This window comes from Columba livia, chromosome Z (assembly GCF_036013475.1).
Source record: "Columba livia isolate bColLiv1 breed racing homer chromosome Z, bColLiv1.pat.W.v2, whole genome shotgun sequence".
Lineage (NCBI taxonomy): Eukaryota > Metazoa > Chordata > Aves > Columbiformes > Columbidae > Columba > Columba livia.
This window is the reverse complement of record NC_088642.1, coordinates 76,447,696-76,516,461: the sequence shown is the minus strand read 5'-3', so window position 1 is coordinate 76,516,461 and position 68,766 is coordinate 76,447,696. Positions and strand designations below refer to the sequence as shown.

Here is a 68,766-nt window from a genome sequence, read left to right as displayed (position 1 = left end):
CTTATGTGAGCCTGATCCCAAACTAAGCAAGCGATTATTTTCTGCTGGGCCCTTGTCTCTGGGAGCTGCAGGTGTGGGTGAACCCACAGGGTCCCGCTCTCCAAAAAGGCACAGCAGCCCCCTCCAGGGTAGCCCCTCTGAGGTCACAATGGACGTCACCAGTCGGCTGTGGTGAGGTCATAGTCGCTGCCCTCTATAAAAGCCCACGCTCAGAGGTGGGCAGCAGCACAAAGCAGAGTGCTTTGAGCGGCTGGTGATCGGCTCGAGAAGCGCTGTTTGCATCTCGTCAGCAGATCAACATTTTCCTTCTGCGTGGCCACTGTGCTGGGCCTGAAGAGGTGCCAGCCATGTTGGCCACAAGAGTGCTGGGGCTCTTTGCCCTTTGCATTTTAATCGTGTTTTGTAAGTATCCCCGACCAAAACTGGCCCCATCAGTGCTGGGGAGAGGAACAAGCTCCTGAGGAAAATAACCCTCTCCTGCCAACGTGACCCACAGCTGCTGGTTTTTACTACTTGGACTCACGAGGTTCGGGACATGGAACGCTGAATGTAAGTGTCTCTTGCAGTATAAAGCCAACACCTGCCAAGGCCGTGGCTCTGCCCTCCTGGTTGGCCTGGGAAGATGGGGCACCTGGTCCCAGATGCCCATCGGTGCCAAAGGAGAACATGGGATGTGTTGGGGCACTGCCACTTGTCCTTCAATCTCCTTAGCGCCTGCATGGGGTTCAACATGGAGAGGGATCTTCCCGAGTGAGCTCTGCAGGGTGCCAGGCTGAAGCACGGAGCACTTTGGCAGAAGGTGCCTTGGCTGCCTGCGTGGCTCTCAGAGAGCCTGGGGGTCAGATGGAGACCTGAAAGATGCTCTGCTGAACACGGCTGTTACAGACCCCAGCCCTGGGGTCGGGGTCTCCCAAAGGGAATCCAAGCAGCTGGAATTTCTGCCAGCTCTGCCTGGGGGAGTCTCCTTTGGGAAGCCCTGGCAGTGCTCCTCATTCTTGTTGCAATGGCTGTCTCTCCAAAGGGTCAATTTTGTCAGCCAGCAAGCTCCTTCAGAGGTCCACCATCCCTGTTCTTTATCTTGCAGGATGAGAGTGGGCTTTCTGAAGCGGAGCTGGAGTCACTGAGGTAAGAGCACCTTCTCGCCAAGGCACGCACCCTGTGGAGCCATCTCAGCTGGCTTCGTGCTGCCCACACTCCCTCGCCTCGCATCCAGGACTCCTGACCTTCGCGGTCTGCCAGCTGTGGTGCTGGAAGGAGCCATTGGTACAGCAGAGGAAGGAAAGGGGCTGAGAGACGGGGGTGGCCAAGCCCAGCGGGCCCCTCTCTGCACAGGGTTTGGAGCCTGCCTGCAGAGACTGGGCAGCTGCTGGACAAGACCTGCTTTCCTGTGTCTGCAGGAAAGCCCAGGGCTGGCTGGAGCAGATGCGGCAGCTCAAGGAGACCGAGGATCAGGTGTCTGCTGCCAAGAGGAACATCCTGCAGGCAGTGACTTTGGCCCTGGAAGAACATGGTGTCCAAGAGGAGAAGAGAGAGGTAAAGGTGCCAGGGGTAGATCTGAGACCTTGCTACCTTTTTGGGCTCCCTCCTGCTGCTTCCTCTTAGCATTCTCCAAGTCGGCAGCTTTTCCCACAGGTCTTGCCTTGGGGTGTCCGATGCAGAGGCACTCCTTGGCTCTGTGCTAGGACTCAGTGTTCATGTAGAACAGCCTGTGAAAGTCTTTCTGTTCACTGCCATGACTACATTCCCCTCATTTTTCCCAGGAAATTCTGCACTTTACCCAGACGGCAATGGAAAAGGTGCTTGAAAACTACCACCGGATGCCTGACTGGGCAATGGGATCAATAGGTACGCAGACAGGGAATCTCGCTGCCCTTGGTTGGTGTGTGGCACTCCCCCAAAGTCTGCCCAGCTCTGCTTTCGACCTTGAGAAATACAGCCGAATGCACTGCTTCAGCTCCTAAACTCTGGCCATCTTCACGTCAGGTGGCACCATTGACAACCAGAGGACATCCAAGACTTATTTTGTACGAGACAAGAAGACCTGGTGGCTTTCCACATTGGACGTTTTCTCTGGAAAAGGTCCAGCGACAATCTTGCAGGTATCACAGAGAAAGCCTGACTTGTGGTTCAGCTCCAGGCGGAACAAGCACACAGCACTTCCCTTCAGCCCGGCCGTGTCACTCAGCCCTGCGATCTGCATGGCAGTCCTGACCCCTGCTCCCTGGCAGCGCTGCCCTGCCGTCAGGAGGGGGACCGAGCTGAACCCAGCTTCTGTGACCTGCCCAGCACCCTGGGCTGCATTTTGCCGAGGGAGCTGGTCCTTGGCAGCCCCCCTGCCACATCCCATCTCTCTCTGAAGGCGCCTTTGCGGAGCGGGTGGGAGTGGTGGGGGGTGCTGAGCCATGGGAGCAGGGATAGACATTGCATGGGCCCTGCAGTGCAGAGTAGTTTTCGAAGGGCGATGGGGTGAGGTGCACTACGAGACCTGCCCTGTCTCTGCAGGCTCTGAGGAAGCAGAGCAGGCTCTGGAAAGGCAGTGGAGCCCCGAAGTTTTCTAGAAACACCTCCATATTGCTATGCTGCCCATGGGCTTGTAATCATTTAGGAGCAGGATTGCCACCCACAGGCCAGGCAAGGTCTCTGCTTCTGGTCCAACAGGCAGCTCTGTTGGGTCCTTGGTTGCCTTGCTGCTGATGGTCATGGCTTTGTACTTTCAGCACCGTATCGCCCCTGGGAACTGCTGGGCTTTCCAAGGATCTCAAGGCCACGTGGTCATCCGGTTGCCCGTAGAGGTCTGGCCAACGGCTTTCAGCGTCTGGCATATCTCTGAGGCAGTGTCGACTTCTGGGGAAGTCAGCGATGCCCCAAAAGATTTTGCCGTCTTTGTAAGTCTTTGCCTTGCCCTTCTCAGGTGTGCCTGGCCCCAGGGAAAAGCTGCTCCAGAGCTCTGCAGCTTACGGCGCCTTCCTCTGACATCTCCCTGGGTCTGGCTGCTGCAGAGCACAGCGTCCCCTGGGCACTGCTGGGGGGCACGTGGGGGTCTGTGCCTCTGGGGCTTGTTTGCCTCATGGCCAAGGATCCTGGAGCACGTGCTCAAAGCAGCCTGACCCAGAGGCACCCTAACCTCTGTATACTACCCCTTTTAGCCCAGGGAGGTGGGGAGGGGTTCCTGGCTTGGTCCTCGACGTGCCCTTTTCCTGACACCCTGCTTGGGCCTGACCTGCTCCCTCTGTCTCTTGTCTTTGAGGGAGTGGATGAGGCTGGGGCAGAAACTCTCCTGGGGACGTTCACCTATGACGTGAACAAGATGATTGCTCAGACGTTCCATGTGCAGGTACAGCAAGAGCTGTGGCAGAATGCCCAGGGAGAAGGCAGCATTGTCTGTGGGGAAGAGGGCAAGAGGCAGAAAATGGTGCTTTGTTGTGCTGGCCGAGGCAGCTGCCCCACCTTTGCCAGGCCATTCTTTTTGCTTGGGCCGTCACAGAGACAGCAGCAGTGGGAACAGGGCCGGGAAGGGAAGCAGTCCCCGTCAGGGTGATGGCGGGAGGGAGGACGGCAGACGTGTTCCCCCTCAGCAGGACTGTCCCCGCCTGCCACGGCACACAGGGCAGCCAAGCGCCTCCGGGTTCCACAGCTCCCTCAGCAGCCTCTGAGGCCAGGCCTTGGCTTTCCAGGCACAGAGGGCTCCTGCGGGGCCCTGGCCAAGACGAGTCTGGTTGCCCTCGGTCCTCCTTGGTCAGTGCTGCCGTTTGGTCCTCAGCAGGGGGAGAGCGGGCAGAGGGGGCTCTGGCGACGTGATGTGGCTGTTGCCACCTGTGTAACGGTAGCTCCCCCGTTTCTTTCCAGAGGCAGCTTCCCAAGACCTTCCGGTACATCAAATTCCAGGTGGAGAGCAACTGGGGAAACCCAGAGTACACCTGTGTGTACCGAGTACAGGTGCACGGGAAGAGAGCCGGACAGGATGGTGACCGGCAGGCACTACAGATCATTTAGGACGATCAATAAAAAAGTTCTGTGGCAGCTTGTCGTGTGTATCTTCCTTGCTGGGACAGCTCTTTGGGTACTTGTCTTCACGGGCAGCCACAGTGAAGGATCTGGGCAGGCTCTCCTGGTCTTCTTGAGGCTGGATGTAGATCTCCTGGTGCAGCTGCTGCAGCCACATCCAAAAACGCTGGTGACATTTGGGCACCAGTTTATTGATGTCGTCGTGCAACTCTGCAGCAGGGAGCCCCGCCGTGTGCTGGGCCTGGAGGACGGCCGTGCTGCCGGGGAGCGGTAATAAAGGCCTGAAAACTGCAGAGCAAGTCTGGGTGCTCCTAGCGGTGCAGGTGGCGTTGCTGTCCCCGCCTGTGCTGCTTCCTCCCCTTTTCCTGGGGCGGTCTCCACCGTTTCCTCTCGTTCAACTTGCAGAGTACCACAGGGATATTCCCTCTGCTCTTGCACCTTTGCCCTGCTTGGACCATCATGGGGACAGTCCTGTGCTCTGCGAGTGCACCTCTCCCCAGAGCAAGCGCCGTTGGTCTTTGTAATTTTACAGAAGTGGCTTAGCAGCATTATTAGTTCCTGTTCACAGTTGGATTTAAGATTTAAGATTCCCTGGAGAGAACTGGCAGCCCTCAAAAGCTCCAATAAAGTGAAAGGCTGGAGGCCTTTGTCTGTTGCTCCTTAGCCTGTTGTTGGTGTTGAAAATTGCAGTTCTCCTTATCCTGAGTGTTCCATCTCCTGCTACTAGGCAGTTGAGGTTTCAGTCTGACAATGTCCCAGCTCCTGAGCCTGGAAGAACTGGTTTTGGTACAATGTTTCATGTGTAATTCTTTTCAGTCTCTGACGGTTTCCAATTGGCACAGTGGAACGTTTTTAAAGTAGCTTGAAAGTTCATCTGTATATAAGGACAGACTGAAAAACAGTGACTGAGTGGGATTTGTTAAGTCCTAGATCCACCCAACTGTTATGTTGTCTGTGATCAGAGCAGCAAGGAGGATATTCAGGAGTGCTAAGGGGCAAAGAGCAATGTGCTCTGAGCAAGTGTTGTGCCTTGAGCAACAGTGTCACGTCCCACAGTAGTTGTCCATAATGCCTGGGGAAACTGTCCCAAAGGCGCTCCTTCAGTTATCCCCGAAATCTCCTTTACACTAAATCCAAGGCACTGAAAGCGCTCAGCAGGGTAGGCAGTCCAGGTGGGCAGAGAATGGGTCAGACGTGCAGCGAGTCCCCTACAGCCCTTGGCTGCCCACACTGGACACCCCAAATCTGGCCACGTAGCCACCGAGCCAGCATCAGGGACAAGGAACATGCGAGGTCTGCCTGCCTGCCAGAACGCTGGCGGGAAAGAACGAGTGCGTATGTGATTGTAGGTGCTGTCAGCACCAGAGATCTTGTAAGCGACCACAGTGGTGGGGCTGGGAGGCAGGCGGAGAAGGAGAGAGGAGTTGAGGAAAGGATCTTGTTGCAGGCAGAGCTTGCAAACAGCCCTCCCAAGTACAGAGGACCTGCTAAGCTCCACAGAGGCCCTCCTGATGCCTTGCACCACAGCTCTTTATTTGCTTTCCTCAGGCTCACAAACACTTCCGCAGTTGCCAACATCCCGAAGCCTGGGGGAGGCGTAATGAGTGACTATGCCTGTTGCTGGGAACGGGCGAGAGGCTTTAACCTAGTGGAAGGGGAAAGCAAAAAGTGGGAACTGGTGTTCTTGGTAGACCTTCCCTCCCACAGTGTGGCACATGTTGCAGCCTGTGTTCTGTAAGAGTGCTCTTCAAACCGTGGCCAGGCACTGCTGCTGTGCTGCCTGCCCCCAGAAACCATCAACTCAGATCTAATCCAGCATCAATACATAAAAACATGGACACACTGCTCCCAAAACTAAAAATCACAGCAAAAAGTACAGGGTGTTGGGAGGGAAGAATAAAAGTGGTGAGTGAATATTCAGAGGTTAACTTCCTGTTCACTTGGTTGGAAATGCAAAGCAGTGTGATGGCACAGGACTAACAGGCCCATAGAATTCCCTTCAGAAGGCCGGTTCGTGCATGGATTTAGCCTCACCACACAGCAATCATGGCATGGTCAGATAGGGAACCTGCATCACTGTTCAGAGCTCTTTGATGCCGTCTGGTACTTCAAATTCCAGGTGGAGAGAGACCGGGGAAACCCAGAGTACACCTGTGTGTACCGAGTACAAGAGTATAGGAAGAGGGTGAGACATTAGGACCACCTGCAGGCGCTACAGCTCCTTTAGGAAGAGTAATACAGAAGTTCTATGGCAGCTCTGCTTGTGTGACATCATTGCAAATGTTCTTCCAGGGACCTTCTGACAGGTGGAGCTGCCAGTGGGGAAGGGACCTTTCCCTGTCTGGTGAGAAGACATTTTCCTGCTGTTACGACCAGGAGCGTGTAACACAGGGGCCCGTAGTAGTTTCATGATTTCCTTGAGCTAAATCAAGGTGAAGTAGCACCAAATAATAAGTTAGATGCTGGATTCAAACCTCCTTCTCTGGGCTCCTCGTTGTTGCAGGTGGGAGAGGCACCCAGGGGCCCTTCACCTTCTCACCACTCGGCATCTCCTGAGAGATGCAGGGGAAGAAAGCGGCACGGGGCTGGGCGTCTGGGCAGATCCTCCTGTCAAAAGCCACCTGGCTGTGGTCCTGCGCTCCAGGTGGCCTGGCCTTAGTAGGGGCAGTTGGACCAGGCTGTCCTTGCCTGTCCAGCCCAGCTGTGATTACCGCACTGGGATTCCTAACCCACTCCTGGGTCCTGTGCTGCGTGTCTGCACCTCGTGGTCTGGGCTGGTGTGTCCCAAGTTGGGGGACAGGGCCTTCAGAGCTGCCAAGCCCACGTAGAGGATCGCTATTTGCTCCACAGCAGGGGGAGAGCAGGCAGAGGGGGCTCTGGCAATGTGATGTGGCTGTTGCCACCTGTGTAATGGCAGCTCCCCCCATTTCTTTCCAGAAGGAGCTTCCCAGGACCTTTCGTTACATCAAATTCCAGGTGGAGAGCAACTGGGGAAACCCAGAGTACAGCTGTGTATACCGAGTATAGGTGCATGGGAAGAGGCTGGGACACGATGATGACCGGCAGGTGCTACAGCTCCTTTTGGAAGAGTAATAAAGAAGTTTTGTGTCAGCTCATCTTGTGTATCTTCCTTGCAAATGCTCTTCAAGGGAGCTTCTAACAGCCTGAGCCACCAGTGGGGAAGGGACCTTTCCCTGTGTAGTGGAAACTATTTTCCTGCTGTTACAACGCGGAACAAGTAACACTGGGGTCGTAGCAGTTTTGAGATTCCCTTGGACTAAAAAAAGGTGAAACGACACTAAACAACCAATGAGGAGTTGTATTCATCGTGGAAGCAACCTGAACGTGGAGAACGTAATGGTGGGTGGTGTGGCTTCTAATGAAAGTTTTATAAGAAGAGGATAGGCAGGAAAAGGAAAAGAGAAATATCACCACCCTTGGCTCCCACAATGATGATGACAGACGTGGCAATCCTCCAGTGATGGACATGCACCTGGCTTCTTGGAGTGGTGCCTTTGTAGTCCAGTTCCTGCCTCTTAATTATGCCAGTCATGGCCCTTGTCAGGGCCGCTCCGTGCTGCCCCTCAAGGACTTATGTGATGCTTACCTGATTATTGATCTTCTGCATTGTGGGAGGTGATTGTGAAGGGTCTTTCAGGTGGTTATAAGCCCGTTCCTCAAATAAATTCTGTACAACCTCTTTATCATACGTGGTGCTTATGCAACAGATTTGTGGCTCCTAAAATTCAAAGGGCATTTTGTCTTTTGATTTAGAAAGTGTGGGATCAGTTCCAGGAATTAGGTGTCATTAACAATTGCAAACCTAATCCCGGCAATTTCTCCTCTGTTTCTCTCAACAGATTTTAATTGACAGGACACTCCTTAAGTAGAGCTCTGCTAGGGAATGATGATAACTTCATCAGTGTATGCAGAATAGGATTAGAGATAGGCATTTAATTGTGTTATTTATTTTATTGTCTTTGAATAACTTCAGATGGAATTGCAAAGAATATTACAATCTTATGTATAAAATATAATCAGAGGACTTGTGAAACCAGGACAGCTGGAGACATGACCTTCCATTCCCTTCCTGCTGAATCCATCGAGGCTTTCGCTTTAACAAATCCAACCCCAGAGTATTTGCAGGAGTTCCAGTGTCATAGTGGCTTTGGTGGGGGTGGTGTCTCCAGGCAGCTGACACTTTACTCGAGCCATAATTTTGTAGGGCTTGTAATCACCAGAGCCAGATCCCACCAGGTCATAAAATGGGGACCCCACCAAAGACCCCCTTTCAGTGGTCAGAGCAGGAGGTCTGTGAACGGAGCCCTCCCTTAGATTGGAACACTGTCGAAGGAGCCTTCCTGGCACTGAGTGCCCTTGCCTCCTCTTTGGTGAGAGACGACTCTTCTGGATTTATTCTTATGTGAGCCTCATCCCAAATGAGGCAAGCGATTGTTTTCTGCTGGGTGTTTTTGAGTGCAAGAGGCCTCTTGTTCTGTTTTTTGGGTGTGAATGCTTGCTGTGGATCTTCATTCTTATGTGGTTGTACAATAATAATATTCTCAACTGGTATCTGAACCTCTGTTTTAGAATGTGGTCAGAGAGATGAATGATCTGGAGAAACCCTGTTCCTAGGTGGTTTATTGGCTAAACAGTTCTGGCTAGAATCAAGTCTGTTTCCTGCCTAAAGGGACTTTTCGTTTGCCTCCGAGACACACCTGCACACCAAGTTTGGGGGGGTGCTTAAACCAGTTCTGCCTCTGGACTAACCCGTGTGGCTCCGCAGCCTGTTCTGAAGCACCGCACTTCACTGCCATCAGCACCCGGCAGTGCCTCGTCTAGTTGAGTGTTCGGCCCATGGATTTATGGATGTCCAGACTATTTAATTGCTCCCTAACCCAGTCCTCATCAACTAAAGCAAACTCTTCTATTGACCTGGCTTCATCTGGGGTCTCAGGGGTACAGCGCTCCCCAGGACAGCCCCCAGCAGAGTAGACAGAGACAAAGAAGGCATTCAGTAATTCTGGCTTCTCTGTATCTTCTGCCACCAGGGCACCCACCCCATTCATCAGTGGGCCTACATTGCCTCTGGTATTAGTTTTACCTGCTAGGTATTTGAAAAAGTTCTTTTTGCTGTCCTTGACCCCTCTCGCCAGCTGTAATTCTAAGGAGGCCTTGGCTATCCTTGCTGCCTTCCTACATCCTCTAACAGCAGCCTTATATTCCTCCCAAGTGGCCAGCCCCTGCTTCCATGACCTGTAAACTCTCCTCTTCTGCTTGAGCATACCCAACAGATCCCTATTCAACCACGCAGGCCTCCTGGCTGCCTTCCTTGACTTCCTACGTGTGGGGATGCTCTGATCCTGAGCGTGGAAGAAGCAATCTCTGAATGCAATCCAGCTATCTTGGGCCCCTTTTCCTTCAAGCAGTCTTGCCCATGGGATTTCCCCCAGCAATTGCTTGAAAAGGCCAAAGTTAGCCCTGCTAAAGTCCAGGGTTGCAATTCTACTTGCTGTTCTGTTCCGGCCGCACAAGATGCTGAACTCCACCATCTCGTGGTCACTGCAACCCAGGCAGCCCTCAACGTTTACTGCTTCAACCAGACCATCCTTGTTAGTTGGAGCGGTGCACCTCTCCTAGTCGGCTCCTCCACCATCTGCAGGAGGAAGTTATCATCAATGCACTGGAGGAATCTCCTGGACTGTGGCTGGCTGGCTGAATGGTCCTTCCAGCAAACATCAGGGAAGTTAAAATCCCCCACAACAACCAAGGCCTGTGACTCTGAGGCCACTCTCAGCTGCCCATAGAAGGCCTCGTCAACTTCCTCAGCCTGATCTGGTCGTCTGTAATAGACACCTACTGTATCACCCCTGCCAGCCTGCTCCTTAATTCTGACCCGTACACTCTCAACTCTCTCCTCATCCACTCCTGGGCAGAATTTAGTACATTGTAGTTGCTCTCTCACATAGAAAGCAACTCCACCACCACGCCTGGCTGGCCTGTCTTTCCTAAAAAGGGCATAGCCATCCATGACCACATTCCAGTCATGTGAACTGTCCCACCATGTTTCTGTAATTGCCACCAGATGACAATAAACAGATGACCTGAGGTAGTTTAATTATTAAAGCCTGGCAGCTGGAGATATGAACTTCCATTCCCTTCCTGCTGAATCCATCGAGGCTTTCGCTTTAACAAATCCAACCCCAGAATATTTGCAGGAGTTCCAGTGTCACAGTGGTTTTGGTGGGGGTGATGTTCACAGGCAGCCAACACTTTACTCGAGCACGGGCTGAGGCTTGGAATATCTGAACACATTGGTTAACCCATATGTGATTTTGTAGGGCTTGTAATCACCAGAGCCAGATCCTACCAGGTCATAAAACGGGGACCCCACCAAAGACCCCCTTTCAGTGGTCAGAGCAGGAGGTCTGTGAACGGAGCCCTCCCTTAGATTGGAACACTGTCGAAGGAGCCTTCCTGGCACTGAGTGCCCTTGCCTCCTCTTTGGTGAGAGACGACTCTTCTGGATTTATTCTTATGTGAGCCTGATCCCAAACTAAGCAAGCGATTATTTTCTGCTGGGCCCTTGTCTCTGGGAGCTGCAGGTGTGGGTGAACCCACAGGGTCCCGCTCTCCAAAAAGGCACAGCAGCCCCCTCCAGGGTAGCCCCTCTGAGGTCACAATGGACGTCACCAGTCGGCTGTGGTGAGGTCATAGTCGCTGCCCTCTATAAAAGCCCACGCTCAGAGGTGGGCAGCAGCACAAAGCAGAGTGCTTTGAGCGGCTGGTGATCGGCTCGAGAAGCGCTGTTTGCATCTCGTCAGCAGATCAACATTTTCCTTCTGCGTGGCCACTGTGCTGGGCCTGAAGAGGTGCCAGCCATGTTGGCCACAAGAGTGCTGGGGCTCTTTGCCCTTTGCATTTTAATCGTGTTTTGTAAGTATCCCCGACCAAAACTGGCCCCATCAGTGCTGGGGAGAGGAACAAGCTCCTGAGGAAAATAACCCTCTCCTGCCAACGTGACCCACAGCTGCTGGTTTTTACTACTTGGACTCACGAGGTTCGGGACATGGAACGCTGAATGTAAGTGTCTCTTGCAGTATAAAGCCAACACCTGCCAAGGCCGTGGCTCTGCCCTCCTGGTTGGCCTGGGAAGATGGGGCACCTGGTCCCAGATGCCCATCGGTGCCAAAGGAGAACATGGGATGTGTTGGGGCACTGCCACTTGTCCTTCAATCTCCTTAGCGCCTGCATGGGGTTCAACATGGAGAGGGATCTTCCCGAGTGAGCTCTGCAGGGTGCCAGGCTGAAGCACGGAGCACTTTGGCAGAAGGTGCCTTGGCTGCCTGCGTGGCTCTCAGAGAGCCTGGGGGTCAGATGGAGACCTGAAAGATGCTCTGCTGAACACGGCTGTTACAGACCCCAGCCCTGGGGTCGGGGTCTCCCAAAGGGAATCCAAGCAGCTGGAATTTCTGCCAGCTCTGCCTGGGGGAGTCTCCTTTGGGAAGCCCTGGCAGTGCTCCTCATTCTTGTTGCAATGGCTGTCTCTCCAAAGGGTCAATTTTGTCAGCCAACAAGCTCCTTCAGAGGTCCACCATCCCTGTTCTTTATCTTGCAGGATGAGAGTGGGCTTTCTGAAGCGGAGCTGGAGTCACTGAGGTAAGAGCACCTTCTCGCCAAGGCACGCACCCTGTGGAGCCATCTCAGCTGGCTTCGTGCTGCCCACACTCCCTCGCCTCGCATCCAGGACTCCTGACCTTCGCGGTCTGCCAGCTGTGGTGCTGGAAGGAGCCATTGGTACAGCAGAGGAAGGAAAGGGGCTGAGAGACGGGGGTGGCCAAGCCCAGCGGGCCCCTCTCTGCACAGGGTTTGGAGCCTGCCTGCAGAGACTGGGCAGCTGCTGGACAAGACCTGCTTTCCTGTGTCTGCAGGAAAGCCCAGGGCTGGCTGGAGCAGATGCGGCAGCTCAAGGAGACCGAGGATCAGGTGTCTGCTGCCAAGAGGAACATCCTGCAGGCAGTGACTTTGGCCCTGGAAGAACATGGTGTCCAAGAGGAGAAGAGAGAGGTAAAGGTGCCAGGGGTAGATCTGAGACCTTGCTACCTTTTTGGGCTCCCTCCTGCTGCTTCCTCTTAGCATTCTCCAAGTCGGCAGCTTTTCCCACAGGTCTTGCCTTGGGGTGTCCGATGCAGAGGCACTCCTTGGCTCTGTGCCAGGACTCAGTGTTCATGTAGAACAGCCTGTGAAAGTCTTTCTGTTCACTGCCATGACTACATTCCCCTCATTTTTCCCAGGAAATTCTGCACTTTACCCAGACGGCAATGGAAAAGGTGCTTGAAAACTACCACCGGATGCCTGACTGGGCAATGGGATCAATAGGTACGCAGACAGGGAATCTCGCTGCCCTTGGTTGGTGTGTGGCACTCCCCCAAAGTCTGCCCAGCTCTGCTTTCGACCTTGAGAAATACAGCCGAATGCACTGCTTCAGCTCCTAAACTCTGGCCATCTTCACGTCAGGTGGCACCATTGACAACCAGAGGACATCCAAGACTTATTTTGTACGAGACAAGAAGACCTGGTGGCTTTCCACATTGGACGTTTTCTCTGGAAAAGGTCCAGCGACAATCTTGCAGGTATCACAGAGAAAGCCTGACTTGTGGTTCAGCTCCAGGCGGAACAAGCACACAGCACTTCCCTTCAGCCCGGCCGTGTCACTCAGCCCTGCGATCTGCATGGCAGTCCTGACCCCTGCTCCCTGGCAGCGCTGCCCTGCCGTCAGGAGGGGGACCGAGCTGAACCCAGCTTCTGTGACCTGCCCAGCACCCTGGGCTGCATTTTGCCGAGGGAGCTGGTCCTTGGCAGCCCCCCTGCCACATCCCATCTCTCTCTGAAGGCGCCTTTGCGGAGCGGGTGGGAGTGGTGGGGGGTGCTGAGCCATGGGAGCAGGGAGAGACATTGCATGGGCCCTGCAGTGCAGAGTAGTTTTCGAAGGGCGATGGGGTGAGGTGCACTACGAGACCTGCCCTGTCTCTGCAGGCTCTGAGGAAGCAGAGCAGGCTCTGGAAAGGCAGTGGAGCCCCGAAGTTTTCTAGAAACACCTCCATATTGCTATGCTGCCCATGGGCTTGTAATCATTTAGGAGCAGGATTGCCACCCACAGGCCAGGCAAGGTCTCTGCTTCTGGTCCAACAGGCAGCTCTGTTGGGTCCTTGGTTGCCTTGCTGCTGATGGTCATGGCTTTGTACTTTCAGCACCGTATTGCCCCTGGGAACTGCTGGGCTTTCCAAGGATCTCAAGGCCACGTGGTCATCCGGTTGCCCGTAGAGGTCTGGCCAACGGCTTTCAGCGTCTGGCATATCTCTGAGGCAGTGTCGACTTCTGGGGAAGTCAGCGATGCCCCAAAAGATTTTGCCGTCTTTGTAAGTCTTTGCCTTGCCCTTCTCAGGTGTGCCTGGCCCCAGGGAAAAGCTGCTCCAGAGCTCTGCAGCTTACGGCGCCTTCCTCTGACATCTCCCTGGGTCTGGCTGCTGCAGAGCACAGCGTCCCCTGGGCACTGCTGGGGGGCACGTGGGGATCTGTGCCTCTGGGGCTTGTTTGCCTCATGGCCAAGGATCCTGGAGCACGTGCTCAAAGCAGCCTGACCCAGAGGCACCCTAACCTCTGTATAGTACCCCTTTTAGCCCAGGGAGGTGGGGAGGGGTTCCTGGCTTGGTCCTCGACGTGCCCTTTTCCTGACACCCTGCTTGGGCCTGACCTGCTCCCTCTGTCTCTTGTCTTTGAGGGAGTGGATGAGGCTGGGGCAGAAACTCTCCTGGGGACGTTCACCTATGACGTGAACAAGATGATTGCTCAGACGTTCCATGTGCAGGTACAGCAAGAGCTGTGGCAGAATGCCCAGGGAGAAGGCAGCATTGTCTGTGGGGAAGAGGGCAAGAGGCAGAAAATGGTGCTTTGTTGTGCTGGCCGAGGCAGCTGCCCCACCTTTGCCAGGCCATTCTTTTTGCTTGGGCCGTCACAGAGACAGCAGCAGTGGGAACAGGGCCGGGAAGGGAAGCAGTCCCCGTCAGGGTGATGGCGGGAGGGAGGACAGCAGACGTGTTCCCCCTCAGCAGGACTGTCCCCGCCTGCCACGGCACACAGGGCAGCCAAGCGCCTCCGGGTTCCACAGCTCCCTCAGCAGCCTCTGAGGCCAGGCCTTGGCTTTCCAGGCACAGAGGGCTCCTGCGGGGCCCTGGCCAAGACGAGTCTGGTTGCCCTCGGTCCTCCTTGGTCAGTGCTGCCGTTTGGTCCTCAGCAGGGGGAGAGCGGGCAGAGGGGGCTCTGGCGACGTGATGTGGCTGTTGCCACCTGTGTAACGGTAGCTCCCCCGTTTCTTTCCAGAGGCAGCTTCCCAAGACCTTCCGGTACATCAAATTCCAGGTGGAGAGCAACTGGGGAAATCCAGAGTACACCTGTGTGTACCGAGTACAGGTGCACGGGAAGAGAGCCGGACAGGATGGCGACCGGCAGGCACTACAGATCATTTAGGACGATCAATAAAAAAGTTCTGTGGCAGCTTGTCGTGTGTATCTTCCTTGCTGGGACAGCTCTTTGGGTTCTTGTCTTCACGGGCAGCCACAGTGAAGGATCTGGGCAGGCTCTCCTGGTCTTCTTGAGGCTGGATGTAGATCTCCTGGTGCAGCTGCTGCAGCCACATCCAAAAACGCTGGTGACATTTGGGCACCAGTTTATTGATGTCGTCGTGCAACTCTGCAGCAGGGAGCCCCGCCGTGTGCTGGGCCTGGAGGACGGCCGTGCTGCCGGGGAGCGGTAATAAAGGCCTGAAAACTGCAGAGCAAGTCTGGGTGCTCCTAGCGGTGCAGGTGGCGTTGCTGTCCCCGCCTGTGCTGCTTCCTCCCCTTTTCCTGGGGCGGTCTCCACCGTTTCCTCTCATTCAACTTGCAGAGTACCACAGGGATATTCCCTCTGCTCTTGCACCTTTGCCCTGCTTGGACCATCATGGGGACAGTCCTGTGCTCTGCGAGTGCACCTCTCCCCAGAGCAAGCGCCGTTGGTCTTTGTAATTTTACAGAAGTGGCTTAGCAGCATTATTAGTTCCTGTTCACAGTTGGATTTAAGATTTAAGATTCCCTGGAGAGAACCGGCAGCCCTCAAAAGCTCCAATAAAGTGAAAGGCTGGAGGCCTTTGTCTGTTGCTCCTTAGCCTGTTGTTGGTGTTGAAAATTGCAGTTCTCCTTATCCTGAGTGTTCCATCTCCTGCTACTAGGCAGTTGAGGTTTCAGTCTGACAATGTCCCAGCTCCTGAGCCTGGAAGAACTGGTTTTGGTACAATGTTTCATGTGTAATTCTTTTCAGTCTCTGACGGTTTCCAATTGGCACAGTGGAACGTTTTTAAAGTAGCTTGAAAGTTCATCTGTATATAAGGACAGACTGAAAAACAGTGACTGAGTGGGATTTGTTAAGTCCTAGATCCACCCAACTGTTATGTTGTCTGTGATCAGAGCAGCAAGGAGGATATTCAGGAGTGCTAAGGGGCAAAGAGCAATGTGCTCTGAGCAAGTGTTGTGCCTTGAGCAACAGTGTCACGTCCCACAGTAGTTGTCCATAATGCCTGGGGAAACTGTCCCAAAGGCGCTCCTTCAGTTATCCCCGAAATCTCCTTTACACTAAATCCAAGGCACTGAAAGCGCTCAGCAGGGTAGGCAGTCCAGGTGGGCAGAGAATGGGTCAGACGTGCAGCGAGTCCCCTACAGCCCTTGGCTGCCCACACTGGACACCCCAAATCTGGCCACGTAGCCACTGAGCCAGCATCAGGGACAAGGAACATGCGAGGTCTGCCTGCCTGCCAGAACGCTGGCGGGAAAGAACGAGTGCGTATGTGATTGTAGGTGCTGTCAGCACCAGAGATCTTGTAAGCGACCACAGTGGTGGGGCTGGGAGGCAGGCGGAGAAGGAGAGAGGAGTTGAGGAAAGGATCTTGTTGCAGGCAGAGCTTGCAAACAGCCCTCCCAAGTACAGAGGACCTGCTAAGCTCCACAGAGGCCCTCCTGATGCCTTGCACCACAGCTCTTTATTTGCTTTCCTCAGGCTCACAAACACTTCCGCAGTTGCCAACATCCCGAAGCCTGGGGGAGGCGTAATGAGTGACTATGCCTGTTGCTGGGAACGGGCGAGAGGCTTTAACCTAGTGGAAGGGGAAAGCAAAAAGTGGGAACTGGTGTTCTTGGTAGACCTTCCCTCCCACAGTGTGGCACATGTTGCAGCCTGTGTTCTGTAAGAGTGCTCTTCAAACCGTGGCCAGGCACTGCTGCTGTGCTGCCTGCCCCCAGAAACCATCAACTCAGATCTAATCCAGCATCAATACATAAAAACATGGACACACTGCTCCCAAAACTAAAAATCACAGCAAAAAGTACAGGGTGTTGGGAGGGAAGAATAAAAGTGGTGAGTGAATATTCAGAGGTTAACTTCCTGTTCACTTGGTTGGAAATGCAAAGCAGTGTGATGGCACAGGACTAACAGGCCCATAGAATTCCCTTCAGAAGGCCGGTTCGTGCATGGATTTAGCCTCACCACACAGCAATCATGGCATGGTCAGATAGGGAACCTGCATCACTGTTCAGAGCTCTTTGATGCCGTCTGGTACTTCAAATTCCAGGTGGAGAGAGACCGGGGAAACCCAGAGTACACCTGTGTGTACCGAGTACAAGAGTATAGGAAGAGGGTGAGACATTAGGACCACCTGCAGGCGCTACAGCTCCTTTAGGAAGAGTAATACAGAAGTTCTATGGCAGCTCTGCTTGTGTGACATCATTGCAAATGTTCTTCCAGGGACCTTCTGACAGGTGGAGCTGCCAGTGGGGAAGGGACCTTTCCCTGTCTGGTGAGAAGACATTTTCCTGCTGTTACGACCAGGAGCGTGTAACACAGGGGCCCGTAGTAGTTTCATGATTTCCTTGAGCTAAATCAAGGTGAAGTAGCACCAAATAATAAGTTAGATGCTGGATTCAAACCTCCTTCTCTGGGCTCCTCGTTGTTGCAGGTGGGAGAGGCACCCAGGGGCCCTTCACCTTCTCACCACTCGGCATCTCCTGAGAGATGCAGGGGAAGAAAGCGGCACGGGGCTGGGCGTCTGGGCAGATCCTCCTGTCAAAAGCCACCTGGCTGTGGTCCTGCGCTCCAGGTGGCCTGGCCTTAGTAGGGGCAGTTGGACCAGGCTGTCCTTGCCTGTCCAGCCCAGCTGTGATTACCGCACTGGGATTCCTAACCCACTCCTGGGTCCTGTGCTGCGTGTCTGCACCTCGTGGTCTGGGCTGGTGTGTCCCAAGTTGGGGGACAGGGCCTTCAGAGCTGCCAAGCCCACGTAGAGGATCGCTATTTGCTCCACAGCAGGGGGAGAGCAGGCAGAGGGGGCTCTGGCAATGTGATGTGGCTGTTGCCACCTGTGTAATGGCAGCTCCCCCCATTTCTTTCCAGAAGGAGCTTCCCAGGACCTTTCGTTACATCAAATTCCAGGTGGAGAGCAACTGGGGAAACCCAGAGTACAGCTGTGTATACCGAGTATAGGTGCATGGGAAGAGGCTGGGACACGATGATGACCGGCAGGTGCTACAGCTCCTTTTGGAAGAGTAATAAAGAAGTTTTGTGTCAGCTCATCTTGTGTATCTTCCTTGCAAATGCTCTTCAAGGGAGCTTCTAACAGCCTGAGCCACCAGTGGGGAAGGGACCTTTCCCTGTGTAGTGGAAACTATTTTCCTGCTGTTACAACGCGGAACAAGTAACACTGGGGTCGTAGCAGTTTTGAGATTCCCTTGGACTAAAAAAAGGTGAAACGACACTAAACAACCAATGAGGAGTTGTATTCATCGTGGAAGCAACCTGAACGTGGAGAACGTAATGGTGGGTGGTGTGGCTTCTAATGAAAGTTTTATAAGAAGAGGATAGGCAGGAAAAGGAAAAGAGAAATATCACCACCCTTGGCTCCCACAATGATGATGACAGACGTGGCAATCCTCCAGTGATGGACATGCACCTGGCTTCTTGGAGTGGTGCCTTTGTAGTCCAGTTCCTGCCTCTTAATTATGCCAGTCATGGCCCTTGTCAGGGCCGCTCCGTGCTGCCCCTCAAGGACTTATGTGATGCTTACCTGATTATTGATCTTCTGCATTGTGGGAGGTGATTGTGAAGGGTCTTTCAGGTGGTTATAAGCCCGTTCCTCAAATAAATTCTGTACAACCTCTTTATCATACGTGGTGCTTATGCAACAGATTTGTGGCTCCTAAAATTCAAAGGGCATTTTGTCTTTTGATTTAGAAAGTGTGGGATCAGTTCCAGGAATTAGGTGTCATTAACAATTGCAAACCTAATCCCGGCAATTTCTCCTCTGTTTCTCTCAACAGATTTTAATTGACAGGACACTCCTTAAGTAGAGCTCTGCTAGGGAATGATGATAACTTCATCAGTGTATGCAGAATAGGATTAGAGATAGGCATTTAATTGTGTTATTTATTTTATTGTCTTTGAATAACTTCAGATGGAATTGCAAAGAATATTACAATCTTATGTATAAAATATAATCAGAGGACTTGTGAAACCAGGACAGCTGGAGACATGACCTTCCATTCCCTTCCTGCTGAATCCATCGAGGCTTTCGCTTTAACAAATCCAACCCCAGAGTATTTGCAGGAGTTCCAGTGTCATAGTGGCTTTGGTGGGGGTGGTGTCTCCAGGCAGCTGACACTTTACTCGAGCCATAATTTTGTAGGGCTTGTAATCACCAGAGCCAGATCCCACCAGGTCATAAAACGGGGACCCCACCAAAGACCCCCTTTCAGTGGTCAGAGCAGGAGGTCTGTGAACGGAGCCCTCCCTTAGATTGGAACACTGTCGAAGGAGCCTTCCTGGCACTGAGTGCCCTTGCCTCCTCTTTGGTGAGAGACGACTCTTCTGGATTTATTCTTATGTGAGCCTCATCCCAAATGAGGCAAGCGATTGTTTTCTGCTGGGTGTTTTTGAGTGCAAGAGGCCTCTTGTTCTGTTTTTTGGGTGTGAATGCTTGCTGTGGATCTTCATTCTTATGTGGTTGTACAATAATAATATTCTCAACTGGTATCTGAACCTCTGTTTTAGAATGTGGTCAGAGAGATGAATGATCTGGAGAAACCCTGTTCCTAGGTGGTTTATTGGCTAAACAGTTCTGGCTAGAATCAAGTCTGTTTCCTGCCTAAAGGGACTTTTCGTTTGCCTCCGAGACACACCTGCACACCAAGTTTGGGGGGGTGCTTAAACCAGTTCTGCCTCTGGACTAACCCGTGTGGCTCCGCAGCCTGTTCTGAAGCACCGCACTTCACTGCCATCAGCACCCGGCAGTGCCTCGTCTAGTTGAGTGTTCGGCCCATGGATTTATGGATGTCCAGACTATTTAATTGCTCCCTAACCCAGTCCTCATCAACTAAAGCAAACTCTTCTATTGATCTGGCTTCATCTGGGGTCTCAGGGGTACAGCGCTCCCCAGGACAGCCCCCAGCAGAGTAGACAGAGACAAAGAAGGCATTCAGTAATTCTGGCTTCTCTGTATCTTCTGCCACCAGGGCACCCACCCCATTCATCAGTGGGCCTACATTGCCTCTGGTATTAGTTTTATCTGCTAGGTATTTGAAAAAGTTCTTTTTGCTGTCCTTGACCCCTCTCGCCAGCTGTAATTCTAAGGAGGCCTTGGCTATCCTAGCTGCCTTCCTACATCCTCTAACAGCAGCCTTATATTCCTCCCAAGTGGCCAGCCCCTGCTTCCATGACCTGTAAACTCTCCTCTTCTGCTTGAGCATACCCAACAGATCCCTATTCAACCACGCAGGCCTCCTGGCTGCCTTCCTTGACTTCCTACGTGTGGGGATGCTCTGATCCTGAGCGTGGAAGAAGCAATCTCTGAATGCAATCCAGCTATCTTGGGCCCCTTTTCCTTCAAGCAGTCTTGCCCATGGGATTTCCCCCAGCAATTGCTTGAAAAGGCCAAAGTTAGCCCTGCTAAAGTCCAGGGTTGCAATTCTACTTGCTGTTCTGTTCCGGCCACACAAGATGCTGAACTCCACCATCTCGTGGTCACTGCAACCCAGGCAGCCCTCAACGTTTACTGCTTCAACCAGACCATCCTTGTTAGTTGGAGCGGTGCACCTCTCCTAGTCGGCTCCTCCACCATCTGCAGGAGGAAGTTATCATCAATGCACTGGAGGAACCTCCTGGACTGTGGCTGGCTGGCTGAATGGTCCTTCCAGCAAACATCAGGGAAGTTAAAATCACCCACAACAACCAAGGCCTGTGACTCTGAGGCCACTCTCAGCTGCCCATAGAAGGCCTCGTCAACTTCCTCAGCCTGATCTGGTCGTCTGTAATAGACACCTACTGTATCACCCCTGCCAGCCTGCTCCTTAATTCTGACCCGTACACTCTCAACTCTCTCCTCATCCACTCCTGGGCAGAATTTAGTACATTGTAGTTGCTCTCTCACATAGAAAGCAACTCCACCACCACGCCTGGCTGGCCTGTCTTTCCTAAAAAGGGCATAGCCATCCATGACCACATTCCAGTCATGTGAACTGTCCCACCATGTTTCTGTAATTGCCACCAGATGACAATAAACAGATGACCTGAGGTAGTTTAATTATTAAAGCCTGGCAGCTGGAGATATGAACTTCCATTCCCTTCCTGCTGAATCCATCGAGGCTTTCGCTTTAACAAATCCAACCCCAGAATATTTGCAGGAGTTCCAGTGTCACAGTGGTTTTGGTGGGGGTGATGTTCACAGGCAGCCAACACTTTACTCGAGCACGGGCTGAGGCTTGGAATATCTGAACACATTGGTTAACCCATATGTGATTTTGTAGGGCTTGTAATCACCAGAGCCAGATCCTACCAGGTCATAAAACGGGGACCCCACCAAAGACCCCCTTTCAGTGGTCAGAGCAGGAGGTCTGTGAACGGAGCCCTCCCTTAGATTGGAACACTGTCGAAGGAGCCTTCCTGGCACTGAGTGCCCTTGCCTCCTCTTTGGTGAGAGACGACTCTTCTGGATTTATTCTTATGTGAGCCTGATCCCAAACTAAGCAAGCGATTATTTTCTGCTGGGCCCTTGTCTCTGGGAGCTGCAGGTGTGGGTGAACCCACAGGGTCCCGCTCTCCAAAAAGGCACAGCAGCCCCCTCCAGGGTAGCCCCTCTGAGGTCACAATGGACGTCACCAGTCGGCTGTGGTGAGGTCATAGTCGCTGCCCTCTATAAAAGCCCACGCTCAGAGGTGGGCAGCAGCACAAAGCAGAGTGCTTTGAGCGGCTGGTGATCGGCTCGAGAAGCGCTGTTTGCATCTCGTCAGCAGATCAACATTTTCCTTCTGCGTGGCCACTGTGCTGGGCCTGAAGAGGTGCCAGCCATGTTGGCCACAAGAGTGCTGGGGCTCTTTGCCCTTTGCATTTTAATCGTGTTTTGTAAGTATCCCCGACCAAAACTGGCCCCATCAGTGCTGGGGAGAGGAACAAGCTCCTGAGGAAAATAACCCTCTCCTGCCAACGTGACCCACAGCTGCTGGTTTTTACTACTTGGACTCACGAGGTTCGGGACATGGAACGCTGAATGTAAGTGTCTCTTGCAGTATAAAGCCAACACCTGCCAAGGCCGTGGCTCTGCCCTCCTGGTTGGCCTGGGAAGATGGGGCACCTGGTCCCAGATGCCCATCGGTGCCAAAGGAGAACATGGGATGTGTTGGGGCACTGCCACTTGTCCTTCAATCTCCTTAGCGCCTGCATGGGGTTCAACATGGAGAGGGATCTTCCCGAGTGAGCTCTGCAGGGTGCCAGGCTGAAGCACGGAGCACTTTGGCAGAAGGTGCCTTGGCTGCCTGCGTGGCTCTCAGAGAGCCTGGGGGTCAGATGGAGACCTGAAAGATGCTCTGCTGAACACGGCTGTTACAGACCCCAGCCCTGGGGTCGGGGTCTCCCAAAGGGAATCCAAGCAGCTGGAATTTCTGCCAGCTCTGCCTGGGGGAGTCTCCTTTGGGAAGCCCTGGCAGTGCTCCTCATTCTTGTTGCAATGGCTGTCTCTCCAAAGGGTCAATTTTGTCAGCCAACAAGCTCCTTCAGAGGTCCACCATCCCTGTTCTTTATCTTGCAGGATGAGAGTGGGCTTTCTGAAGCGGAGCTGGAGTCACTGAGGTAAGAGCACCTTCTCGCCAAGGCACGCACCCTGTGGAGCCATCTCAGCTGGCTTCGTGCTGCCCACACTCCCTCGCCTCGCATCCAGGACTCCTGACCTTCGCGGTCTGCCAGCTGTGGTGCTGGAAGGAGCCATTGGTACAGCAGAGGAAGGAAAGGGGCTGAGAGACGGGGGTGGCCAAGCCCAGCGGGCCCCTCTCTGCACAGGGTTTGGAGCCTGCCTGCAGAGACTGGGCAGCTGCTGGACAAGACCTGCTTTCCTGTGTCTGCAGGAAAGCCCAGGGCTGGCTGGAGCAGATGCGGCAGCTCAAGGAGACCGAGGATCAGGTGTCTGCTGCCAAGAGGAACATCCTGCAGGCAGTGACTTTGGCCCTGGAAGAACATGGTGTCCAAGAGGAGAAGAGAGAGGTAAAGGTGCCAGGGGTAGATCTGAGACCTTGCTACCTTTTTGGGCTCCCTCCTGCTGCTTCCTCTTAGCATTCTCCAAGTCGGCAGCTTTTCCCACAGGTCTTGCCTTGGGGTGTCCGATGCAGAGGCACTCCTTGGCTCTGTGCCAGGACTCAGTGTTCATGTAGAACAGCCTGTGAAAGTCTTTCTGTTCACTGCCATGACTACATTCCCCTCATTTTTCCCAGGAAATTCTGCACTTTACCCAGACGGCAATGGAAAAGGTGCTTGAAAACTACCACCGGATGCCTGACTGGGCAATGGGATCAATAGGTACGCAGACAGGGAATCTCGCTGCCCTTGGTTGGTGTGTGGCACTCCCCCAAAGTCTGCCCAGCTCTGCTTTCGACCTTGAGAAATACAGCCGAATGCACTGCTTCAGCTCCTAAACTCTGGCCATCTTCACGTCAGGTGGCACCATTGACAACCAGAGGACATCCAAGACTTATTTTGTACGAGACAAGAAGACCTGGTGGCTTTCCACATTGGACGTTTTCTCTGGAAAAGGTCCAGCGACAATCTTGCAGGTATCACAGAGAAAGCCTGACTTGTGGTTCAGCTCCAGGCGGAACAAGCACACAGCACTTCCCTTCAGCCCGGCCGTGTCACTCAGCCCTGCGATCTGCATGGCAGTCCTGACCCCTGCTCCCTGGCAGCGCTGCCCTGCCGTCAGGAGGGGGACCGAGCTGAACCCAGCTTCTGTGACCTGCCCAGCACCCTGGGCTGCATTTTGCCGAGGGAGCTGGTCCTTGGCAGCCCCCCTGCCACATCCCATCTCTCTCTGAAGGCGCCTTTGCGGAGCGGGTGGGAGTGGTGGGGGGTGCTGAGCCATGGGAGCAGGGAGAGACATTGCATGGGCCCTGCAGTGCAGAGTAGTTTTCGAAGGGCGATGGGGTGAGGTGCACTACGAGACCTGCCCTGTCTCTGCAGGCTCTGAGGAAGCAGAGCAGGCTCTGGAAAGGCAGTGGAGCCCCGAAGTTTTCTAGAAACACCTCCATATTGCTATGCTGCCCATGGGCTTGTAATCATTTAGGAGCAGGATTGCCACCCACAGGCCAGGCAAGGTCTCTGCTTCTGGTCCAACAGGCAGCTCTGTTGGGTCCTTGGTTGCCTTGCTGCTGATGGTCATGGCTTTGTACTTTCAGCACCGTATCGCCCCTGGGAACTGCTGGGCTTTCCAAGGATCTCAAGGCCACGTGGTCATCCGGTTGCCCGTAGAGGTCTGGCCAACGGCTTTCAGCGTCTGGCATATCTCTGAGGCAGTGTCGACTTCTGGGGAAGTCAGCGATGCCCCAAAAGATTTTGCCGTCTTTGTAAGTCTTTGCCTTGCCCTTCTCAGGTGTGCCTGGCCCCAGGGAAAAGCTGCTCCAGAGCTCTGCAGCTTACGGCGCCTTCCTCTGACATCTCCCTGGGTCTGGCTGCTGCAGAGCACAGCGTCCCCTGGGCACTGCTGGGGGCACGTGGGGATCTGTGCCTCTGGGGCTTGTTTGCCTCATGGCCAAGGATCCTGGAGCACGTGCTCAAAGCAGCCTGACCCAGAGGCACCCTAACCTCTGTATACTACCCCTTTTAGCCCAGGGAGGTGGGGAGGGGTTCCTGGCTTGGTCCTCGACGTGCCCTTTTCCTGACACCCTGCTTGGGCCTGACCTGCTCCCTCTGTCTCTTGTCTTTGAGGGAGTGGATGAGGCTGGGGCAGAAACTCTCCTGGGGACGTTCACCTATGACGTGAACAAGATGGTTGCTCAGACGTTCCATGTGCAGGTACAGCAAGAGCTGTGGCAGAATGCCCAGGGAGAAGGCAGCATTGTCTGTGGGGAAGAGGGCAAGAGGCAGAAAATGGTGCTTTGTTGTGCTGGCCGAGGCAGCTGCCCCACCTTTGCCAGGCCATTCTTTTTGCTTGGGCCGTCACAGAGACAGCAGCAGTGGGAACAGGGCCGGGAAGGGAAGCAGTCCCCGTCAGGGTGATGGCGGGAGGGAGGACAGCAGACGTGTTCCCCCTCAGCAGGACTGTCCCCGCCTGCCACGGCACACAGGGCAGCCAAGCGCCTCCGGGTTCCACAGCTCCCTCAGCAGCCTCTGAGGCCAGGCCTTGGCTTTCCAGGCACAGAGGGCTCCTGCGGGGCCCTGGCCAAGACGAGTCTGGTTGCCCTCGGTCCTCCTTGGTCAGTGCTGCCGTTTGGTCCTCAGCAGGGGGAGAGCGGGCAGAGGGGGCTCTGGCGACGTGATGTGGCTGTTGCCACCTGTGTAACGGTAGCTCCCCCGTTTCTTTCCAGAGGCAGCTTCCCAAGACCTTCCGGTACATCAAATTCCAGGTGGAGAGCAACTGGGGAAATCCAGAGTACACCTGTGTGTACCGAGTACAGGTGCACGGGAAGAGAGCCGGACAGGATGGTGACCGGCAGGCACTACAGATCATTTAGGACGATCAATAAAAAAGTTCTGTGGCAGCTTGTCGTGTGTATCTTCCTTGCTGGGACAGCTCTTTGGGTACTTGTCTTCACGGGCAGCCACAGTGAAGGATCTGGGCAGGCTCTCCTGGTCTTCTTGAGGCTGGATGTAGATCTCCTGGTGCAGCTGCTGCAGCCACATCCAAAAACGCTGGTGACATTTGGGCACCAGTTTATTGATGTCGTCGTGCAACTCTGCAGCAGGGAGCCCCGCCGTGTGCTGGGCCTGGAGGACGGCCGTGCTGCCGGGGAGCGGTAATAAAGGCCTGAAAACTGCAGAGCAAGTCTGGGTGCTCCTAGCGGTGCAGGTGGCGTTGCTGTCCCCGCCTGTGCTGCTTCCTCCCCTTTTCCTGGGGCGGTCTCCACCGTTTCCTCTCGTTCAACTTGCAGAGTACCACAGGGATATTCCCTCTGCTCTTGCACCTTTGCCCTGCTTGGACCATCATGGGGACAGTCCTGTGCTCTGCGAGTGCACCTCTCCCCAGAGCAAGCGCCGTTGGTCTTTGTAATTTTACAGAAGTGGCTTAGCAGCATTATTAGTTCCTGTTCACAGTTGGATTTAAGATTTAAGATTCCCTGGAGAGAACCGGCAGCCCTCAAAAGCTCCAATAAAGTGAAAGGCTGGAGGCCTTTGTCTGTTGCTCCTTAGCCTGTTGTTGGTGTTGAAAATTGCAGTTCTCCTTATCCTGAGTGTTCCATCTCCTGCTACTAGGCAGTTGAGGTTTCAGTCTGACAATGTCCCAGCTCCTGAGCCTGGAAGAACTGGTTTTGGTACAATGTTTCATGTGTAATTCTTTTCAGTCTCTGACGGTTTCCAATTGGCACAGTGGAACGTTTTTAAAGTAGCTTGAAAGTTCATCTGTATATAAGGACAGACTGAAAAACAGTGACTGAGTGGGATTTGTTAAGTCCTAGATCCACCCAACTGTTATGTTGTCTGTGATCAGAGCAGCAAGGAGGATATTCAGGAGTGCTAAGGGGCAAAGAGCAATGTGCTCTGAGCAAGTGTTGTGCCTTGAGCAACAGTGTCACGTCCCACAGTAGTTGTCCATAATGCCTGGGGAAACTGTCCCAAAGGTGCTCCTTCAGTTATCCCCGAAATCTCCTTTACACTAAATCCAAGGCACTGAAAGCGCTCAGCAGGGTAGGCAGTCCAGGTGGGCAGAGAATGGGTCAGACGTGCAGCGAGTCCCCTACAGCCCTTGGCTGCCCACACTGGACACCCCAAATCTGGCCACATAGCCACCGAGCCAGCATCAGGGACAAGGAACATGCGAGGTCTGCCTGCCTGCCAGAACGCTGGCGGGAAAGAACGAGTGCGTATGTGATTGTAGGTGCTGTCAGCACCAGAGATCTTGTAAGCGACCACAGTGGTGGGGCTGGGAGGCAGGCGGAGAAGGAGAGAGGAGTTGAGGAAAGGATCTTGTTGCAGGCAGAGCTTGCAAACAGCCCTCCCAAGTACAGAGGACCTGCTAAGCTCCACAGAGGCCCTCCTGATGCCTTGCACCACAGCTCTTTATTTGCTTTCCTCAGGCTCACAAACACTTCCGCAGTTGCCAACATCCCGAAGCCTGGGGGAGGCGTAATGAGTGACTATGCCTGTTGCTGGGAACGGGCGAGAGGCTTTAACCTAGTGGAAGGGGAAAGCAAAAAGTGGGAACTGGTGTTCTTGGTAGACCTTCCCTCCCACAGTGTGGCACATGTTGCAGCCTGTGTTCTGTAAGAGTGCTCTTCAAACCGTGGCCAGGCACTGCTGCTGTGCTGCCTGCCCCCAGAAACCATCAACTCAGATCTAATCCAGCATCAATACATAAAAACATGGACACACTGCTCCCAAAACTAAAAATCACAGCAAAAAGTACAGGGTGTTGGGAGGGAAGAATAAAAGTGGTGAGTGAATATTCAGAGGTTAACTTCCTGTTCACTTGGTTGGAAATGCAAAGCAGTGTGATGGCACAGGACTAACAGGCCCATAGAATTCCCTTCAGAAGGCCGGTTCGTGCATGGATTTAGCCTCACCACACAGCAATCATGGCATGGTCAGATAGGGAACCTGCATCACTGTTCAGAGCTCTTTGATGCCGTCTGGTACTTCAAATTCCAGGTGGAGAGAGACCGGGGAAACCCAGAGTACACCTGTGTGTACCGAGTACAAGAGTATAGGAAGAGGGTGAGACATTAGGACCACCTGCAGGCGCTACAGCTCCTTTAGGAAGAGTAATACAGAAGTTCTATGGCAGCTCTGCTTGTGTGACATCATTGCAAATGTTCTTCCAGGGACCTTCTGACAGGTGGAGCTGCCAGTGGGGAAGGGACCTTTCCCTGTCTGGTGAGAAGACATTTTCCTGCTGTTACGACCAGGAGCGTGTAACACAGGGGCCCGTAGTAGTTTCATGATTCCCTTGAGCTAAATCAAGGTGAAGTAGCACCAAATAATAAGTTAGATGCTGGATTCAAACCTCCTTCTCTGGGCTCCTCGTTGTTGCAGGTGGGAGAGGCACCCAGGGGCCCTTCACCTTCTCACCACTCGGCATCTCCTGAGAGATGCAGGGGAAGAAAGCGGCACGGGGCTGGGCGTCTGGGCAGATCCTCCTGTCAAAAGCCACCTGGCTGTGGTCCTGCGCTCCAGGTGGCCTGGCCTTAGTAGGGGCAGTTGGACCAGGCTGTCCTTGCCTGTCCAGCCCAGCTGTGATTACCGCACTGGGATTCCTAACCCACTCCTGGGTCCTGTGCTGCGTGTCTGCACCTCGTGGTCTGGGCTGGTGTGTCCCAAGTTGGGGGACAGGGCCTTCAGAGCTGCCAAGCCCACGTAGAGGATCGCTATTTGCTCCACAGCAGGGGGAGAGCAGGCAGAGGGGGCTCTGGCAATGTGATGTGGCTGTTGCCACCTGTGTAATGGCAGCTCCCCCCATTTCTTTCCAGAAGGAGCTTCCCAGGACCTTTCGTTACATCAAATTCCAGGTGGAGAGCAACTGGGGAAACCCAGAGTACAGCTGTGTATACCGAGTATAGGTGCATGGGAAGAGGCTGGGACACGATGATGACCGGCAGGTGCTACAGCTCCTTTTGGAAGAGTAATAAAGAAGTTTTGTGTCAGCTCATCTTGTGTATCTTCCTTGCAAATGCTCTTCAAGGGAGCTTCTAACAGCCTGAGCCACCAGTGGGGAAGGGACCTTTCCCTGTGTAGTGGAAACTATTTTCCTGCTGTTACAACGCGGAACAAGTAACACTGGGGTCGTAGCAGTTTTGAGATTCCCTTGGACTAAAAAAAGGTGAAACGACACTAAACAACCAATGAGGAGTTGTATTCATCGTGGAAGCAACCTGAACGTGGAGAACGTAATGGTGGGTGGTGTGGCTTCTAATGAAAGTTTTATAAGAAGAGGATAGGCAGGAAAAGGAAAAGAGAAATATCACCACCCTTGGCTCCCACAATGATGATGACAGACGTGGCAATCCTCCAGTGATGGACATGCACCTGGCTTCTTGGAGTGGTGCCTTTGTAGTCCAGTTCCTGCCTCTTAATTATGCCAGTCATGGCCCTTGTCAGGGCCGCTCCCTGCTGCCCCTCAAGGACTTATGTGATGCTTACCTGATTATTGATCTTCTGCATTGTGGGAGGTGATTGTGAAGGGTCTTTCAGGTGGTTATAAGCCCGTTCCTCAAATAAATTCTGTACAACCTCTTTATCATACGTGGTGCTTATGCAACAGATTTGTGGCTCCTAAAATTCAAAGGGCATTTTGTCTTTTGATTTAGAAAGTGTGGGATCAGTTCCAGGAATTAGGTGTCATTAACAATTGCAAACCTAATCCCGGCAATTTCTCCTCTGTTTCTCTCAACAGATTTTAATTGACAGGACACTCCTTAAGTAGAGCTCTGCTAGGGAATGATGATAACTTCATCAGTGTATGCAGAATAGGATTAGAGATAGGCATTTAATTGTGTTATTTATTTTATTGTCTTTGAATAACTTCAGATGGAATTGCAAAGAATATTACAATCTTATGTATAAAATATAATCAGAGGACTTGTGAAACCAGGACAGCTGGAGACATGACCTTCCATTCCCTTCCTGCTGAATCCATCGAGGCTTTCGCTTTAACAAATCCAACCCCAGAGTATTTGCAGGAGTTCCAGTGTCATAGTGGCTTTGGTGGGGGTGGTGTCTCCAGGCAGCTGACACTTTACTCGAGCCATAATTTTGTAGGGCTTGTAATCACCAGAGCCAGATCCCACCAGGTCATAAAACGGGGACCCCACCAAAGACCCCCTTTCAGTGGTCAGAGCAGGAGGTCTGTGAACGGAGCCCTCCCTTAGATTGGAACACTGTCGAAGGAGCCTTCCTGGCACTGAGTGCCCTTGCCTCCTCTTTGGTGAGAGACGACTCTTCTGGATTTATTCTTACGTGAGCCTCATCCCAAATGAGGCAAGCGATTGTTTTCTGCTGGGTGTTTTTGAGTGCAAGAGGCCTCTTGTTCTGTTTTTTGGGTGTGAATGCTTGCTGTGGATCTTCATTCTTATGTGGTTGTACAATAATAATATTCTCAACTGGTATCTGAACCTCTGTTTTAGAATGTGGTCAGAGAGATGAATGATCTGGAGAAACCCTGTTCCTAGGTGGTTTATTGGCTAAACAGTTCTGGCTAGAATCAAGTCTGTTTCCTGCCTAAAGGGACTTTTCGTTTGCCTCCGAGACACACCTGCACACCAAGTTTGGGGGGGTGCTTAAACCAGTTCTGCCTCTGGACTAACCCGTGTGGCTCCGCAGCCTGTTCTGAAGCACCGCACTTCACTGCCATCAGCACCCGGCAGTGCCTCGTCTAGTTGAGTGTTCGGCCCATGGATTTATGGATGTCCAGACTATTTAATTGCTCCCTAACCCAGTCCTCATCAACTAAAGCAAACTCTTCTATTGATCTGGCTTCATCTGGGGTCTCAGGGGTACAGCGCTCCCCAGGACAGCCCCCAGCAGAGTAGACAGAGACAAAGAAGGCATTCAGTAATTCTGGCTTCTCTGTATCTTCTGCCACCAGGGCACCCACCCCATTCATCAGTGGGCCTACATTGCCTCTGGTATTAGTTTTATCTGCTAGGTATTTGAAAAAGTTCTTTTTGCTGTCCTTGACCCCTCTCGCCAGCTGTAATTCTAAGGAGGCCTTGGCTATCCTAGCTGCCTTCCTACATCCTCTAACAGCAGCCTTATATTCCTCCCAAGTGGCCAGCCCCTGCTTCCATGACCTGTAAACTCTCCTCTTCTGCTTGAGCATACCCAACAGATCCCTATTCAACCACGCAGGCCTCCTGGCTGCCTTCCTTGACTTCCTACGTGTGGGGATGCTCTGATCCTGAGCGTGGAAGAAGCAATCTCTGAATGCAATCCAGCTATCTTGGGCCCCTTTTCCTTCAAGCAGTCTTGCCCATGGGATTTCCCCCAGCAATTGCTTGAAAAGGCCAAAGTTAGCCCTGCTAAAGTCCAGGGTTGCAATTCTACTTGCTGTTCTGTTCCGGCCACACAAGATGCTGAACTCCACCATCTCGTGGTCACTGCAACCCAGGCAGCCCTCAACGTTTACTGCTTCAACCAGACCATCCTTGTTAGTTGGAGCGGTGCACCTCTCCTAGTCGGCTCCTCCACCATCTGCAGGAGGAAGTTATCATCAATGCACTGGAGGAACCTCCTGGACTGTGGCTGGCTGGCTGAATGGTCCTTCCAGCAAACATCAGGGAAGTTAAAATCCCCCACAACAACCAAGGCCTGTGACTCTGAGGCCACTCTCAGCTGCCCATAGAAGGCCTCGTCAACTTCCTCAGCCTGATCTGGTCGTCTGTAATAGACACCTACTGTATCACCCCTGCCAGCCTGCTCCTTAATTCTGACCCGTACACTCTCAACTCTCTCCTCATCCACTCCTGGGCAGAATTTAGTACATTGTAGTTGCTCTCTCACATAGAAAGCAACTCCACCACCACGCCTGGCTGGCCTGTCTTTCCTAAAAAGGGCATAGCCATCCATGACCACATTCCAGTCATGTGAACTGTCCCACCATGTTTCTGTAATTGCCACCAGATGACAATAAACAGATGACCTGAGGTAGTTTAATTATTAAAGCCTGGCAGCTGGAGATATGAACTTCCATTCCCTTCCTGCTGAATCCATCGAGGCTTTCGCTTTAACAAATCCAACCCCAGAATATTTGCAGGAGTTCCAGTGTCACAGTGGTTTTGGTGGGGGTGATGTTCACAGGCAGCCAACACTTTACTCGAGCACGGGCTGAGGCTTGGAATATCTGAACACATTGGTTAACCCATATGTAATTTTGTAGGGCTTGTAATCACCAGAGCCAGATCCTACCAGGTCATAAAACGGGGACCCCACCAAAGACCCCCTTTCAGTGGTCAGAGCAGGAGGTCTGTGAACGGAGCCCTCTCTTAGATTGGAACACTGTCGAAGGAGCCTTCCTGGCACTGAGTGCCCTTGCCTCCTCTTTGGTGAGAGACGACTCTTCTGGATTTATTCTTATGTGAGCCTGATCCCAAACTAAGCAAGCGATTTCTTTCAGCTGGGCCCTTGTCTCTGGGAGCTGCAGGTGTGGGTGAACCCACAGGGTCCCGCTCTCCAAAAAGGCACAGCAGCCCCCTCCAGGGTAGCCCCTCTGAGGTCACAATGGACGTCAACAGTCGGCTGTGGTGAGGTCATAGTCGCTGCCCTCTATAAAAGCCCACGCTCAGAGGTGGGCAGCAGCACAAAGCAGAGTGCTTTGAGCGGCTGGTGATCGGCTCGAGAAGCGCTGTTTGCATCTCGTCAGCAGATCAACATTTTCCTTCTGCGTGGCCACTGTGCTGGGCCTGAAGAGGTGCCAGCCATGTTGGCCACAAGAGTGCTGGGGCTCTTTGCCCTTTGCATTTTAATCGTGTTTTGTAAGTATCCCCGACCAAAACTGGCCCCATCAGTGCTGGGGAGAGGAACAAGCTCCTGAGGAAAATAACCCTCTCCTGCCAACGTGACCCACAGCTGCTGGTTTTTACTACTTGGACTCACGAGGTTCGGGACATGGAACGCTGAATGTAAGTGTCTCTTGCAGTATAAAGCCAACACCTGCCAAGGCCGTGGCTCTGCCCTCCTGGTTGGCCTGGGAAGATGGGGCACCTGGTCCCAGATGCCCATCGGTGCCAAAGGAGAACATGGGATGTGTTGGGGCACTGCCACTTGTCCTTCAATCTCCTTAGCGCCTGCATGGGGTTCAACATGGAGAGGGATCTTCCCGAGTGAGCTCTGCAGGGTGCCAGGCTGAAGCACGGAGCACTTTGGCAGAAGGTGCCTTGGCTGCCTGCGTGGCTCTCAGAGAGCCTGGGGGTCAGATGGAGACCTGAAATATGCTCTGCTGAACACGGCTGTTACAGACCCCAGCCCTGGGGTCGGGGTCTCCCAAAGGGAATCCAAGCAGCTGGAATTTCTGCCAGCTCTGCCTGGGGGAGTCTCCTTTGGGAAGCCCTGGCAGTGCTCCTCATTCTTGTTGCAATGGCTGTCTCTCCAAAGGGTCAATTTTGTCAGCCAACAAGCTCCTTCAGAGGTCCACCATCCCTGTTCTTTATCTTGCAGGATGAGAGTGGGCTTTCTGAAGCGGAGCTGGAGTCACTGAGGTAAGAGCACCTTCTCGCCAAGGCACGCACCCTGTGGAGCCATCTCAGCTGGCTTCGTGCTGCCCACACTCACTCGCATCGCATCCAGGACTCCTGACCTTCGCGGTCTGCCAGCTGTGGTGCTGGAAGGAGCCATTGGTACAGCAGAGGAAGGAAAGGGGCTGGGAGACGGGGGTGACCAAGCCCAGCGGGCCCCTCTCTGCACAGGGTTTGGAGCCTGCCTGCAGAGACTGGGCAGCTGCTGGACAAGACCTGCTTTCCTGTGTCTGCAGGAAAGCCCAGGGCTGGCTGGAGCAGATGCGGCAACTCAAGGAGACCGAGGATCAGGTGTCTGCTGCCAAGAGGAACATCCTGCAGGCAGTGACTTTGGCCCTGGAAGAACATGGTGTCCAAGAGGAGAAGAGAGAGGTAAAGGTGCCAGGGGTAGATCTGAGACCTTGCTACCTTTTTGGGCTCCCTCCTGCTGCTTCCTCTTAGCATTCTCCAAGTCGGCAGCTTTTCCCACAGGTCTTGCCTTGGGGTGTCCGATGCAGAGGCACTCCTTGGCTCTGTGCTAGGACTCAGTGTTCATGTAGAACAGCCTGTGAAAGTCTTTCTGTTCACTGCCATGACTACATTCCCCTCATTTTTCCCAGGAAATTCTGTACTTTACCCAGACGGCAATGGAAAAGGTGCTTGAAAACTACCACCGGATGCCTGACTGGGCAATGGGATCAATAGGTACGCAGACAGGGAATCTCGCTGCCCTTGGTTGGTGTGTGGCACTCCCCCAAAGTCTGCCCAGCTCTGCTTTCGACCTTGAGAAATACAGCCGAATGCACTGCTTCAGCTCCTAAACTCTCGCCATCTTCACGTCAGGTGGCACCATTGACAACCAGAGGACATCCAAGACTTATTTTGTACGAGACAAGAAGACCTGGTGGCTTTCCACATTGGACGTTTTCTCTGGAAAAGGTCCAGCGACAATCTTGCAGGTATCACAGAGAAAGCCTGACTTGTGGTTCAGCTCCAGGCGGAACAAGCACACAGCACTTCCCTTCAGCCCGGCCGTGTCACTCAGCCCTGCGATCTGCATGGCAGTCCTGACCCCTGCTCCCTGGCAGCGCTGCCCTGCCGTCAGGAGGGGGACCGAGCTGAACCCAGCTTCTGTGACCTGCCCAGCACCCTGGGCTGCATTTTGCCGAGGGAGCTGGTCCTTGGCAGCCCCCCTGCCACATCCCATCTCTCTCTGAAGGCGCCTTTGCGGAGCGGGTGGGAGTGGTGGGGGGTGCTGAGCCATGGGAGCAGGGAGAGACATTGCATGGGCCCTGCAGTGCAGAGTAGTTTTCGAAGGGCGATGGGGTGAGGTGCACTACGAGACCTGCCCTGTCTCTGCAGGCTCTGAGGAAGCAGAGCAGGCTCTGGAAAGGCAGTGGAGCCCCGAAGTTTTCTAGAAACACCTCCATATTGCTATGCTGCCCATGGGCTTGTAATCATTTAGGAGCAGGATTGCCACCCACAGGCCAGGCAAGGTCTCTGCTTCTGGTCCAACAGGCAGCTCTGTTGGGTCCTTGGTTGCCTTGCTGCTGATGGTCATGGCTTTGTACTTTCAGCACCGTATCGCCCCTGGGAACTGCTGGGCTTTCCAAGGATCTCAAGGCCACGTGGTCATCCGGTTGCCCGTAGAGGTCTGGCCAACGGCTTTCAGCGTCTGGCATATCTCTGAGGCAGTGTCGACTTCTGGGGAAGTCAGCGATGCCCCAAAAGATTTTGCCGTCTTTGTAAGTCTTTGCCTTGCCCTTCTCAGGTGTGCCTGGCCCCAGGGAAAAGCTGCTCCAGAGCTCTGCAGCTTACGGCGCCTTCCTCTGACATCTCCCTGGGTCTGGCTGCTGCAGAGCACAGCGTCCCCTGGGCACTGCTGGGGGGCACGTGGGGATCTGTGCCTCTGGGGCTTGTTTGCCTCATGGCCAAGGATCCTGGAGCATGTGCTCAACGTAGCCTGACCCAGAGGCACCCTAACCTCTGTATACTACCCCTTTTAGCCCAGGGAGGTGGGGAGGGGTTCCTGGCTTGGTCCTCGACGTGCCCTTTTCCTGACACCCTGCTTGGGCCTGACCTGCTCCCTCTGTCTCTTGTCTTTGAGGGAGTGGATGAGGCTGGGGCAGAAACTCTCCTGGGGACGTTCACCTATGACGTGAACAAGATGATTGCTCAGACGTTCCATGTGCAGGTACAGCAAGAGCTGTGGCAGAATGCCCAGGGAGAAGGCAGCATTGTCTGTGGGGAAGAGGGCAAGAGGCAGAAAATGGTGCTTTGTTGTGCTGGCCGAGGCAGCTGCCCCACCTTTGCCAGGCCATTCTTTTTGCTTGGGCCGTCACAGAGACAGCAGCAGTGGGAACAGGGCCGGGAAGGGAAGCAGTCCCCGTCAGGGTGATGGCGGGAGGGAGGACGGCAGACGTGTTCCCCCTCAGCAGGACTGTCCCCGCCTGCCACGGCACACAGGGCAGCCAAGCGCCTCCGGGTTCCACAGCTCCCTCAGCAGCCTCTGAGGCCAGGCCTTGGCTTTCCAGGCACAGAGGGCTCCTGCGGGGCCCTGGCCAAGACGAGTCTGGTTGCCCTCGGTCCTCCTTGGTCAGTGCTGCCATTTGGTCCTCAGCAGGGGGAGAGCGGGCAGAGGGGGCTCTGGCGACGTGATGTGGCTGTTGCCACCTGTGTAACGGTAGCTCCCCCGTTTCTTTCCAGAGGCAGCTTCCCAAGACCTTCCGGTACATCAAATTCCAGGTGGAGAGCAACTGGGGAAATCCAGAGTACACCTGTGTGTACCGAGTACAGGTGCACGGGAAGAGAGCCGGACAGGATGGCGACCGGCAGGCACTACAGATCATTTAGGACGATCAATAAAAAAGTTCTGTGGCAGCTTGTCGTGTGTATCTTCCTTGCTGGGACAGCTCTTTGGGTACTTGTCTTCACGGGCAGCCACAGTGAAGGATCTGGGCAGGCTCTCCTGGTCTTCTTGAGGCTGGATGTAGATCTCCTGGTGCAGCTGCTGCAGCCACATCCAAAAACGCTGGTGACATTTGGGCACCAGTTTATTGATGTCGTCGTGCAACTCTGCAGCAGGGAGCCCCGCCGTGTGCTGGGCCTGGAGGACGGCCGTGCTGCCGGGGAGCGGTAATAAAGGCCTGAAAACTGCAGAGCAAGTCTGGGTGCTCCTAGCGGTGCAGGTGGCGTTGCTGTCCCCGCCTGTGCTGCTTCCTCCCCTTTTCCTGGGGCGGTCTCCACCGTTTCCTCTCGTTCAACTTGCAGAGTACCACAGGGATATTCCCTCTGCTCTTGCACCTTTGCCCTGCTTGGACCATCATGGGGACAGTCCTGTGCTCTGCGAGTGCACCTCTCCCCAGAGCAAGCGCCGTTGGTCTTTGTAATTTTACAGAAGTGGCTTAGCAGCATTATTAGTTCCTGTTCACAGTTGGATTTAAGATTTAAGATTCCCTGGAGAGAACCGGCAGCCCTCAAAAGCTCCAATAAAGTGAAAGGCTGGAGGCCTTTGTCTGTTGCTCCTTAGCCTGTTGTTGGTGTTGAAAATTGCAGTTCTCCTTATCCTGAGTGTTCCATCTCCTGCTACTAGGCAGTTGAGGTTTCAGTCTGACAATGTCCCAGCTCCTGAGCCTGGAAGAACTGGTTTTGGTACAATGTTTCATGTGTAATTCTTTTCAGTCTCTGACGGTTTCCAATTGGCACAGTGGAACGTTTTTAAAGTAGCTTGAAAGTTCATCTGTATATAAGGACAGACTGAAAAACAGTGACTGAGTGGGATTTGTTAAGTCCTAGATCCACCCAACTGTTATGTTGTCTGTGATCAGAGCAGCAAGGAGGATATTCAGGAGTGCTAAGGGGCAAAGAGCAATGTGCTCTGAGCAAGTGTTGTGCCTTGAGCAACAGTGTCACGTCCCACAGTAGTTGTCCATAATGCCTGGGGAAACTGTCCCAAAGGCGCTCCTTCAGTTATCCCCGAAATCTCCTTTACACTAAATCCAAGGCACTGAAAGCGCTCAGCAGGGTAGGCAGTCCAGGTGGGCAGAGAATGGGTCAGACGTGCAGCGAGTCCCCTACAGCCCTTGGCTGCCCACACTGGACACCCCAAATCTGGCCACATAGCCACCGAGCCAGCATCAGGGACAAGGAACATGCGAGGTCTGCCTGCCTGCCAGAACGCTGGCGGGAAAGAACGAGTGCGTATGTGATTGTAGGTGCTGTCAGCACCAGAGATCTTGTAAGCGACCACAGTGGTGGGGCTGGGAGGCAGGCGGAGAAGGAGAGAGGAGTTGAGGAAAGGATCTTGTTGCAGGCAGAGCTTGCAAACAGCCCTCCCAAGTACAGAGGACCTGCTAAGCTCCACAGAGGCCCTCCTGATGCCTTGCACCACAGCTCTTTATTTGCTTTCCTCAGGCTCACAAACACTTCCGCAGTTGCCAACATCCCGAAGCCTGGGGGAGGCGTAATGAGTGACTATGCCTGTTGCTGGGAACGGGCGAGAGGCTTTAACCTAGTGGAAGGGGAAAGCAAAAAGTGGGAACTGGTGTTCTTGGTAGACCTTCCCTCCCACAGTGTGGCACATGTTGCAGCCTGTGTTCTGTAAGAGTGCTCTTCAAACCGTGGCCAGGCACTGCTGCTGTGCTGCCTGCCCCCAGAAACCATCAACTCAGATCTAATCCAGCATCAATACATAAAAACATGGACACACTGCTCCCAAAACTAAAAATCACAGCAAAAAGTACAGGGTGTTGGGAGGGAAGAATAAAAGTGGTGAGTGAATATTCAGAGGTTAACTTCCTGTTCACTTGGTTGGAAATGCAAAGCAGTGTGATGGCACAGGACTAACAGGCCCATAGAATTCCCTTCAGAAGGCCGGTTCGTGCATGGATTTAGCCTCACCACACAGCAATCATGGCATGGTCAGATAGGGAACCTGCATCACTGTTCAGAGCTCTTTGATGCCGTCTGGTACTTCAAATTCCAGGTGGAGAGAGACCGGGGAAACCCAGAGTACACCTGTGTGTACCGAGTACAAGAGTATAGGAAGAGGGTGAGACATTAGGACCACCTGCAGGCGCTACAGCTCCTTTAGGAAGAGTAATACAGAAGTTCTATGGCAGCTCTGCTTGTGTGACATCATTGCAAATGTTCTTCCAGGGACCTTCTGACAGGTGGAGCTGCCAGTGGGGAAGGGACCTTTCCCTGTCTGGTGAGAAGACATTTTCCTGCTGTTACGACCAGGAGCGTGTAACACAGGGGCCCGTAGTAGTTTCATGATTCCCTTGAGCTAAATCAAGGTGAAGTAGCACCAAATAATAAGTTAGATGCTGGATTCAAACCTCCTTCTCTGGGCTCCTCGTTGTTGCAGGTGGGAGAGGCACCCAGGGGCCCTTCACCTTCTCACCACTCGGCATCTCCTGAGAGATGCAGGGGAAGAAAGCGGCACGGGGCTGGGCGTCTGGGCAGATCCTCCTGTCAAAAGCCACCTGGCTGTGGTCCTGCGCTCCAGGTGGCCTGGCCTTAGTAGGGGCAGTTGGACCAGGCTGTCCTTGCCTGTCCAGCCCAGCTGTGATTACCGCACTGGGATTCCTAACCCACTCCTGGGTCCTGTGCTGCGTGTCTGCACCTCGTGGTCTGGGCTGGTGTGTCCCAAGTTGGGGGACAGGGCCTTCAGAGCTGCCAAGCCCACGTAGAGGATCGCTATTTGCTCCACAGCAGGGGGAGAGCAGGCAGAGGGGGCTCTGGCAATGTGATGTGGCTGTTGCCACCTGTGTAATGGCAGCTCCCCCCATTTCTTTCCAGAAGGAGCTTCCCAGGACCTTTCGTTACATCAAATTCCAGGTGGAGAGCAACTGGGGAAACCCAGAGTACAGCTGTGTATACCGAGTATAGGTGCATGGGAAGAGGCTGGGACACGATGATGACCGGCAGGTGCTACAGCTCCTTTTGGAAGAGTAATAAAGAAGTTTTGTGTCAGCTCATCTTGTGTATCTTCCTTGCAAATGCTCTTCAAGGGAGCTTCTAACAGCCTGAGCCACCAGTGGGGAAGGGACCTTTCCCTGTGTAGTGGAAACTATTTTCCTGCTGTTACAACGCGGAACAAGTAACACTGGGGTCGTAGCAGTTTTGAGATTCCCTTGGACTAAAAAAAGGTGAAACGACACTAAACAACCAATGAGGAGTTGTATTCATCGTGGAAGCAACCTGAACGTGGAGAACGTAATGGTGGGTGGTGTGGCTTCTAATGAAAGTTTTATAAGAAGAGGATAGGCAGGAAAAGGAAAAGAGAAATATCACCACCCTTGGCTCCCACAATGATGATGACAGACGTGGCAATCCTCCAGTGATGGACATGCACCTGGCTTCTTGGAGTGGTGCCTTTGTAGTCCAGTTCCTGCCTCTTAATTATGCCAGTCATGGCCCTTGTCAGGGCCGCTCCCTGCTGCCCCTCAAGGACTTATGTGATGCTTACCTGATTATTGATCTTCTGCATTGTGGGAGGTGATTGTGAAGGGTCTTTCAGGTGGTTATAAGCCCGTTCCTCAAATAAATTCTGTACAACCTCTTTATCATACGTGGTGCTTATGCAACAGATTTGTGGCTCCTAAAATTCAAAGGGCATTTTGTCTTTTGATTTAGAAAGTGTGGGATCAGTTCCAGGAATTAGGTGTCATTAACAATTGCAAACCTAATCCCGGCAATTTCTCCTCTGTTTCTCTCAACAGATTTTAATTGACAGGACACTCCTTAAGTAGAGCTCTGCTAGGGAATGATGATAACTTCATCAGTGTATGCAGAATAGGATTAGAGATAGGCATTTAATTGTGTTATTTATTTTATTGTCTTTGAATAACTTCAGATGGAATTGCAAAGAATATTACAATCTTATGTATAAAATATAATCAGAGGACTTGTGAAACCAGGACAGCTGGAGACATGACCTTCCATTCCCTTCCTGCTGAATCCATCGAGGCTTTCGCTTTAACAAATCCAACCCCAGAGTATTTGCAGGAGTTCCAGTGTCATAGTGGCTTTGGTGGGGGTGGTGTCTCCAGGCAGCTGACACTTTACTCGAGCCATAATTTTGTAGGGCTTGTAATCACCAGAGCCAGATCCCACCAGGTCATAAAATGGGGACCCCACCAAAGACCCCCTTTCAGTGGTCAGAGCAGGAGGTCTGTGAACGGAGCCCTCCCTTAGATTGGAACACTGTCGAAGGAGCCTTCCTGGCACTGAGTGCCCTTGCCTCCTCTTTGGTGAGAGACGACTCTTCTGGATTTATTCTTATGTGAGCCTCATCCCAAATGAGGCAAGCGATTGTTTTCTGCTGGGTGTTTTTGAGTGCAAGAGGCCTCTTGTTCTGTTTTTTGGGTGTGAATGCTTGCTGTGGATCTTCATTCTTATGTGGTTGTACAATAATAATATTCTCAACTGGTATCTGAACCTCTGTTTTAGAATGTGGTCAGAGAGATGAATGATCTGGAGAAACCCTGTTCCTAGGTGGTTTATTGGCTAAACAGTTCTGGCTAGAATCAAGTCTGTTTCCTGCCTAAAGGGACTTTTCGTTTGCCTCCGAGACACACCTGCACACCAAGTTTGGGGGGGTGCTTAAACCAGTTCTGCCTCTGGACTAACCCGTGTGGCTCCGCAGCCTGTTCTGAAGCACCGCACTTCACTGCCATCAGCACCCGGCAGTGCCTCGTCTAGTTGAGTGTTCGGCCCATGGATTTATGGATGTCCAGACTATTTAATTGCTCCCTAACCCAGTCCTCATCAACTAAAGCAAACTCTTCTATTGACCTGGCTTCATCTGGGGTCTCAGGGGTACAGCGCTCCCCAGGACAGCCCCCAGCAGAGTAGACAGAGACAAAGAAGGCATTCAGTAATTCTGGCTTCTCTGTATCTTCTGCCACCAGGGCACCCACCCCATTCATCAGTGGGCCTACATTGCCTCTGGTATTAGTTTTATCTGCTAGGTATTTGAAAAAGTTCTTTTTGCTGTCCTTGACCCCTCTCGCCAGCTGTAATTCTAAGGAGGCCTTGGCTATCCTTGCTGCCTTCCTACATCCTCTAACAGCAGCCTTATATTCCTCCCAAGTGGCCAGCCCCTGCTTCCATGACCTGTAAACTCTCCTCTTCTGCTTGAGCATACCCAACAGATCCCTATTCAACCACGCAGGCCTCCTGGCTGCCTTCCTTGACTTCCTACGTGTGGGGATGCTCTGATCCTGAGCGTGGAAGAAGCAATCTCTGAATGCAATCCAGCTATCTTGGGCCCCTTTTCCTTCAAGCAGTCTTGCCCATGGGATTTCCCCCAGCAATTGCTTGAAAAGGCCAAAGTTAGCCCTGCTAAAGTCCAGGGTTGCAATTCTACTTGCTGTTCTGTTCCGGCCACACAAGATGCTGAACTCCACCATCTCGTGGTCACTGCAACCCAGGCAGCCCTCAACGTTTACTGCTTCAACCAGACCATCCTTGTTAGTTGGAGCGGTGCACCTCTCCTAGTCGGCTCCTCCACCATCTGCAGGAGGAAGTTATCATCAATGCACTGGAGGAATCTCCTGGACTGTGGCTGGCTGGCTGAATGGTCCTTCCAGCAAACATCAGGGAAGTTAAAATCCCCCACAACAACCAAGGCCTGTGACTCTGAGGCCACTCTCAGCTGCCCATAGAAGGCCTCGTCAACTTCCTCAGCCTGATCTGGTCGTCTGTAATAGACACCTACTGTATCACCCCTGCCAGCCTGCTCCTTAATTCTGACCCGTACACTCTCAACTCTCTCCTCATCCACTCCTGGGCAGAATTTAGTACATTGTAGTTGCTCTCTCACATAGAAAGCAACTCCACCACCACGCCTGGCTGGCCTGTCTTTCCTAAAAAGGGCATAGCCATCCATGACCACATTCCAGTCATGTGAACTGTCCCACCATGTTTCTGTAATTGCCACCAGATGACAATAAACAGATGACCTGAGGTAGTTTAATTATTAAAGCCTGGCAGCTGGAGATATGAACTTCCATTCCCTTCCTGCTGAATCCATCGAGGCTTTCGCTTTAACAAATCCAACCCCAGAATATTTGCAGGAGTTCCAGTGTCACAGTGGTTTTGGTGGGGGTGATGTTCACAGGCAGCCAACACTTTACTCGAGCACGGGCTGAGGCTTGGAATATCTGAACACATTGGTTAACCCATATGTGATTTTGTAGGGCTTGTAATCACCAGAGCCAGATCCTACCAGGTCATAAAACGGGGACCCCACCAAAGACCCCCTTTCAGTGGTCAGAGCAGGAGGTCTGTGAACGGAGCCCTCCCTTAGATTGGAACACTGTCGAAGGAGCCTTCCTGGCACTGAGTGCCCTTGCCTCCTCTTTGGTGAGAGACGACTCTTCTGGATTTATTCTTATGTGAGCCTGATCCCAAACTAAGCAAGCGATTATTTTCTGCTGGGCCCTTGTCTCTGGGAGCTGCAGGTGTGGGTGAACCCACAGGGTCCCGCTCTCCAAAAAGGCACAGCAGCCCCCTCCAGGGTAGCCCCTCTGAGGTCACAATGGACGTCACCAGTCGGCTGTGGTGAGGTCATAGTCGCTGCCCTCTATAAAAGCCCACGCTCAGAGGTGGGCAGCAGCACAAAGCAGAGTGCTTTGAGCGGCTGGTGATCGGCTCGAGAAGCGCTGTTTGCATCTCGTCAGCAGATCAACATTTTCCTTCTGCGTGGCCACTGTGCTGGGCCTGAAGAGGTGCCAGCCATGTTGGCCACAAGAGTGCTGGGGCTCTTTGCCCTTTGCATTTTAATCGTGTTTTGTAAGTATCCCCGACCAAAACTGGCCCCATCAGTGCTGGGGAGAGGAACAAGCTCCTGAGGAAAATAACCCTCTCCTGCCAACGTGACCCACAGCTGCTGGTTTTTACTACTTGGACTCACGAGGTTCGGGACATGGAACGCTGAATGTAAGTGTCTCTTGCAGTATAAAGCCAACACCTGCCAAGGCCGTGGCTCTGCCCTCCTGGTTGGCCTGGGAAGATGGGGCACCTGGTCCCAGATGCCCATCGGTGCCAAAGGAGAACATGGGATGTGTTGGGGCACTGCCACTTGTCCTTCAATCTCCTTAGCGCCTGCATGGGGTTCAACATGGAGAGGGATCTTCCCGAGTGAGCTCTGCAGGGTGCCAGGCTGAAGCACGGAGCACTTTGGCAGAAGGTGCCTTGGCTGCCTGCGTGGCTCTCAGAGAGCCTGGGGGTCAGATGGAGACCTGAAATATGCTCTGCTGAACACGGCTGTTACAGACCCCAGCCCTGGGGTCGGGGTCTCCCAAAGGGAATCCAAGCAGCTGGAATTTCTGCCAGCTCTGCCTGGGGGAGTCTCCTTTGGGAAGCCCTGGCAGTGCTCCTCATGCTTGTTGCAATGGCTGTCTCTCCAAAGGGTCAATTTTGTCAGCCAACAAGCTCCTTCAGAGGTCCACCATCCCTGTTCTTTATCTTGCAGGATGAGAGTGGGCTTTCTGAAGCGGAGCTGGAGTCACTGAGGTAAGAGCACCTTCTCGCCAAGGCACGCACCCTGTGGAGCCATCTCAGCTGGCTTCGTGCTGCCCACACTCACTCGCCTCGCATCCAGGACTCCTGACCTTCGCGGTCTGCCAGCTGTGGTGCTGGAAGGAGCCATTGGTACAGCAGAGGAAGGAAAGGGGCTGAGAGACGGGGGTGGCCAAGCCCAGCGGGCCCCTCTCTGCACAGGGTTTGGAGCTTGCCTGCAGAGACTGGGCAGCTGCTGGACAAGACCTGCTTTCCTGTGTCTGCAGGAAAGCCCAGGGCTGGCTGGAGCAGATGCGGCAGCTCAAGGAGACCGAGGATCAGGTGTCTGCTGCCAAGAGGAACATCCTGCAGGCAGTGACTTTGGCCCTGGAAGAACATGGTGTCCAAGAGGAGAAGAGAGAGGTAAAGGTGCCAGGGGTAGATCTGAGACCTTGCTACCTTTTTGGGCTCCCTCCTGCTGCTTCCTCTTAGCATTCTCCAAGTCGGCAGCTTTTCCCACAGGTCTTGCCTTGGGGTGTCCGATGCAGAGGCACTCCTTGGCTCTGTGCTAGGACTCAGTGTTCATGTAGAACAGCCTGTGAAAGTCTTTCTGTTCACTGCCATGACTACATTCCCCTCATTTTTCCCAGGAAATTCTGCACTTTACCCAGACGGCAATGGAAAAGGTGCTTGAAAACTACCACCGGATGCCTGACTGGGCAATGGGATCAATAGGTACGCAGACAGGGAATCTCGCTGCCCTTGGTTGGTGTGTGGCACTCCCCCAAAGTCTGCCCAGCTCTGCTTTCGACCTTGAGAAATACAGCCGAATGCACTGCTTCAGCTCCTAAACTCTCGCCATCTTCACGTCAGGTGGCACCATTGACAACCAGAGGACATCCAAGACTTATTTTGTACGAGACAAGAAGACCTGGTGGCTTTCCACATTGGACGTTTTCTCTGGAAAAGGTCCAGCGACAATCTTGCAGGTATCACAGAGAAAGCCTGACTTGTGGTTCAGCTCCAGGCGGAACAAGCACACAGCACTTCCCTTCAGCCCGGCCGTGTCACTCAGCCCTGCGATCTGCATGGCAGTCCTGACCCCTGCTCCCTGGCAGCGCTGCCCTGCCGTCAGGAGGGGGACCGAGCTGAACCCAGCTTCTGTGACCTGCCCAGCACCCTGGGCTGCATTTTGCCGAGGGAGCTGGTCCTTGGCAGCCCCCCTGCCACATCCCATCTCTCTCTGAAGGCGCCTTTGCGGAGCGGGTGGGAGTGGTGGGGGGTGCTGAGCCATGGGAGCAGGGAGAGACATTGCATGGGCCCTGCAGTGCAGAGTAGTTTTCGAAGGGCGATGGGGTGAGGTGCACTACGAGACCTGCCCTGTCTCTGCAGGCTCTGAGGAAGCAGAGCAGGCTCTGGAAAGGCAGTGGAGCCCCGAAGTTTTCTAGAAACACCTCCATATTGCTATGCTGCCCATGGGCTTGTAATCATTTAGGAGCAGGATTGCCACCCACAGGCCAGGCAAGGTCTCTGCTTCTGGTCCAACAGGCAGCTCTGTTGGGTCCTTGGTTGCCTTGCTGCTGATGGTCATGGCTTTGTACTTTCAGCACCGTATTGCCCCTGGGAACTGCTGGGCTTTCCAAGGATCTCAAGGCCACGTGGTCATCCGGTTGCCCGTAGAGGTTTGGCCAACGGCTTTCAGCGTCTGGCATATCTCTGAGGCAGTGTCGACTTCTGGGGAAGTCAGCGATGCCCCAAAAGATTTTGCCGTCTTTGTAAGTCTTTGCCTTGCCCTTCTCAGGTGTGCCTGGCCCCAGGGAAAAGCTGCTCCAGAGCTCTGCTGCTCACGGCGCCTTCCTCTGACATCTCCCTGGGTCTGGCTGCTGCAGAGCACAGCGTCCCCTGGGCACTGCTGGGGGGCACGTGGGGATCTGTGCCTCTGGGGCTTGTTTGCCTCATGGCCAAGGATCCTGGAGCATGTGCTCAAAGCAGCCTGACCCAGAGGCACCCTAACCTCTGTATACTACCCCTTTTAGCCCAGGGAGGTGGGGAGGGGTTCCTGGCTTGGTCCTCGACGTGCCCTTTTCCTGACACCCTGCTTGGGCCTGACCTGCTCCCTCTGTCTCTTGTCTTTGAGGGAGTGGATGAGGCTGGGGCAGAAACTCTCCTGGGGACGTTCACCTATGACGTGAACAAGATGATTGCTCAGACGTTCCATGTGCAGGTACAGCAAGAGCTGTGGCAGAATGCCCAGGGAGAAGGCAGCATTGTCTGTGGGGAAGAGGGCAAGAGGCAGAAAATGGTGCTTTGTTGTGCTGGCCGAGGCAGCTGCCCCACCTTTGCCAGGCCATTCTTTTTGCTTGGGCCGTCACAGAGACAGCAGCAGTGGGAACAGGGCCAGGAAGGGAAGCAGTCCCCGTCAGGGTGATGGCGGGAGGGAGGACGGCAGACGTGTTCCCCCTCAGCAGGACTGTCCCCGCCTGCCACGGCACACAGGGCAGCCAAGCGCCTCCGGGTTCCACAGCTCCCTCAGCTGCCTCTGAGGCCAGGCCTTGGCTTTCCAGGCACAGAGGGCTCCTGCGGGGCCCTGGCCAAGACGAGTCTGGTTGCCCTCGGTCCTCCTTGGTCAGTGCTGCCGTTTGGTCCTCAGCAGGGGGAGAGCGGGCAGAGGGGGCTCTGGCGACGTGATGTGGCTGTTGCCACCTGTGTAACGGTAGCTCCCCCGTTTCTTTCCAGAGGCAGCTTCCCAAGACCTTCCGGTACATCAAATTCCAGGTGGAGAGCAACTGGGGAAATCCAGAGTACACCTGTGTGTACCGAGTACAGGTGCACGGGAAGAGAGCCGGACAGGATGGCGACCGGCAGGCACTACAGATCATTTAGGACGATCAATAAAAAAGTTCTGTGGCAGCTTGTCGTGTGTATCTTCCTTGCTGGGACAGCTCTTTGGGTACTTGTCTTCACGGGCAGCCACAGTGAAGGATCTGGGCAGGCTCTCCTGGTCTTCTTGAGGCTGGATGTAGATCTCCTGGTGCAGCTGCTGCAGCCACATCCAAAAACGCTGGTGACATTTGGGCACCAGTTTATTGATGTCGTCGTGCAACTCTGCAGCAGGGAGCCCCGCCGTGTGCTGGGCCTGGAGGACGGCCGTGCTGCCGGGGAGCGGTAATAAAGGCCTGAAAACTGCAGAGCAAGTCTGGGTGCTCCTAGCGGTGCAGGTGGCGTTGCTGTCCCCGCCTGTGCTGCTTCCTCCCCTTTTCCTGGGGCGGTCTCCACCGTTTCCTCTCGTTCAACTTGCAGAGTACCACAGGGATATTCCCTCTGCTCTTGCACCTTTGCCCTGCTTGGACCATCATGGGGACAGTCCTGTGCTCTGCGAGTGCACCTCTCCCCAGAGCAAGCGCCGTTGGTCTTTGTAATTTTACAGAAGTGGCTTAGCAGCATTATTAGTTCCTGTTCACAGTTGGATTTAAGATTTAAGATTCCCTGGAGAGAACCGGCAGCCCTCAAAAGCTCCAATAAAGTGAAAGGCTGGAGGCCTTTGTCTGTTGCTCCTTAGCCTGTTGTTGGTGTTGAAAATTGCAGTTCTCCTTATCCTGAGTGTTCCATCTCCTGCTACTAGGCAGTTGAGGTTTCAGTCTGACAATGTCCCAGCTCCTGAGCCTGGAAGAACTGGTTTTGGTACAATGTTTCATGTGTAATTCTTTTCAGTCTCTGACGGTTTCCAATTGGCACAGTGGAACGTTTTTAAAGTAGCTTGAAAGTTCATCTGTATATAAGGACAGACTGAAAAACAGTGACTGAGTGGGATTTGTTAAGTCCTAGATCCACCCAACTGTTATGTTGTCTGTGATCAGAGCAGCAAGGAGGATATTCAGGAGTGCTAAGGGGCAAAGAGCAATGTGCTCTGAGCAAGTGTTGTGCCTTGAGCAACAGTGTCACGTCCCACAGTAGTTGTCCATAATGCCTGGGGAAACTGTCCCAAAGGTGCTCCTTCAGTTATCCCCGAAATCTCCTTTACACTAAATCCAAGGCACTGAAAGCGCTCAGCAGGGTAGGCAGTCCAGGTGGGCAGAGAATGGGTCAGACGTGCAGCGAGTCCCCTACAGCCCTTGGCTGCCCACACTGGACACCCCAAATCTGGCCACATAGCCACCGAGCCAGCATCAGGGACAAGGAACATGCGAGGTCTGCCTGCCTGCCAGAACGCTGGCGGGAAAGAACGAGTGCGTATGTGATTGTAGGTGCTGTCAGCACCAGAGATCTTGTAAGCGACCACAGTGGTGGGGCTGGGAGGCAGGCGGAGAAGGAGAGAGGAGTTGAGGAAAGGATCTTGTTGCAGGCAGAGCTTGCAAACAGCCCTCCCAAGTACAGAGGACCTGCTAAGCTCCACAGAGGCCCTCCTGATGCCTTGCACCACAGCTCTTTATTTGCTTTCCTCAGGCTCACAAACACTTCCGCAGTTGCCAACATCCCGAAGCCTGGGGGAGGCGTAATGAGTGACTATGCCTGTTGCTGGGAACGGGCGAGAGGCTTTAACCTAGTGGAAGGGGAAAGCAAAAAGTGGGAACTGGTGTTCTTGGTAGACCTTCCCTCCCACAGTGTGGCACATGTTGCAGCCTGTGTTCTGTAAGAGTGCTCTTCAAACCGTGGCCAGGCACTGCTGCTGTGCTGCCTGCCCCCAGAAACCATCAACTCAGATCTAATCCAGCATCAATACATAAAAACATGGACACACTGCTCCCAAAACTAAAAATCACAGCAAAAAGTACAGGGTGTTGGGAGGGAAGAATAAAAGTGGTGAGTGAATATTCAGAGGTTAACTTCCTGTTCACTTGGTTGGAAATGCAAAGCAGTGTGATGGCACAGGACTAACAGGCCCATAGAATTCCCTTCAGAAGGCCGGTTCGTGCATGGATTTAGCCTCACCACACAGCAATCATGGCATGGTCAGATAGGGAACCTGCATCACTGTTCAGAGCTCTTTGATGCCGTCTGGTACTTCAAATTCCAGGTGGAGAGAGACCGGGGAAACCCAGAGTACACCTGTGTGTACCGAGTACAAGAGTATAGGAAGAGGGTGAGACATTAGGACCACCTGCAGGCGCTACAGCTCCTTTAGGAAGAGTAATACAGAAGTTCTATGGCAGCTCTGCTTGTGTGACATCATTGCAAATGTTCTTCCAGGGACCTTCTGACAGGTGGAGCTGCCAGTGGGGAAGGGACCTTTCCCTGTCTGGTGAGAAGACATTTTCCTGCTGTTACGACCAGGAGCGTGTAACACAGGGGCCCGTAGTAGTTTCATGATTCCCTTGAGCTAAATCAAGGTGAAGTAGCACCAAATAATAAGTTAGATGCTGGATTCAAACCTCCTTCTCTGGGCTCCTCGTTGTTGCAGGTGGGAGAGGCACCCAGGGGCCCTTCACCTTCTCACCACTCGGCATCTCCTGAGAGATGCAGGGGAAGAAAGCGGCACGGGGCTGGGCGTCTGGGCAGATCCTCCTGTCAAAAGCCACCTGGCTGTGGTCCTGCGCTCCAGGTGGCCTGGCCTTAGTAGGGGCAGTTGGACCAGGCTGTCCTTGCCTGTCCAGCCCAGCTGTGATTACCGCACTGGGATTCCTAACCCACTCCTGGGTCCTGTGCTGCGTGTCTGCACCTCGTGGTCTGGGCTGGTGTGTCCCAAGTTGGGGGACAGGGCCTTCAGAGCTGCCAAGCCCACGTAGAGGATCGCTATTTGCTCCACAGCAGGGGGAGAGCAGGCAGAGGGGGCTCTGGCAATGTGATGTGGCTGTTGCCACCTGTGTAATGGCAGCTCCCCCCATTTCTTTCCAGAAGGAGCTTCCCAGGACCTTTCGTTACATCAAATTCCAGGTGGAGAGCAACTGGGGAAACCCAGAGTACAGCTGTGTATACCGAGTATAGGTGCATGGGAAGAGGCTGGGACACGATGATGACCGGCAGGTGCTACAGCTCCTTTTGGAAGAGTAATAAAGAAGTTTTGTGTCAGCTCATCTTGTGTATCTTCCTTGCAAATGCTCTTCAAGGGAGCTTCTAACAGCCTGAGCCACCAGTGGGGAAGGGACCTTTCCCTGTGTAGTGGAAACTATTTTCCTGCTGTTACAACGCGGAACAAGTAACACTGGGGTCGTAGCAGTTTTGAGATTCCCTTGGACTAAAAAAAGGTGAAACGACACTAAACAACCAATGAGGAGTTGTATTCATCGTGGAAGCAACCTGAACGTGGAGAACGTAATGGTGGGTGGTGTGGCTTCTAATGAAAGTTTTATAAGAAGAGGATAGGCAGGAAAAGGAAAAGAGAAATATCACCACCCTTGGCTCCCACAATGATGATGACAGACGTGGCAATCCTCCAGTGATGGACATGCACCTGGCTTCTTGGAGTGGTGCCTTTGTAGTCCAGTTCCTGCCTCTTAATTATGCCAGTCATGGCCCTTGTCAGGGCCGCTCCCTGCTGCCCCTCAAGGACTTATGTGATGCTTACCTGATTATTGATCTTCTGCATTGTGGGAGGTGATTGTGAAGGGTCTTTCAGGTGGTTATAAGCCCGTTCCTCAAATAAATTCTGTACAACCTCTTTATCATACGTGGTGCTTATGCAACAGATTTGTGGCTCCTAAAATTCAAAGGGCATTTTGTCTTTTGATTTAGAAAGTGTGGGATCAGTTCCAGGAATTAGGTGTCATTAACAATTGCAAACCTAATCCCGGCAATTTCTCCTCTGTTTCTCTCAACAGATTTTAATTGACAGGACACTCCTTAAGTAGAGCTCTGCTAGGGAATGATGATAACTTCATCAGTGTATGCAGAATAGGATTAGAGATAGGCATTTAATTGTGTTATTTATTTTATTGTCTTTGAATAACTTCAGATGGAATTGCAAAGAATATTACAATCTTATGTATAAAATATAATCAGAGGACTTGTGAAACCAGGACAGCTGGAGACATGACCTTCCATTCCCTTCCTGCTGAATCCATCGAGGCTTTCGCTTTAACAAATCCAACCCCAGAGTATTTGCAGGAGTTCCAGTGTCATAGTGGCTTTGGTGGGGGTGGTGTCTCCAGGCAGCTGACACTTTACTCGAGCCATAATTTTGTAGGGCTTGTAATCACCAGAGCCAGATCCCACCAGGTCATAAAACGGGGACCCCACCAAAGACCCCCTTTCAGTGGTCAGAGCAGGAGGTCTGTGAACGGAGCCCTCCCTTAGATTGGAACACTGTCGAAGGAGCCTTCCTGGCACTGAGTGCCCTTGCCTCCTCTTTGGTGAGAGACGACTCTTCTGGATTTATTCTTATGTGAGCCTCATCCCAAATGAGGCAAGCGATTGTTTTCTGCTGGGTGTTTTTGAGTGCAAGAGGTCTCTTGTTCTGTTTTTTGGGTGTGAATGCTTGCTGTGGATCTTCATTCTTATGTGGTTGTACAATAATAATATTCTCAACTGGTATCTGAACCTCTGTTTTAGAATGTGGTCAGAGAGATGAATGATCTGGAGAAACCCTGTTCCTAGGTGGTTTATTGGCTAAACAGTTCTGGCTAGAATCAAGTCTGTTTCCTGCCTAAAGGGACTTTTCGTTTGCCTCCGAGACACACCTGCACACCAAGTTTGGGGGGGTGCTTAAACCAGTTCTGCCTCTGGACTAACCCGTGTGGCTCCGCAGCCTGTTCTGAAGCACCGCACTTCACTGCCATCAGCACCCGGCAGTGCCTCGTCTAGTTGAGTGTTCGGCCCATGGATTTATGGATGTCCAGACTATTTAATTGCTCCCTAACCCAGTCCTCATCAACTAAAGCAAACTCTTCTATTGATCTGGCTTCATCTGGGGTCTCAGGGGTACAGCGCTCCCCAGGACAGCCCCCAGCAGAGTAGACAGAGACAAAGAAGGCATTCAGTAATTCTGGCTTCTCTGTATCTTCTGCCACCAGGGCACCCACCCCATTCATCAGTGGGCCTACATTGCCTCTGGTATTAGTTTTATCTGCTAGGTATTTGAAAAAGTTCTTTTTGCTGTCCTTGACCCCTCTCGCCAGCTGTAATTCTAAGGAGGCCTTGGCTATCCTAGCTGCCTTCCTACATCCTCTAACAGCAGCCTTATATTCCTCCCAAGTGGCCAGCCCCTGCTTCCATGACCTGTAAACTCTCCTCTTCTGCTTGAGCATACCCAACAGATCCCTATTCAACCACGCAGGCCTCCTGGCTGCCTTCCTTGACTTCCTACGTGTGGGGATGCTCTGATCCTGAGCGTGGAAGAAGCAATCTCTGAATGCAATCCAGCTATCTTGGGCCCCTTTTCCTTCAAGCAGTCTTGCCCATGGGATTTCCCCCAGCAATTGCTTGAAAAGGCCAAAGTTAGCCCTGCTAAAGTCCAGGGTTGCAATTCTACTTGCTGTTCTGTTCCGGCCACACAAGATGCTGAACTCCACCATCTCGTGGTCACTGCAACCCAGGCAGCCCTCAACGTTTACTGCTTCAACCAGACCATCCTTGTTAGTTGGAGCGGTGCACCTCTCCTAGTCGGCTCCTCCACCATCTGCAGGAGGAAGTTATCATCAATGCACTGGAGGAACCTCCTGGACTGTGGCTGGCTGGCTGAATGGTCCTTCCAGCAAACATCAGGGAAGTTAAAATCCCCCACAACAACCAAGGCCTGTGACTCTGAGGCCACTCTCAGCTGCCCATAGAAGGCCTCGTCAACTTCCTCAGCCTGATCTGGTCGTCTGTAATAGACACCTACTGTATCACCCCTGCCAGCCTGCTCCTTAATTCTGACCCGTACACTCTCAACTCTCTCCTCATCCACTCCTGGGCAGAATTTAGTACATTGTAGTTGCTCTCTCACATAGAAAGCAACTCCACCACCACGCCTGGCTGGCCTGTCTTTCCTAAAAAGGGCATAGCCATCCATGACCACATTCCAGTCATGTGAACTGTCCCACCATGTTTCTGTAATTGCCACCAGATGACAATAAACAGATGACCTGAGGTAGTTTAATTATTAAAGCCTGGCAGCTGGAGATATGAACTTCCATTCCCTTCCTGCTGAATCCATCGAGGCTTTCGCTTTAACAAATCCAACCCCAGAATATTTGCAGGAGTTCCAGTGTCACAGTGGTTTTGGTGGGGGTGATGTTCACAGGCAGCCAACACTTTACTCGAGCACGGGCTGAGGCTTGGAATATCTGAACACATTGGTTAACCCATATGTGATTTTGTAGGGCTTGTAATCACCAGAGCCAGATCCTACCAGGTCATAAAACGGGGACCCCACCAAAGACCCCCTTTCAGTGGTCAGAGCAGGAGGTCTGTGAACGGAGCCCTCCCTTAGATTGGAACACTGTCGAAGGAGCCTTCCTGGCACTGAGTGCCCTTGCCTCCTCTTTGGTGAGAGACGACTCTTCTGGATTTATTCTTATGTGAGCCTGATCCCAAACTAAGCAAGCGATTATTTTCTGCTGGGCCCTTGTCTCTGGGAGCTGCAGGTGTGGGTGAACCCACAGGGTCCCGCTCTCCAAAAAGGCACAGCAGCCCCCTCCAGGGTAGCCCCTCTGAGGTCACAATGGACGTCACCAGTCGGCTGTGGTGAGGTCATAGTCGCTGCCCTCTATAAAAGCCCACGCTCAGAGGTGGGCAGCAGCACAAAGCAGAGTGCTTTGAGCGGCTGGTGATCGGCTCGAGAAGCGCTGTTTGCATCTCGTCAGCAGATCAACATTTTCCTTCTGCGTGGCCACTGTGCTGGGCCTGAAGAGGTGCCAGCCATGTTGGCCACAAGAGTGCTGGGGCTCTTTGCCCTTTGCATTTTAATCGTGTTTTGTAAGTATCCCCGACCAAAACTGGCCCCATCAGTGCTGGGGAGAGGAACAAGCTCCTGAGGAAAATAACCCTCTCCTGCCAACGTGACCCACAGCTGCTGGTTTTTACTACTTGGACTCACGAGGTTCGGGACATGGAACGCTGAATGTAAGTGTCTCTTGCAGTATAAAGCCAACACCTGCCAAGGCCGTGGCTCTGCCCTCCTGGTTGGCCTGGGAAGATGGGGCACCTGGTCCCAGATGCCCATCGGTGCCAAAGGAGAACATGGGATGTGTTGGGGCACTGCCACTTGTCCTTCAATCTCCTTAGCGCCTGCATGGGGTTCAACATGGAGAGGGATCTTCCCGAGTGAGCTCTGCAGGGTGCCAGGCTGAAGCACGGAGCACTTTGGCAGAAGGTGCCTTGGCTGCCTGCGTGGCTCTCAGAGAGCCTGGGGGTCAGATGGAGACCTGAAAGATGCTCTGCTGAACACGGCTGTTACAGACCCCAGCCCTGGGGTCGGGGTCTCCCAAAGGGAATCCAAGCAGCTGGAATTTCTGCCAGCTCTGCCTGGGGGAGTCTCCTTTGGGAAGCCCTGGCAGTGCTCCTCATTCTTGTTGCAATGGCTGTCTCTCCAAAGGGTCAATTTTGTCAGCCAACAAGCTCCTTCAGAGGTCCACCATCCCTGTTCTTTATCTTGCAGGATGAGAGTGGGCTTTCTGAAGCGGAGCTGGAGTCACTGAGGTAAGAGCACCTTCTCGCCAAGGCACGCACCCTGTGGAGCCATCTCAGCTGGCTTCGTGCTGCCCACACTCCCTCGCCTCGCATCCAGGACTCCTGACCTTCGCGGTCTGCCAGCTGTGGTGCTGGAAGGAGCCATTGGTACAGCAGAGGAAGGAAAGGGGCTGAGAGACGGGGGTGGCCAAGCCCAGCGGGCCCCTCTCTGCACAGGGTTTGGAGCCTGCCTGCAGAGACTGGGCAGCTGCTGGACAAGACCTGCTTTCCTGTGTCTGCAGGAAAGCCCAGGGCTGGCTGGAGCAGATGCGGCAACTCAAGGAGACCGAGGATCAGGTGTCTGCTGCCAAGAGGAACATCCTGCAGGCAGTGACTTTGGCCCTGGAAGAACATGGTGTCCAAGAGGAGAAGAGAGAGGTAAAGGTGCCAGGGGTAGATCTGAGACCTTGCTACCTTTTTGGGCTCCCTCCTGCTGCTTCCTCTTAGCATTCTCCAAGTCGGCAGCTTTTCCCACAGGTCTTGCCTTGGGGTGTCCGATGCAGAGGCACTCCTTGGCTCTGTGCCAGGACTCAGTGTTCATGTAGAACAGCCTGTGAAAGTCTTTCTGTTCACTGCCATGACTACATTCCCCTCATTTTTCCCAGGAAATTCTGCACTTTACCCAGACGGCAATGGAAAAGGTGCTTGAAAACTACCACCGGATGCCTGACTGGGCAATGGGATCAATAGGTACGCAGACAGGGAATCTCGCTGCCCTTGGTTGGTGTGTGGCACTCCCCCAAAGTCTGCCCAGCTCTGCTTTCGACCTTGAGAAATACAGCCGAATGCACTGCTTCAGCTCCTAAACTCTGGCCATCTTCACGTCAGGTGGCACCATTGACAACCAGAGGACATCCAAGACTTATTTTGTACGAGACAAGAAGACCTGGTGGCTTTCCACATTGGACGTTTTCTCTGGAAAAGGTCCAGCGACAATCTTGCAGGTATCACAGAGAAAGCCTGACTTGTGGTTCAGCTCCAGGCGGAACAAGCACACAGCACTTCCCTTCAGCCCGGCCGTGTCACTCAGCCCTGCGATCTGCATGGCAGTCCTGACCCCTGCTCCCTGGCAGCGCTGCCCTGCCGTCAGGAGGGGGACCGAGCTGAACCCAGCTTCTGTGACCTGCCCAGCACCCTGGGCTGCATTTTGCCGAGGGAGCTGGTCCTTGGCAGCCCCCCTGCCACATCCCATCTCTCTCTGAAGGCGCCTTTGCGGAGCGGGTGGGAGTGGTGGGGGGTGCTGAGCCATGGGAGCAGGGAGAGACATTGCATGGGCCCTGCAGTGCAGAGTAGTTTTCGAAGGGCGATGGGGTGAGGTGCACTACGAGACCTGCCCTGTCTCTGCAGGCTCTGAGGAAGCAGAGCAGGCTCTGGAAAGGCAGTGGAGCCCCGAAGTTTTCTAGAAACACCTCCATATTGCTATGCTGCCCATGGGCTTGTAATCATTTAGGAGCAGGATTGCCACCCACAGGCCAGGCAAGGTCTCTGCTTCTGGTCCAACAGGCAGCTCTGTTGGGTCCTTGGTTGCCTTGCTGCTGATGGTCATGGCTTTGTACTTTCAGCACCGTATCGCCCCTGGGAACTGCTGGGCTTTCCAAGGATCTCAAGGCCACGTGGTCATCCGGTTGCCCGTAGAGGTCTGGCCAACGGCTTTCAGCGTCTGGCATATCTCTGAGGCAGTGTCGACTTCTGGGGAAGTCAGCGATGCCCCAAAAGATTTTGCCGTCTTTGTAAGTCTTTGCCTTGCCCTTCTCAGGTGTGCCTGGCCCCAGGGAAAAGCTGCTCCAGAGCTCTGCAGCTTACGGCGCCTTCCTCTGACATCTCCCTGGGTCTGGCTGCTGCAGAGCACAGCGTCCCCTGGGCACTGCTGGGGGGCACGTGGGGATCTGTGCCTCTGGGGCTTGTTTGCCTCATGGCCAAGGATCCTGGAGCACGTGCTCAAAGCAGCCTGACCCAGAGGCACCCTAACCTCTGTATACTACCCCTTTTAGCCCAGGGAGGTGGGGAGGGGTTCCTGGCTTGGTCCTCGACGTGCCCTTTTCCTGACACCCTGCTTGGGCCTGACCTGCTCCCTCTGTCTCTTGTCTTTGAGGGAGTGGATGAGGCTGGGGCAGAAACTCTCCTGGGGACGTTCACCTATGACGTGAACAAGATGGTTGCTCAGACGTTCCATGTGCAGGTACAGCAAGAGCTGTGGCAGAATGCCCAGGGAGAAGGCAGCATTGTCTGTGGGGAAGAGGGCAAGAGGCAGAAAATGGTGCTTTGTTGTGCTGGCCGAGGCAGCTGCCCCACCTTTGCCAGGCCATTCTTTTTGCTTGGGCCGTCACAGAGACAGCAGCAGTGGGAACAGGGCCGGGAAGGGAAGCAGTCCCCGTCAGGGTGATGGCGGGAGGGAGGACAGCAGACGTGTTCCCCCTCAGCAGGACTGTCCCCGCCTGCCACGGCACACAGGGCAGCCAAGCGCCTCCGGGTTCCACAGCTCCCTCAGCAGCCTCTGAGGCCAGGCCTTGGCTTTCCAGGCACAGAGGGCTCCTGCGGGGCCCTGGCCAAGACGAGTCTGGTTGCCCTCGGTCCTCCTTGGTCAGTGCTGCCGTTTGGTCCTCAGCAGGGGGAGAGCGGGCAGAGGGGGCTCTGGCGACGTGATGTGGCTGTTGCCACCTGTGTAACGGTAGCTCCCCCGTTTCTTTCCAGAGGCAGCTTCCCAAGACCTTCCGGTACATCAAATTCCAGGTGGAGAGCAACTGGGGAAATCCAGAGTACACCTGTGTGTACCGAGTACAGGTGCACGGGAAGAGAGCCGGACAGGATGGCGACCGGCAGGCACTACAGATCATTTAGGACGATCAATAAAAAAGTTCTGTGGCAGCTTGTCGTGTGTATCTTCCTTGCTGGGACAGCTCTTTGGGTTCTTGTCTTCACGGGCAGCCACAGTGAAGGATCTGGGCAGGCTCTCCTGGTCTTCTTGAGGCTGGATGTAGATCTCCTGGTGCAGCTGCTGCAGCCACATCCAAAAACGCTGGTGACATTTGGGCACCAGTTTATTGATGTCGTCGTGCAACTCTGCAGCAGGGAGCCCCGCCGTGTGCTGGGCCTGGAGGACGGCCGTGCTGCCGGGGAGCGGTAATAAAGGCCTGAAAACTGCAGAGCAAGTCTGGGTGCTCCTAGCGGTGCAGGTGGCGTTGCTGTCCCCGCCTGTGCTGCTTCCTCCCCTTTTCCTGGGGCGGTCTCCACCGTTTCCTCTCGTTCAACTTGCAGAGTACCACAGGGATATTCCCTCTGCTCTTGCACCTTTGCCCTGCTTGGACCATCATGGGGACAGTCCTGTGCTCTGCGAGTGCACCTCTCCCCAGAGCAAGCGCCGTTGGTCTTTGTAATTTTACAGAAGTGGCTTAGCAGCATTATTAGTTCCTGTTCACAGTTGGATTTAAGATTTAAGATTCCCTGGAGAGAACCGGCAGCCCTCAAAAGCTCCAATAAAGTGAAAGGCTGGAGGCCTTTGTCTGTTGCTCCTTAGCCTGTTGTTGGTGTTGAAAATTGCAGTTCTCCTTATCCTGAGTGTTCCATCTCCTGCTACTAGGCAGTTGAGGTTTCAGTCTGACAATGTCCCAGCTCCTGAGCCTGGAAGAACTGGTTTTGGTACAATGTTTCATGTGTAATTCTTTTCAGTCTCTGACGGTTTCCAATTGGCACAGTGGAACGTTTTTAAAGTAGCTTGAAAGTTCATCTGTATATAAGGACAGACTGAAAAACAGTGACTGAGTGGGATTTGTTAAGTCCTAGATCCACCCAACTGTTATGTTGTCTGTGATCAGAGCAGCAAGGAGGATATTCAGGAGTGCTAAGGGGCAAAGAGCAATGTGCTCTGAGCAAGTGTTGTGCCTTGAGCAACAGTGTCACGTCCCACAGTAGTTGTCCATAATGCCTGGGGAAACTGTCCCAAAGGTGCTCCTTCAGTTATCCCCGAAATCTCCTTTACACTAAATCCAAGGCACTGAAAGCGCTCAGCAGGGTAGGCAGTCCAGGTGGGCAGAGAATGGGTCAGACGTGCAGCGAGTCCCCTACAGCCCTTGGCTGCCCACACTGGACACCCCAAATCTGGCCACATAGCCACCGAGCCAGCATCAGGGACAAGGAACATGCGAGGTCTGCCTGCCTGCCAGAACGCTGGCGGGAAAGAACGAGTGCGTATGTGATTGTAGGTGCTGTCAGCACCAGAGATCTTGTAAGCGACCACAGTGGTGGGGCTGGGAGGCAGGCGGAGAAGGAGAGAGGAGTTGAGGAAAGGATCTTGTTGCAGGCAGAGCTTGCAAACAGCCCTCCCAAGTACAGAGGACCTGCTAAGCTCCACAGAGGCCCTCCTGATGCCTTGCACCACAGCTCTTTATTTGCTTTCCTCAGGCTCACAAACACTTCCGCAGTTGCCAACATCCCGAAGCCTGGGGGAGGCGTAATGAGTGACTATGCCTGTTGCTGGGAACGGGCGAGAGGCTTTAACCTAGTGGAAGGGGAAAGCAAAAAGTGGGAACTGGTGTTCTTGGTAGACCTTCCCTCCCACAGTGTGGCACATGTTGCAGCCTGTGTTCTGTAAGAGTGCTCTTCAAACCGTGGCCAGGCACTGCTGCTGTGCTGCCTGCCCCCAGAAACCATCAACTCAGATCTAATCCAGCATCAATACATAAAAACATGGACACACTGCTCCCAAAACTAAAAATCACAGCAAAAAGTACAGGGTGTTGGGAGGGAAGAATAAAAGTGGTGAGTGAATATTCAGAGGTTAACTTCCTGTTCACTTGGTTGGAAATGCAAAGCAGTGTGATGGCACAGGACTAACAGGCCCATAGAATTCCCTTCAGAAGGCCGGTTCGTGCATGGATTTAGCCTCACCACACAGCAATCATGGCATGGTCAGATAGGGAACCTGCATCACTGTTCAGAGCTCTTTGATGCCGTCTGGTACTTCAAATTCCAGGTGGAGAGAGACCGGGGAAACCCAGAGTACACCTGTGTGTACCGAGTACAAGAGTATAGGAAGAGGGTGAGACATTAGGACCACCTGCAGGCGCTACAGCTCCTTTAGGAAGAGTAATACAGAAGTTCTATGGCAGCTCTGCTTGTGTGACATCATTGCAAATGTTCTTCCAGGGACCTTCTGACAGGTGGAGCTGCCAGTGGGGAAGGGACCTTTCCCTGTCTGGTGAGAAGACATTTTCCTGCTGTTACGACCAGGAGCGTGTAACACAGGGGCCCGTAGTAGTTTCATGATTCCCTTGAGCTAAATCAAGGTGAAGTAGCACCAAATAATAAGTTAGATGCTGGATTCAAACCTCCTTCTCTGGGCTCCTCGTTGTTGCAGGTGGGAGAGGCACCCAGGGGCCCTTCACCTTCTCACCACTCGGCATCTCCTGAGAGATGCAGGGGAAGAAAGCGGCACGGGGCTGGGCGTCTGGGCAGATCCTCCTGTCAAAAGCCACCTGGCTGTGGTCCTGCGCTCCAGGTGGCCTGGCCTTAGTAGGGGCAGTTGGACCAGGCTGTCCTTGCCTGTCCAGCCCAGCTGTGATTACCGCACTGGGATTCCTAACCCACTCCTGGGTCCTGTGCTGCGTGTCTGCACCTCGTGGTCTGGGCTGGTGTGTCCCAAGTTGGGGGACAGGGCCTTCAGAGCTGCCAAGCCCACGTAGAGGATCGCTATTTGCTCCACAGCAGGGGGAGAGCAGGCAGAGGGGGCTCTGGCAATGTGATGTGGCTGTTGCCACCTGTGTAATGGCAGCTCCCCCCATTTCTTTCCAGAAGGAGCTTCCCAGGACCTTTCGTTACATCAAATTCCAGGTGGAGAGCAACTGGGGAAACCCAGAGTACAGCTGTGTATACCGAGTATAGGTGCATGGGAAGAGGCTGGGACACGATGATGACCGGCAGGTGCTACAGCTCCTTTTGGAAGAGTAATAAAGAAGTTTTGTGTCAGCTCATCTTGTGTATCTTCCTTGCAAATGCTCTTCAAGGGAGCTTCTAACAGCCTGAGCCACCAGTGGGGAAGGGACCTTTCCCTGTGTAGTGGAAACTATTTTCCTGCTGTTACAACGCGGAACAAGTAACACTGGGGTCGTAGCAGTTTTGAGATTCCCTTGGACTAAAAAAAGGTGAAACGACACTAAACAACCAATGAGGAGTTGTATTCATCGTGGAAGCAACCTGAACGTGGAGAACGTAATGGTGGGTGGTGTGGCTTCTAATGAAAGTTTTATAAGAAGAGGATAGGCAGGAAAAGGAAAAGAGAAATATCACCACCCTTGGCTCCCACAATGATGATGACAGACGTGGCAATCCTCCAGTGATGGACATGCACCTGGCTTCTTGGAGTGGTGCCTTTGTAGTCCAGTTCCTGCCTCTTAATTATGCCAGTCATGGCCCTTGTCAGGGCCGCTCCCTGCTGCCCCTCAAGGACTTATGTGATGCTTACCTGATTATTGATCTTCTGCATTGTGGGAGGTGATTGTGAAGGGTCTTTCAGGTGGTTATAAGCCCGTTCCTCAAATAAATTCTGTACAACCTCTTTATCATACGTGGTGCTTATGCAACAGATTTGTGGCTCCTAAAATTCAAAGGGCATTTTGTCTTTTGATTTAGAAAGTGTGGGATCAGTTCCAGGAATTAGGTGTCATTAACAATTGCAAACCTAATCCCGGCAATTTCTCCTCTGTTTCTCTCAACAGATTTTAATTGACAGGACACTCCTTAAGTAGAGCTCTGCTAGGGAATGATGATAACTTCATCAGTGTATGCAGAATAGGATTAGAGATAGGCATTTAATTGTGTTATTTATTTTATTGTCTTTGAATAACTTCAGATGGAATTGCAAAGAATATTACAATCTTATGTATAAAATATAATCAGAGGACTTGTGAAACCAGGACAGCTGGAGACATGACCTTCCATTCCCTTCCTGCTGAATCCATCGAGGCTTTCGCTTTAACAAATCCAACCCCAGAGTATTTGCAGGAGTTCCAGTGTCATAGTGGCTTTGGTGGGGGTGGTGTCTCCAGGCAGCTGACACTTTACTCGAGCCATAATTTTGTAGGGCTTGTAATCACCAGAGCCAGATCCCACCAGGTCATAAAACGGGGACCCCACCAAAGACCCCCTTTCAGTGGTCAGAGCAGGAGGTCTGTGAACGGAGCCCTCCCTTAGATTGGAACACTGTCGAAGGAGCCTTCCTGGCACTGAGTGCCCTTGCCTCCTCTTTGGTGAGAGACGACTCTTCTGGATTTATTCTTATGTGAGCCTCATCCCAAATGAGGCAAGCGATTGTTTTCTGCTGGGTGTTTTTGAGTGCAAGAGGCCTCTTGTTCTGTTTTTTGGGTGTGAATGCTTGCTGTGGATCTTCATTCTTATGTGGTTGTACAATAATAATATTCTCAACTGGTATCTGAACCTCTGTTTTAGAATGTGGTCAGAGAGATGAATGATCTGGAGAAACCCTGTTCCTAGGTGGTTTATTGGCTAAACAGTTCTGGCTAGAATCAAGTCTGTTTCCTGCCTAAAGGGACTTTTCGTTTGCCTCCGAGACACACCTGCACACCAAGTTTGGGGGGGTGCTTAAACCAGTTCTGCCTCTGGACTAACCCGTGTGGCTCCGCAGCCTGTTCTGAAGCACCGCACTTCACTGCCATCAGCACCCGGCAGTGCCTCGTCTAGTTGAGTGTTCGGCCCATGGATTTATGGATGTCCAGACTATTTAATTGCTCCCTAACCCAGTCCTCATCAACTAAAGCAAACTCTTCTATTGATCTGGCTTCATCTGGGGTCTCAGGGGTACAGCGCTCCCCAGGACAGCCCCCAGCAGAGTAGACAGAGACAAAGAAGGCATTCAGTAATTCTGGCTTCTCTGTATCTTCTGCCACCAGGGCACCCACCCCATTCATCAGTGGGCCTACATTGCCTCTGGTATTAGTTTTACCTGCTAGGTATTTGAAAAAGTTCTTTTTGCTGTCCTTGACCCCTCTCGCCAGCTGTAATTCTAAGGAGGCCTTGGCTATCCTTGCTGCCTTCCTACATCCTCTAACAGCAGCCTTATATTCCTCCCAAGTGGCCAGCCCCTGCTTCCATGACCTGTAAACTCTCCTCTTCTGCTTGAGCATACCCAACAGATCCCTATTCAACCACGCAGGCCTCCTGGCTGCCTTCCTTGACTTCCTACGTGTGGGGATGCTCTGATCCTGAGCGTGGAAGAAGCAATCTCTGAATGCAATCCAGCTATCTTGGGCCCCTTTTCCTTCAAGCAGTCTTGCCCATGGGATTTCCCCCAGCAATTGCTTGAAAAGGCCAAAGTTAGCCCTGCTAAAGTCCAGGGTTGCAATTCTACTTGCTGTTCTGTTCCGGCCACACAAGATGCTGAACTCCACCATCTCGTGGTCACTGCAACCCAGGCAGCCCTCAACGTTTACTGCTTCAACCAGACCATCCTTGTTAGTTGGAGCGGTGCACCTCTCCTAGTCGGCTCCTCCACCATCTGCAGGAGGAAGTTATCATCAATGCACTGGAGGAACCTCCTGGACTGTGGCTGGCTGGCTGAATGGTCCTTCCAGCAAACATCAGGGAAGTTAAAATCCCCCACAACAACCAAGGCCTGTGACTCTGAGGCCACTCTCAGCTGCCCATAGAAGGCCTCGTCAACTTCCTCAGCCTGATCTGGTCGTCTGTAATAGACACCTACTGTATCACCCCTGCCAGCCTGCTCCTTAATTCTGACCCGTACACTCTCAACTCTCTCCTCATCCACTCCTGGGCAGAATTTAGTACATTGTAGTTGCTCTCTCACATAGAAAGCAACTCCACCACCACGCCTGGCTGGCCTGTCTTTCCTAAAAAGGGCATAGCCATCCATGACCACATTCCAGTCATGTGAACTGTCCCACCATGTTTCTGTAATTGCCACCAGATGACAATAAACAGATGACCTGAGGTAGTTTAATTATTAAAGCCTGGCAGCTGGAGATATGAACTTCCATTCCCTTCCTGCTGAATCCATCGAGGCTTTCGCTTTAACAAATCCAACCCCAGAATATTTGCAGGAGTTCCAGTGTCACAGTGGTTTTGGTGGGGGTGATGTTCACAGGCAGCCAACACTTTACTCGAGCACGGGCTGAGGCTTGGAATATCTGAACACATTGGTTAACCCATATGTGATTTTGTAGGGCTTGTAATCACCAGAGCCAGATCCTACCAGGTCATAAAACGGGGACCCCACCAAAGACCCCCTTTCAGTGGTCAGAGCAGGAGGTCTGTGAACGGAGCCCTCCCTTAGATTGGAACACTGTCGAAGGAGCCTTCCTGGCACTGAGTGCCCTTGCCTCCTCTTTGGTGAGAGACGACTCTTCTGGATTTATTCTTATGTGAGCCTGATCCCAAACTAAGCAAGCGATTTCTTTCAGCTGGGCCCTTGTCTCTGGGAGCTGCAGGTGTGGGTGAACCCACAGGGTCCCGCTCTCCAAAAAGGCACAGCAGCCCCCTCCAGGGTAGCCCCTCTGAGGTCACAATGGACGTCACCAGTCGGCTGTGGTGAGGTCATAGTCGCTGCCCTCTATAAAAGCCCACGCTCAGAGGTGGGCAGCAGCACAAAGCAGAGTGCTTTGAGCGGCTGGTGATCGGCTCGAGAAGCGCTGTTTGCATCTCGTCAGCAGATCAACATTTTCCTTCTGCGTGGCCACTGTGCTGGGCCTGAAGAGGTGCCAGCCATGTTGGCCACAAGAGTGCTGGGGCTCTTTGCCCTTTGCATTTTAATCGTGTTTTGTAAGTATCCCCGACCAAAACTGGCCCCATCAGTGCTGGGGAGAGGAACAAGCTCCTGAGGAAAATAACCCTCTCCTGCCAACGTGACCCACAGCTGCTGGTTTTTACTACTTGGACTCACGAGGTTCGGGACATGGAACGCTGAATGTAAGTGTCTCTTGCAGTATAAAGCCAACACCTGCCAAGGCCGTGGCTCTGCCCTCCTGGTTGGCCTGGGAAGATGGGGCACCTGGTCCCAGATGCCCATCGGTGCCAAAGGAGAACATGGGATGTGTTGGGGCACTGCCACTTGTCCTTCAATCTCCTTAGCGCCTGCATGGGGTTCAACATGGAGAGGGATCTTCCCGAGTGAGCTCTGCAGGGTGCCAGGCTGAAGCACGGAGCACTTTGGCAGAAGGTGCCTTGGCTGCCTGCGTGGCTCTCAGAGAGCCTGGGGGTCAGATGGAGACCTGAAAGATGCTCTGCTGAACGCGGCTGTACAGACCCCAGCCCTGGGGTCGGGGTCTCCCAAAGGGAATCCAAGCAGCTGGAATTTCTGCCAGCTCTGCCTGGGGGAGTCTCCTTTGGGAAGCCCTGGCAGTGCTCCTCATTCTTGTTGCAATGGCTGTCTCTCCAAAGGGTCAATTTTGTCAGCCAACAAGCTCCTTCAGAGGTCCACCATCCCTGTTCTTTATCTTGCAGGATGAGAGTGGGCTTTCTGAAGCGGAGCTGGAGTCACTGAGGTAAGAGCACCTTCTCGCCAAGGCACGCACCCTGTGGAGCCATCTCAGCTGGCTTCGTGCTGCCCACACTCCCTCGCCTCGCATCCAGGACTCCTGACCTTCGCGGTCTGCCAGCTGTGGTGCTGGAAGGAGCCATTGGTACAGCAGAGGAAGGAAAGGGGCTGAGAGACGGGGGTGGCCAAGCCCAGCGGGCCCCTCTCTGCACAGGGTTTGGAGCCTGCCTGCAGAGACTGGGCAGCTGCTGGACAAGACCTGCTTTCCTGTGTCTGCAGGAAAGCCCAGGGCTGGCTGGAGCAGATGCGGCAGCTCAAGGAGACCGAGGATCAGGTGTCTGCTGCCAAGAGGAACATCCTGCAGGCAGTGACTTTGGCCCTGGAAGAACATGGTGTCCAAGAGGAGAAGAGAGAGGTAAAGGTGCCAGGGGTAGATCGGAGACCTTGCTACCTTTTTGGGCTCCCTCCTGCTGCTTCCTCTTAGCATTCTCCAAGTCGGCAGCTTTTCCCACAGGTCTTGCCTTGGGGTGTCCGATGCAGAGGCACTCCTTGGCTCTGTGCTAGGACTCAGTGTTCATGTAGAACAGCCTGTGAAAGTCTTTCTGTTCACTGCCATGACTACATTCCCCTCATTTTTCCCAGGAAATTCTGCACTTTACCCAGACGGCAATGGAAAAGGTGCTTGAAAACTACCACCGGATGCCTGACTGGGCAATGGGATCAATAGGTACGCAGACAGGGAATCTCGCTGCCCTTGGTTGGTGTGTGGCACTCCCCCAAAGTCTGCCCAGCTCTGCTTTCGACCTTGAGAAATACAGCCGAATGCACTGCTTCAGCTCCTAAACTCTGGCCATCTTCACGTCAGGTGGCACCATTGACAACCAGAGGACATCCAAGACTTATTTTGTACGAGACAAGAAGACCTGGTGGCTTTCCACATTGGACGTTTTCTCTGGAAAAGGTCCAGCGACAATCTTGCAGGTATCACGGAGAAAGCCTGACTTGTGGTTCAGCTCCAGGCGGAACAAGCACACAGCACTTCCCTTCAGCCCGGCCGTGTCACTCAGCCCTGCGATCTGCATGGCAGTCCTGACCCCTGCTCCCTGGCAGCGCTGCCCTGCCGTCAGGAGGGGGACCGAGCTGAACCCAGCTTCTGTGACCTGCCCAGCACCCTGGGCTGCATTTTGCCGAGGGAGCTGGTCCTTGGCAGCCCCCCTGCCACATCCCATCTCTCTCTGAAGGCGCCTTTGCGGAGCGGGTGGGAGTGGTGGGGGGTGCTGAGCCATGGGAGCAGGGAGAGACATTGCATGGGCCCTGCAGTGCAGAGTAGTTTTCGAAGGGCGATGGGGTGAGGTGCACTAGGAGACCTGCCCTGTCTCTGCAGGCTCTGAGGAAGCAGAGCAGGCTCTGGAAAGGCAGTGGAGCCCCGAAGTTTTCTAGAAACACCTCCATATTGCTATGCTGCCCATGGGCTTGTAATCATTTAGGAGCAGGATTGCCACCCACAGGCCAGGCAAGGTCTCTGCTTCTGGTCCAACAGGCAGCTCTGTTGGGTCCTTGGTTGCCTTGCTGCTGATGGTCATGGCTTTGTACTTTCAGCACCGTATCGCCCCTGGGAACTGCTGGGCTTTCCAAGGATCTCAAGGCCACGTGGTCATCCGGTTGCCCGTAGAGGTCTGGCCAACGGCTTTCAGCGTCTGGCATATCTCTGAGGCAGTGTCGACTTCTGGGGAAGTCAGCGATGCCCCAAAAGATTTTGCCGTCTTTGTTAGTCTTTGCCTTGCCCTTCTCAGGTGTGCCTGGCCCCAGGGAAAAGCTGCTCCAGAGCTCTGCAGCTTACGGCGCCTTCCTCTGACATCTCCCTGGGTCTGGCTGCTGCAGAGCACAGCGTCCCCTGGGCACTGCTGGGGGGCACGTGGGGATCTGTGCCTCTGGGGCTTGTTTGCCTCATGGCCAAGGATCCTGGAGCACGTGCTCAAAGCAGCCTGACCCAGAGGCACCCTAACCTCTGTATAGTACCCCTTTTAGCCCAGGGAGGTGGGGAGGGGTTCCTGGCTTGGTCCTCGACGTGCCCTTTTCCTGACACCCTGCTTGGGCCTGACCTGCTCCCTCTGTCTCTTGTCTTTGAGGGAGTGGATGAGGCTGGGGCAGAAACTCTCCTGGGGACGTTCACCTATGACGTGAACAAGATGATTGCTCAGACGTTCCATGTGCAGGTACAGCAAGAGCTGTGGCAGAATGCCCAGGGAGAAGGCAGCATTGTCTGTGGGGAAGAGGGCAAGAGGCAGAAAATGGTGCTTTGTTGTGCTGGCCGAGGCAGCTGCCCCACCTTTGCCAGGCCATTCTTTTTGCTTGGGCCGTCACAGAGACAGCAGCAGTGGGAACAGGGCCGGGAAGGGAAGCAGTCCCCGTCAGGGTGATGGCGGGAGGGAGGACGGCAGACGTGTTCCCCCTCAGCAGGACTGTCCCCGCCTGCCACGGCACACAGGGCAGCCAAGCGCCTCCGGGTTCCACAGCTCCCTCAGCTGCCTCTGAGGCCAGGCCTTGGCTTTCCAGGCACAGAGGGCTCCTGCGGGGCCCTGGCCAAGACGAGTCTGGTTGCCCTCGGTCCTCCTTGGTCAGTGCTGCCGTTTGGTCCTCAGCAGGGGGAGAGCGGGCAGAGGGGGCTCTGGCGACGTGATGTGGCTGTTGCCACCTGTGTAACGGTAGCTCCCCCGTTTCTTTCCAGAGGCAGCTTCCCAAGACCTTCCGGTACATCAAATTCCAGGTGGAGAGCAACTGGGGAAATCCAGAGTACACCTGTGTGTACCGAGTACAGGTGCACGGGAAGAGAGCCGGACAGGATGGCGACCGGCAGGCACTACAGATCATTTAGGACGATCAATAAAAAAGTTCTGTGGCAGCTTGTCGTGTGTATCTTCCTTGCTGGGACAGCTCTTTGGGTACTTGTCTTCACGGGCAGCCACAGTGAAGGATCTGGGCAGGCTCTCCTGGTCTTCTTGAGGCTGGATGTAGATCTCCTGGTGCAGCTGCTGCAGCCACATCCAAAAACGCTGGTGACATTTGGGCACCAGTTTATTGATGTCGTCGTGCAACTCTGCAGCAGGGAGCCCCGCCGTGTGCTGGGCCTGGAGGACGGCCGTGCTGCCGGGGAGCGGTAATAAAGGCCTGAAAACTGCAGAGCAAGTCTGGGTGCTCCTAGCGGTGCAGGTGGCGTTGCTGTCCCCGCCTGTGCTGCTTCCTCCCCTTTTCCTGGGGCGGTCTCCACCGTTTCCTCTCGTTCAACTTGCAGAGTACCACAGGGATATTCCCTCTGCTCTTGCACCTTTGCCCTGCTTGGACCATCATGGGGACAGTCCTGTGCTCTGCGAGTGCACCTCTCCCCAGAGCAAGCGCCGTTGGTCTTTGTAATTTTACAGAAGTGGCTTAGCAGCATTATTAGTTCCTGTTCACAGTTGGATTTAAGATTTAAGATTCCCTGGAGAGAACCGGCAGCCCTCAAAAGCTCCAATAAAGTGAAAGGCTGGAGGCCTTTGTCTGTTGCTCCTTAGCCTGTTGTTGGTGTTGAAAATTGCAGTTCTCCTTATCCTGAGTGTTCCATCTCCTGCTACTAGGCAGTTGAGGTTTCAGTCTGACAATGTCCCAGCTCCTGAGCCTGGAAGAACTGGTTTTGGTACAATGTTTCATGTGTAATTCTTTTCAGTCTCTGACGGTTTCCAATTGGCACAGTGGAACGTTTTTAAAGTAGCTTGAAAGTTCATCTGTATATAAGGACAGACTGAAAAACAGTGACTGAGTGGGATTTGTTAAGTCCTAGATCCACCCAACTGTTATGTTGTCTGTGATCAGAGCAGCAAGGAGGATATTCAGGAGTGCTAAGGGGCAAAGAGCAATGTGCTCTGAGCAAGTGTTGTGCCTTGAGCAACAGTGTCACGTCCCACAGTAGTTGTCCATAATGCCTGGGGAAACTGTCCCAAAGGCGCTCCTTCAGTTATCCCCGAAATCTCCTTTACACTAAATCCAAGGCACTGAAAGCGCTCAGCAGGGTAGGCAGTCCAGGTGGGCAGAGAATGGGTCAGACGTGCAGCGAGTCCCCTACAGCCCTTGGCTGCCCACACTGGACACCCCAAATCTGGCCACATAGCCACCGAGCCAGCATCAGGGACAAGGAACATGCGAGGTCTGCCTGCCTGCCAGAACGCTGGCGGGAAAGAACGAGTGCATATGTGATTGTAGGTGCTGTCAGCACCAGAGATCTTGTAAGCGACCACAGTGGTGGGGCTGGGAGGCAGGCGGAGAAGGAGAGAGGAGTTGAGGAAAGGATCTTGTTGCAGGCAGAGCTTGCAAACAGCCCTCCCAAGTACAGAGGACCTGCTAAGCTCCACAGAGGCCCTCCTGATGCCTTGCACCACAGCT

General features: G+C 53.4%; 3 protein-coding genes across 3 annotated transcripts; all 3 read left to right on the top strand.

The window, feature by feature from the left end:
* Positions 1 to 23,313: 23,313 nt before the first annotated feature.
* Positions 23,314 to 25,070, top strand: LOC135577422 (SUN domain-containing protein 3-like). Its single transcript, XM_065047087.1, has 3 exons — positions 23,314 to 23,963; positions 24,325 to 24,411; positions 24,924 to 25,070. Exons 1-3 carry the CDS (start codon positions 23,772 to 23,774, stop codon positions 25,068 to 25,070), a joined length of 426 nt encoding a protein of 141 aa, XP_064903159.1. The 5' UTR covers positions 23,314 to 23,771.
* A 29,859-nt stretch (positions 25,071 to 54,929) lies between these two features.
* On the top strand, positions 54,930 to 56,705 carry LOC135577238 (SUN domain-containing protein 3-like). The gene is made up of 3 exons (XM_065045166.1): positions 54,930 to 55,579; positions 55,942 to 56,028; positions 56,541 to 56,705. The coding sequence occupies exons 1-3, from the start codon at positions 55,388 to 55,390 to the stop codon at positions 56,685 to 56,687; spliced, it is 426 nt and encodes a 141-aa protein (XP_064901238.1). The 5' UTR covers positions 54,930 to 55,387; the 3' UTR covers positions 56,688 to 56,705.
* A 9,056-nt stretch (positions 56,706 to 65,761) lies between these two features.
* LOC135577235 (SUN domain-containing protein 3-like) lies at positions 65,762 to 67,243 on the top strand. Its single transcript, XM_065045143.1, has 3 exons — positions 65,762 to 66,117; positions 66,480 to 66,566; positions 67,079 to 67,243. Exons 1-3 carry the CDS (start codon positions 65,926 to 65,928, stop codon positions 67,223 to 67,225), a joined length of 426 nt encoding a protein of 141 aa, XP_064901215.1. The 5' UTR covers positions 65,762 to 65,925; the 3' UTR covers positions 67,226 to 67,243.
* Positions 67,244 to 68,766: the final 1,523 nt, after the last annotated feature.

Excerpts from the sequence above, each read along its gene's own strand:
- LOC135577235 (XM_065045143.1), top strand. The coding sequence starts at position 65,926 with ATGGTCATGGCTTTGTACTTTCAGCACCGTATCGCCCCTGGGAACTGC. Across the intron at positions 66,118-66,479 it reads CAAAAGATTTTGCCGTCTTT|GGAGTGGATGAGGCTGGGGC; the intron begins GTTAGTCTTTGC and ends CTTGTCTTTGAG. Across the intron at positions 66,567-67,078 it reads CTCAGACGTTCCATGTGCAG|AGGCAGCTTCCCAAGACCTT; the intron begins GTACAGCAAGAG and ends GTTTCTTTCCAG.
- LOC135577238 (XM_065045166.1), top strand. The coding sequence starts at position 55,388 with ATGGTCATGGCTTTGTACTTTCAGCACCGTATCGCCCCTGGGAACTGC. Across the intron at positions 55,580-55,941 it reads CAAAAGATTTTGCCGTCTTT|GGAGTGGATGAGGCTGGGGC; the intron begins GTAAGTCTTTGC and ends CTTGTCTTTGAG. Across the intron at positions 56,029-56,540 it reads CTCAGACGTTCCATGTGCAG|AGGCAGCTTCCCAAGACCTT; the intron begins GTACAGCAAGAG and ends GTTTCTTTCCAG.
- LOC135577422 (XM_065047087.1), top strand. The coding sequence starts at position 23,772 with ATGGTCATGGCTTTGTACTTTCAGCACCGTATCGCCCCTGGGAACTGC. Across the intron at positions 23,964-24,324 it reads CAAAAGATTTTGCCGTCTTT|GGAGTGGATGAGGCTGGGGC; the intron begins GTAAGTCTTTGC and ends CTTGTCTTTGAG. Across the intron at positions 24,412-24,923 it reads CTCAGACGTTCCATGTGCAG|AGGCAGCTTCCCAAGACCTT; the intron begins GTACAGCAAGAG and ends GTTTCTTTCCAG.